At 45.9% G+C, this 72,089-nt stretch overlaps 1 protein-coding gene across 1 annotated transcript; it reads right to left on the bottom strand.

Moving 5' to 3' along the window:
• Window positions 1–32,199: 32,199 nt before the first annotated feature.
• On the bottom strand, window positions 32,200–47,993 carry LOC138259711 (sodium/potassium/calcium exchanger 1-like). Its single transcript, XM_069207601.1, has 2 exons — window positions 47,576–47,993; window positions 32,200–32,246 (listed from the first exon to the last, which is right to left on the bottom strand). Exons 1-2 carry the CDS (start codon window positions 47,991–47,993, stop codon window positions 32,200–32,202), a joined length of 465 nt encoding a protein of 154 aa, XP_069063702.1.
• Window positions 47,994–72,089: the final 24,096 nt, after the last annotated feature.

The following is a 72,089-nucleotide window of genomic DNA, read 5'->3' as shown; positions in this document are numbered from 1 at the left end:
CCCGCCTTGCCTTAATTATATGCCAGGTAGGCGTTCCCGTCCAAAAAATGGCTTAAACGGCTGAGCGTCGTATTTATGCTTTCGGGCAAAAATGACGCACGGCCGGGAGGCGGAGCCAGAAAATGACGCATAGCCCGATTTGAGTCAAAATGATAGCCTGGGTCAGGGCAGGCATTAAAATGGGGCAAACACACCTGTATTTAATCAGAACACACAGAACAAGCAGCAGAGCAGCAACAGGGAGTCATGGATGTGATTCTAATCCAGCGTGCACGCAGGCGCAGAGCTCAGCAGCAACAACAGCAGCTACAACAACACCAGCAGGGACCCCAAAGGTAGCACAGAAGGCAGGAGAGGATATTCCGCCCGAGAACCACCCTTTAGGGCCTCAGGGAACACGACATCATCCAGAGGTACCGGTTGAACTGGCAGGCCATTCAGCAGCTGCTGCGCTACATTGAACCGCTGCTGGCCCCCACTTTGGTGACAACCCGCACCATCCCAACAGAAACCAATCTGCTTTCCGTACTTCATATGCTGGCAAGTGGCTCTTTCCAAACAACTGTTGCCCTGGTTGCCGGAATATCACAACCATCATTCTCCGCCTTTTTGCCCAAAGTACTGGATGCCATCATTGGACTGACACCCTGCCACATCTGCTTCCCTACCACACTGCAGAAGCAGCAGGAAACAAAACAGGGGTTCTACCTCATCAGTGGCTTCTCACACGTCCTTGGTGCAATCGACTGCACACATGTACGCCTTGTGCCACCTGCTGCAACTGAACACCTCTACCGCAAAAGGAAGCACACACATTCCATCAACGTGCAGGCCATTGTCGATCACCAGGGATTTATCACCAACATCGTGGCTAAATATCCTGGGAGTGTACATGACTCATTCATCTTCCGTCACTGCACCATCAATAAACACTTCCAGGATGGATCGTATGGCAATGGACTACTTGTTGGTAAGTACAAGAACCTACTTATATACACACTGCACAGCAACCCTCTAGGACATACACCACAACAGCAACATGTGAACAGGAACATACTGAGGTCGTGACATCGCTAGCCATGTTTCTTAGGTCACCATTGAACCTGTCACACATCGGAAATTACTGTACAGCCTAATGTTAAGACGTCAAAGATCACAACGTGTGGAGTGGGTTGCCCAAATGTCACCTTGCAAAATGTAAGTGTCCCAATGACCTTTACATTAATCCATTGCCTAAGTGTAAAGGTATGGGATGTCCAGGGTACATTGATATGAACGTGTTAACAACACTGTCAATTATAACTGTGTATGGAACTATCATCTCACTCCCAGTGAAGACACACGGACACCTGTATCACAAGTCACAATGCTAGGGAGGGCACACTGTACTGCAAATCCCAAAACATACTGCTGACAAACGGTTAGCAGACACACTCGTTCAGCCAAGGAAACAACACAATGCAGATGGTACATCCTACAGGCATAGGATGCTACATTATTACACAAAAGAGTCACAGACAACACAAGACAACTACTGCCATGAAAGGTCATTTCAATAGTGCCAGCTACAGCAACATGATCCCAATCATTATATCTTGCAGCTGATCAGGGGTATGGCATCCAGCCATGGATTATGACACCATTTGGCAACCCAAGTACTGCTGCAGAGCGTGCCTACAACGATGCACATAGGACACGCAGCATTGTCGAGAGGACCTTTGGCATCCTCAAGTCAAGGTTCTGGTGCCTCGACATCACTGGTGGTAGCCTCCTATATTCCCCGTAGATGGTCTGTAAGATCATCCTAACATGTGCAATATTGCACAACATTTGCATCAAAAGGAACATTCCCCTCCTGGAACCAGAGCCACACATGCCTGAAGAGGAGGAAGAAGAGGATGCTGGCCTGCAACATGAGGGGGGAACTACAGAACACGGCCGCTGGTATACGCAGGTGGCAACAGATCGTCAACAATTTCTTTTGATTATGATCACCTTCACCACTTTAGTTAACAAATTTAAATAAATACCTATTCTAATCACCATATAATGGTCTGGCTATTCCTTTTTGCACACCTTCATCTCTACTTATCAGAATAAGAGTGTTGCCTCATGGAGCATTGCTGATATACTGAGAGGGACACAGAACATCACAGAGCTAATGTGATGCCTAACATACAATGGTCACATACACACACACTCTTAACCGGTTCTGTGCCGCGGACGTAATGGTTACATCCTGTGGCACAGTGTTGCTGTGCAGAGGACGTAACCATTACGTCCTCGGCACACAGCCCAGAGGGAGCGCTCTCGCTCCCTCTGTGTGCTTCCCCCCACCCCCCCAAAGGCAGGGATGGAAGGGGAAGCCCTTCCCCTTCCACCCCCAACCCCCCCACACCCCATAATGACGTCAGCGCGCAGTCGCGCGCTGACTTCATTACAGGGTGCCCGTCGCACAGGAAGTCATTTGCTTCCTGTGCGGCGAGGGAGGAAGAGGTGAGTTTCTCTTCCCGATGGGTGGAGGGGTTTGCAAAAAGAGGCACCAGGGGAAAGGAAAGGGTTTTAGGCTGATCTGCCCCCAAGGGGGGTAGAAACCACTGGAACGCCAGGGATGTTTTTATTTTTGTGTATTTATATGGGGGGTGCCCCCTTGGGCAAAGGGCACCCCTCCCAAGGGGGCATAGAACTGTTGGCCTTTTCTGCCCCCCCTTGGGGGAAGATCGGCCTATTTTTTTTATAGGTCCATCTGCCCCCAAGGGGAGCAGAAGCCACTTAGGCACCAGGGATAGTGTTGTGTGTGTTTTTTTTTTTTTGTTTGGGGGCTGTCCCCTTGGGCAAGGGTCGCTCTCCATGGAGACACACTACTAAAGGTATTTTCTGCCCTCCTTGGGGCTGATAGGCCTATTTTGTTTGTAGGCCCATCGGCCCCTATGACAGAATCCACTTTGGCACCAATTTCTAAATGTTTGATGGTGGGGTGTTTGTCAACTGATGAAGTATTTGCATTTGTGATAAAAAATGTTTTCCTCCTTTTTGTTCTAGTGCAAAGCTTTTGCTTATTTGCTTTGGCTCCTTGCGGTTTTGGCGGTGGTTGACCTGCGGTTTGCACAGTTGCATGTTTTAGGTAAGTAAAAACAAATCACTCCAAAGGAGTATTATTGCCATGCATGAATGACATGTTTGTAGGGGGTGTACTAAATGCAGGATTGTGTGTGAAATTGTCCTTAGATTTGTGCACAATTATATTTACTTTGTCTTATTTCTAATTTGCCTTTCTTTCTTTCTTTTTAGTGGGATATCATTGGTGATTGCTGTGTCTGTGCAGAGTAGTTGCTAGTGAATCAAGCTTTTTAAGGCAAGTGAGCGGTTTAGTTTTTGAGTTTATAACTCTTACTAACAAAGCTACATTTTGTTACTTATCTTACACAGTGCTGGTTGTTGGTGGTGAATTTGTCCAGTTAATTTTAGTAGAAAAGATCATGGCTAGCCGCAGGATGACCGGTCAGCAGGTGGTTGGTATGCTTTTTGAGTCATTGTCTGATCATGATTATGAGACGGCCTCTGCATCTGAGGCAGAGGAGGAAGTGAGAGATTCTGGCAGTGATGTTTCTGTTGGAGGGGAATCTTTTGATGAGGAAGCCACACTCAGTGCAGATGAAGGGCCTGTTTTAGAGGACACTGATGTGCCATTAGTGCAGCAACCTGGGGCTGAAAGGTTTCCCGCTATAAGACCTGATCTCTGGGTTGCCCCAAACATGGAGCAGCCAGAGTTGCCTGCCTTTACTGGTCTCCCGGGGTGTAGCGCCAATACAGAGAACTTTTTGCCTGTCAATTTCTTTGAGTTATTCATGGATGATGTGTTTTTGGAAGAGATTGTTGAGCAGACTAATTTGTATGCGGAGCAGCATTTGAGGGACAACGCTGCTAGACTTAGGCCACACTCTAGAGCTGCCCAGTGGATTCCCACAATTTTGGAGGAGATTAAAAAGTTTTTGGGTTTGACTTTTTTGATGGGGTTGATAAGGAAGCCGTCACTGGCTTTTTATTGGTCTACTAGTCCCTTGATGGCAACAGCTATATTTCCTGCGACCATGAGTCATAATCGGTATTTGCTTCTTCTTAGGATGCTGCATTTTGTTGACAATGCATTAGCCTTGCCACGAGTTCACCCAGATTCTGACCATCTTTTTAAGATTAGGCCTGTCCTTGATCATTTTGTAGATCGGTTTTCGGAGGTCTATGTTCCAGGCAAAGAGATAAGTGTGGACGAGTCTTTGGTCCACTTCAAGGGTCGTTTGTTTTTTAGGCAGTACATTCCTAGCAAAAGGGCACGATATGGAATTAAATTGTATATGCTGTCTGAAAGTAGTACAGGATATGTGTATAGTTTCAGTGTCTACACTGGTAGGGATTCCAATATTGACCCCCCTGGTTGTCCTCACACTTTTGGAGTTACTGAGAAAATTGTGTGGGATCTTGGTAGACGACTGTTCAACAAAGGTCACCATTTGTATCTAGATAACTTCTACACTGGAGTGCAGTTGTTCAAGGAATTGTTTAAAGTGGACACTGTTGCTTGTGGCACAATTCGTTGTAACCGGAAAGGCTATCCAAGGGAGCTTGTTTGTAAAAAAAAAACTTGAGAGGGGACAGTGCTGTGCCTTGCGGAATGATGAGCTGTTAGCTTTGAAATTTTCAGACAAGAGAGATGTCTACATGCTAAGTACCATCCATGATGAGAGTACTTCCCCCGTGACTGTTTGGGGCCAGGTTGCTGAAGTGCGCAAACCTGTGTGCATTTTAGATTATAATAAGCACATGGGAGGTGTAGATAGAGTTGATCAGAGGTTGGAACCTTATACTGCTATTTGTAAGTCTTACGTTTGGTATAAGAAGTTAGCAATTCACCTCTTCCACTTAGCAACCTTTAATGCTTTTATTGTGTTTAGGGATAGGTCTCCAGAGTCAAAGATGACATTTGTGAAATTTCAGGAGTCAGTGATAGGGAGCCTTATTGTGGTGGAACAGGCCAGAGTTCCTAGAGAAGCAGTGGTGGAGGATGTGGCTAGATTGAAAGATCGCCTCTTTGCTGAGCACATTCCTCCCACACCCAAAAAAGACTTTCCAGCTAAGAAATGTAGAGTGTGTTTTCGAAGAGGTATCCGGAGGGAGACTCGAATGTACTGCCCAGATTGTCCTTCAAAGCCTGGGCTGTGTGTGGGTGGTTGTTTTAAGAATTACCACACCCAGAAGAATTTCTGGGAACAACCATGAGTGTAAACTCATGTCTATTTTGTATTTTCATGTGTTCAGTTTCATGGTTAGCATTTCTGTCATGTACTTAGTTAGAGCTTTTGTGTTTGTAGTTTTGTAATTCTTTCTACTTAGTTAGGGGCTCCTCTGTTTAAAAAAAAAAAAAAAATGCCATTGTGTGTGGAGTGGGTCTTGGCTGAGAGTGTACATATTGACTTGCTGTTGTCTACTGCAACACACTGCCAGCCAAACACCAGTCCACACACTCCCATCAGCTGGTGTGATTGTTGTATCAGGCATGTGGGCGTATGTAAGTGATGGGCCCTTGACTGGCGCTGTCTGTCGATGTGAGTGTTGTAATGTGCTGGGCCCGTGGCTGGCGGTGTGAATGGTCTTGTGCGTGTCATGTATGAAAGGTGTGTGAATGGACTGTAAAGCGGTTGGTGCCTTGTCGCGGCTTTACAGCTCACGAGCTGTGAGTCTTTGGTTCCGTTTTTTGCCTTTCAGTTAACAGTGCATTTCATTTTTGTGAAATCTCTTGTTAATAAAATTTGATCCACTGAACCATCACTCACCCTCGTGCCAAATCCAACCAGTATGTGTGGTAAAAATGACAAAACCTGCTCCGCTGTAATCAGGCGTCGCAGCACACCTGTGACACGCTAGGTGCCTCGGGTGGGACCCCGATGATGAAGCATGCCACCAACTTGGTTGGTTGGTGAGGGGTCTTTTTCACATAACCTAAGTGTGTTTCTTTTCACAATTTTAGTGTTTGGCACATCACAGACGTATGTGGACACATCAAAATGATATATTACAAAACTACCGGTGTTTGGGGGGGAGGGGGCACCTATGTTTTTGGTCCTGGGTGCGGCCTTCATCTAGGGAAACGTACCAAACCCAGACATTTTTTAAAACTAGACACCCCAAGGAGTCCAGGGAGGTGTGGCTTGCGTGGATCCCCCAACATTTTCTTACCCAGACTCCTCTGTAAACCTCAAAATTTGCTTAAAAAAGCATATTTTCCTGACTTTTCTTAGTAGGATCACCGCTCCAGCACAAAATTCTTACTCCTCCGTGTTCCCCTCAGTCTCCCAAGTAAAATGAGACCTCACTTATGTGGGTCCCCAAAGCAGAGTCAGTCTAAAGATGTATAAAAGAAGAATATGTCCTTATAAACTCGCTGTGCTATCCCCTCTATCTCTACAAGTTTTGGGACATTTCCTGTCGCCGGCACTAGGACTACCCACACAAGTGAGGTATCTTTTTTATCGGCAGACTTGGGGGAACGCTGGGTGGAAGGAAATGTGTGGCTCCTCTCAGATTCCAGAACTTTCTGTCACTGAAACGTGAGGAAAATGTGTTTTTTTTTTTTAGCCAAATTTTAAGGTTTGCAAAGGATTCTAGGTAACATAACCTGGTCAGAGCCCCACAAGTCACCCCATCTTGGATTCCCCTAGGTGTCTAGTTTTCAAAAATGCACAGGTTTGGTAGGTTTCCCTAGTTGCCGGCTGAGCTAGAGGCCAAAATCTACAGGTAGGCACTTTGCAAAAAACACCTTTTAAAAAAAAAAAAAAAATGTGATGTGTCCACGTTGCATTTTGTGGCATTTCCTGTCGTGGGCGCCAGGCCTACCCACACAAGTGAGGTATCATTTTTATCGAGAGTCTTGGGGGAACATAGATTAGCAAAACAAGTGTTATTGCCCCTTGTCTTTCTCTACATTTTTTTCTTCCAAATATAAGAGAGTGTGTAAAAAAGACATCTATTTGAGAAATGCCCTGTAATTCACATGCTAGTATGGTCACCCCGGAATTCAGAGATGTGCAAATAACCACTGCTCCTCAACACCTTATCTTGTGCCCTTTTTGGAAATACAAAGGTTTTCTTGATAGCTATTTTTCACTCTTTATATTTCAGCAATGTAATTGCTGTATACCCGGTATAGAATGAAAACGCACTGCAGGGTGCAGCTCATTTATTGGCTCTGGGTACCTAGGGTTCTTGATGAACCTAGAAGCCCTATATATCCCCGCAACCAGAAGAGTCCAGCAGACGTAACGGTATATTGCTTTTGAAAATCTGACATTGCAGGAAAAAGTTAGAGTAAAACGTAGAGAAAAATTGATGTTTTTTTCACCTCAATTTCAATATTTTTCTTTTTCAGTTGTTATTTTCTGTTTCTACACAAATTACCCCTTGCTGAATTCAAAATGTTGTCTACTTTTCAGAAATGTTGCGGTTTCTGGGATCCAGCATTGGTTTCATGCCCATTTCTGTCACTGACTGGAAGGTGGCTGAAAGCACAAAAAATTGTAAAAATGGGGTATGTCCCAGTAAAATGCCAATATTGTGTTGAAAAATTGGGTTTTCTGATTCAAGTCTGCCTGTTCCTGAAAGCTGGGAAGCTGGTGATTTTAGCACCGCAAACCTTTGGTTGATGCCCTTTTCAGGGAAAAAAACACAAGCCTTCTTCTGCAGCCCCTTTTTCCCATTTGTATGAAAAAAAGAACATTTTCACTGTATTTTGGCTAACATCTTGGCCTCCTTCTGGCTAACCCACAAAGTCTGGGTACCTCTAGAATTCCTAGGATGTTGGAAGAAAAGGACGCAAATTTGGTGTCGGTAGCTTATGTGAACAAAGTTATGAGGGCCTAAGCGCGAACTGCCCCAGATAGCCAAAAAAAGGCTTGACACAGGAGGGGGAAAAGGCCTGGCAGCGAAGGGGTTAATGGCATATATCATGTACATTTCTCCTTTGAAGGCCAATAGCAGAGGACCACAACTATTTCACACATACATGTTGAAATCAAGATCCAACGCAGCATATGGCACACAACTAAGACACCATCACTCAATAAGGGGAAAACAAGCCTCATACATGAGGCAGTCAATGTGCTTTGGCATCAGTAACAGGAATGCCTGACCAGACCCTTGACAGCAGTAAGTCCAACTGCATCCAATATTTGCAAGGAATATCTGTGACCAGAGTCCCATAGAACAGAACATAGACAACACAAGTGCCACACATATGAGCAGCATTGCACACATGACATTCCATGTACATGTCAGCCCATTTCCTAACTCCTGACACACCCATGCACCTGGTCACAACCCACCTGTCGGAAGAGGTCCCTGGAATACTAAAATGTGTACCCTGATATTCCCTCCTCTACACACACAGACCAACATTAGCAAACCAGTGTGCTACCCCCTTTCCTATGGTATGCCATTGTCATAGAATATCTGACTGCATGGACATCAGGTTAATTTATACACTGTCTTCTAGTTTCAAAGCCCTGTTAGCACATGTAGATTGCTTCCCCTTGTGAAAATGTCTTTTGGCCCTTAGAATGCAAGTCTCACCTACATGACTGGATGAGAAACAGATGCAGCCCACACCTGTGATCACCTCCATGCACACCACCCATTTCAAAAAGCACTGCACCTGCTGATGCCTGGAACAGCATAGGAGTTGCCATTATGTCAAATACACCGTTAAGCATTGATACTAATTAAGCCGTGTAACACAGCCATTGGGTTCATTTGTCACCTTCAAAAACACAGGACATACACAGTTTGACATGTCAGCTCTCTAGTTTGTCCTCCAAACAGTCTTAGTCAGACCAATGATTATGTAACTTGTCAAGTAGCTGGATCCTGAATTACCTTGCATTCTGTCAGCCTGACTAGCAACTGTCTGTGCGTCACACTATAGTATCCCTGTGTCTACATATGTACCACACTTGCGTTAGCAAACCTCTCATTCATCAGGGGGTATTGGGCATGGGCTTTTTCAATGCATACGCAAATACATTGTATAGCATCATCTGCCTTTTAACTGTACCATTTGAGTTAAGTCCTCTGGGAAAGCAAAATTCATGGCCCAGCCCTTGTCTGGGTTGCATTTATGCATGAATGACAAAGTGTGACAGTGTCCTAGGGCCGTAGGCAGGGATTGGGTACAGGGCTTTCAGCACAACCAGCAACCTCTGATAATGTCCATGAAAAATACACAAATATCAGGACCATGATAGTTCACACACAAAATCACAGTGCTCACAACATAGTTATGGGCCGTGTGTGGTGAATAGCTGAGAGAATAATCAGCACAGGCTATGATGTTCCCAGATGCAGTGGGAAGTGCAGAAGCCAACCTGTGTACAAATGTTGTAATGACACCTGCCGGAACATGACACCTGAGAAATTATCTCACTCAGCACACCAAGGTTGCCCTGTTGACTGTCTCATTACACGTCTTTAGTGACAGGGTGGGACCATCGAAATGTTGGTTCATATGTCCACATCCACTTTACTCACATTGATCAACCAAGGATACTCAGTAGATACAGGAATAGCTGCCACTGACTCATGATGAGTCCTGGACCGAACTGTAACAAATTACACCCCAAACAATATACAGGATCATCATTGGACCACACACATGAACAAGACACCTATGTGCAATTGATCACTGGAAATATATGGACACGTGCTGTCTTGTATGCTGGTCCACCACAGCCACTTGATAGTTGGGGCTCACTTCTATGGCCTCAACTGTGGTGTCATCATACATTTGAGATTCACCCTTGTCTGTTTGTGCAAACAACATGGTACCCACTTCCTCAATGCATGTGTATGACTCACTGTGGGATTCACCAACTAGTGCCTAGGAAGCTCTTACTAATACTCTAGGACATAGGATGTAGAAAATGTGGACCATTCACATGAACAAGCTTCTGCCAGCCATCTGGTGCATGCTATGTCACATGTAGTGTCTACTTGACCCTAAATCTTGGAAGTCCACTTTACGGGTGTTGTTACATGTATGACTAACACATGCCCTCGCTCATTTCCACAATGACTTGCATCTAAGGATTGGACACATGGATGTCACATTCATACAAGCATATGTACAAATATGCTTCATGTGATACACACACACTTGGTCAACAAATACATTAGTTGCCAAAGCACACACTTTGAGCCAAAGGCATTTAGGTATTGTACATATGTGTGTCACATTGCTATCCTCTCCTTATGCCAAACATGCACAATTTCTGCAACACATATATGTAGGCCACACTTATGACCAACTATTGCGTCAGCCAACCGTAAAAATACTGTGAAGGGAGTAGCGGATCATGGTCCGCTGCAGTATGATGTCACACATGTGAACATACACCATCAACACCATACTGTCTTCAATCAGCCTATCTCTGATGTGTCCCAAATGTAACATAACCCAAAAACAAGAAAAATTGCCCAAAACCAGTTAATGCACTGTAATTTTGACGTTTGTAGCGTTATGCGTCATTTTTTGTCTACCAAAACTGTATTTACGTCATTTTTTTTTACGCACAGGAGTGAAACTTAGCCCGCATCCAGATATTTGTACAGGCCATGTACTAATATGTGGATGCGGGCTAATTTTCACTCCTGTGCATAAAAAAAAATGACGCACAAACTGTATACATGAAAAAAATCTGACGCTTAACGCGAAAAAGGGTGGACATTTTATTCAGGAAGTGATGTAATAGGATATCCTGTTTACAGATCATGTACAGTGGGTGTACTTTCACTTTCACTTTGCAGGCTGTGATTCTTCTAGACTGTGTGACTGTGTAGAGAGTGTTGTCCTGAGATTTTGTGCTTTTTTGTCCTGTGTGCTATCTGTATTGTCAATTTGTGAAATACATATTGTTGCTGTATACTGTACTACTGTGTTTTGTCTACATTTGTCCATTTATCTTGTGTTTTTGTTGTTTGTGGGAGTCTGTTGTGGGTAGTGTTAGTTTGGGGATAGTTGGGCTCTTTTAGTGGTTAAGTTTACTTTCCATCTGTCTTTGTACCCCTACTTTCCCCCTTTTCCCCTTTCTATTTCTTTTACCCCTATTCCCTTTCACTTCCAAGTATGTCTGCTAGGCCACGGCTTGGCAGGATGGGGGGAGAGGGGTTGGGGGGGGGGTTCATCTGGCTTGTGTTGCATTTCTTGCCGCTCATGATCCAGGCAGGGTGATACAGGGGTATCCAACAGAGGCGCGCAGAATCCGATGGGGAAAGGTGCTGCATTACCTGCAGCGTGTGTGTGCCAGCCAGAGGAGTGACCACCAGCTGAAGCACCGGTGGGCTGACCTCATCACCAGGGAGCAGGATCTCTTGGACCACCTGGGAATCATGATTGGTGGCACTGTTGGTGAGTACGATCATGTTAATGTGCACGATTAAATGCTCTGTAGTGACATAAGGGGATTAGTACAATGTCTGCCAGCTAACTTGCTGACTGTGTGTAATGCTGGGGAAATATAAAGGGAAAATTGATGCACTATGGCAAGGATCACAATTGCTAGCTGTCAGGTAGCACGTGCTCAGCAAACTTACGGGTTACTTTTCCATGAAGGAAATTGGTGCAGCCTTTTTGTCAGAAAAGCACACAAAATAGGAGCCAATGATGTCTATATAGGGTACTATTGACAGAGAAGTACAGATGTACCAACATTTAGGCCAACTTTGTTGACGCAATTGCTAGACTGACTTTAGAATCACTACATGATGCAGAAAATGAGTGCTGCCTTCACGTCAATTGATAATAGCTAAGTGGCTCAGACGTATGTCTCATGTGAGTCTGGTGAGTGTGGAAGGAAAGCGTTCATGGAAGTACTATGAATGTGTGGGATTATTGTGTTCCTTGATCTTTTTGGATACATGTCAGATCCGGATTTGAAAACATTGTGAAAAGGTGTAAGGTGCCCTCAGCTAACATCTTAGAATGTTTGCTGGAGTTAGTTGTGCCACATTCCAAATATGGATGGCAGTCCAAGTGTATGCACATGGCTTCACATCTCCATGGTTGGTGCAAATCACCATAGCTGGGCCACATCAATTGAATAAACTGTAACAGGATGGCTTACAAAAGTCCCTGCCCCTCCCTCTGTACATTGGACCTATGTGTCATTAGTGTGTCATGGCCACAAGGCATGTTTGACTGGTAATGCAGTCCTCAAGTAATCAGACTTTGGATGTCTCTCTTGGATGCACATGAAGAGACGATTACACTCCATATTTTTTTCTGCTCACCAATTACGGGGCATGTTTTCAACCACATGATAGTTAGGGCCAATGTATGTGTGCAGATATGTGTGTAACTGTCACAGGAGACCCATGCTGTGTACATGTTGGCCGTGATATATCAGATGCAGTACCGTCATGTCTGAATGGCTGCCAGTTCCTTATTCAGCCTACACATTGTGTATGTTTATGAAATTGTTGCGCTGTGCACAGATTTTGAGCACATTTCTTCCTTCCATACATTACAGGTGGACCGGCACCCTACACTGTGGGAGAGGTGGCAACATTTGAGGACCCCGACCACTCCAGTAAGTGTTGATAGTTCTGTTATGTGTTGTGTTTGCTGGTTATGGACTTGTGTGAGTTGGACTCATAGCAAGGTGTGATGCGTTGGGCAAGCTTTTCTCTTGTTCCATGAGTGGGAATTCAGTTTCTCACATGTTTTGAGTTGGCCAATGCGTCTCCAGTGGTATCATGTAGGGATTGTAGGCCATTCCTGTAGGCCCCACTGTGAGTACAGGGGTTAGTCATGTGGATGACACTTGTATCACCAAGAGTCGCACTGGAAGTCAGCTCCGATTAAGTCAGCCTGTCAGACCCTCATTCTCTAAGATTGGTATAGCAAATTGCTTTCCAATAGACATCTGCTTCCCTATTTACCTACGTAATTATGAAACAGTAGGTAGAACCTCCTAGCAGCATGTACTTCCACATGGAGTGCTGCAAGTATGTTGAACTTGAGTGCAATGGCCTAGGTGTGCATGCAATTCATGATCATGGGTGTTCTAGCAACTCTGTGTCTGATGTAAGTCAGGCCTCCCTGGAGGTATATGTTGTGTACCAAGTTCTGCATTTCCTGACATGTGTGGCCCTATGAGTGCTCTAGGGTTTGCTGACTCCTAATTGTTGATAGACCTTACCTGTGGTGTGTCTGTAGAGACAAAAATGTGTGGAGTTTTCTATACACTCCTCAGTGTACATGTTGTTGGCAAATTATAGTTGTTTATCCACCCCCCCTCAAACACGGGCATGGGTTTGTGAATGGGGTACCTAGTACTGATGCTACCAGTATGTTACCCATACATGTCCTTTTACAACTTGCAGACCATGTGGCTTTAGTTTTGCTTTCCGTTACACTGACATTTGTAGCCCAGGTCTTGGCGGAAAATATGCAGCATGATTCTTAGCTGATAACTGCCAGAACTCAGATTGCAAGTCAAAGCCAGTTGTTACCCATCTTGTAGGTTATGGATGTGCTATGTGTGATGTGACCTTTGTAGTCTGGCTTGCCATGTACTTCCTCAGGGACATTCAATGATCTGTATTGTGATATGAGCTGTTACAAGTACAGTAGATGTATTGTCTGATTAACTTCCTGTGCCATTTCACACAATGCAGTTACTAATGTAGAATATCTGCATTTGTCTTCACAGCTGCTAACATGACTCTAGACCAGGTCCGTGAATTTCAGCGCCGGGCCATGCGATACCAGCACATCCTGCTGGTGGAGTCAGGGTTCCGAAGGATGGCCCGGCGATGTCGCCATGAAGGGGCCTCCAGCGCATGGAGAGCCTTCCCACAGGGTGGGCCTACTTTGCCCACCACAGCCACCGCCAGCACAACCACCAATCCGAGCCAGGTGGCCCCACCCACAGCTGCCACTGTTGGTCCGACATCTGCTGGACTTCCAGGCCCCAGCATTGCCACCGGTGCAGGACAGCCCACTAGGCCTGGCACCACACCCACACAGACCTCCTCCACCGGTACCCAGACTGCCACTGCTCCATCTGTTGACCCTGCAGCCTTCAACCAAATGGACCGTAAGATGGACAAAGTGCTGCGCAAGTTGAGCCACCTGAGCCAGGATGTGCGCCACATTAACTGGCGTGTTAAGTCCATTAAGAGGACCCTCCGGAAGGCCAACCTCTAAACTTTTTGATATGGACATGATTCCCTCCTCTCCCTCCTCTTTCCTTGTTCTTATAGTTAGTGTGCTTAGGGGGCTTAGTGTTAGGTTAGTATAGGCTGTTAGTTTAGTTAGTGTTAGTGGGTGGGTGGTCCTGATTGTTTCTATTTTTACTTATTACATGTGTGGGTGGGTGGGTGGCGGGCTATGTTGGTGTTCTTGTTTGTTTAAAAAACAAATTCCAAAAAACAAAAACAAAATTACACAAAAAAAAAACTAAAAAACATATATTTGTATAGGATAGTATAGTATGTGTTTAGGTTAGTATGTGTTGTCCTCCATATGTCCCGTCTCATAAGGGGGGTGGGGGGTAGATGTTTAGAACGTTTTGTTACATGTGATAAGTAAGTGTAGCTTAGGTTAGTTAGGGACAGTTGTGGGTAATGAGTAGTCAGGGTAGATTAGGGTAGGTAAGATTTTTCCCTCAGTTTCCTCATTTGTGATTAGCATTTAATAAATATTTGGTTAACCCTTAATAGTATGTGTTGAATGGTACTTGATCGTGGGTTTGGATTCAGTGTACATCAATTTTGTACTATAACATCTGTGTCCTATGCTACAAACAAATCCCAACTGAGCTGTACGATTGGCAGCTAGCCCAGAGCTACCTTGCAAAGTTTCAACCCTTCGTTGCAACCACCAATCACAGTTAATATGGATGACAATGTGTTTCTGTTGATAAGTGTGTTTTCAAAGTCACAAACAGTGATTCCAGACTTGGTATTGGGGAAACAGTTTTAGGTCTGACTGCAGTGTGATGATCATGCACACCCTTATAAGATGAGTTCTCATTGGCAATCTTGTATTCTTGTCTTCATGACCCTCATACATCATTTGTGACACAGTTCGTCATGATTACCTATTTGTATGTTAACTCGGACACCTTCATTTATGCAGTTTTTGTAGTGTTTACTTAGATTTGTGTGGCATGTTATTTGTGTTATTTTTCCATGTTGACAACATTTTCCGGGCACTATTTCATGACTTAGTTATCCCCTGAGGAAGCATGCTTCTGTCCAACACAGCATGATGGTGTATGGTTTCTCACTTCATCAGATTTGTCCCTCAGGATGGGCAGAGTATGATGCAATCATGGGCACTGTGCAGAATTCTCTGACTACATATTATCAGGACGGTTGTATTGACAAGCTACGTAATTTGACAGTAGGCACATTTCAGTTATCTACTGCACAGTTGATATGTCACATTACCCAGAGACAGATTTGTTGTGTAAGTGCTATTTATTGAAAAGTGCTGTAGTGCTATCTGTACATTGTCCATGATTGTGAGTCCATTATAGTGACATCTTACATTGTGATCCTACACAAGGGGTTACGGAAATGCTTTTGACATGCTGGGGTTGATGTTTCAGACAGTGCAGAGGGACAGGATTTGCCAATGAGTAGGAGAGAGACAATCACTGGGCTGGGTGACAAGACATACAGTGGTTTGCAGAACAGTGTTTGAGTAAAGTTGTTGCAAGACTGGGAAGATACAAAGCGCAGGACCTTGGAAAATGTGGGCCATGTGGCAGGGACTAGTGCTTCCGGGTCATTTTCCTTGTGAATGTGATCTGTTCCATGTCTTCTTCTTCTGATGTGTGTGTTGTCTCCTCTGTCCTTGTAATTGTTGTTGGTTGTGAAGGGGCAACACACACCTCAGTGTTAGAAGACATGGAGTCAGACATCCTGGTCGCTGCTCCCTGTGAAGGTCTTAAGGGCAGTACTGCAGCAAGGAGGGTCTGCTGGTTCTTGAGAATAGCAGCCACATCACGATGGTAGGCAGCCAGGTCTGCCCTGAGGGGGTCATGATTGCATTTGTGCATGCACTGGAAGGTTTGGGGTGCGAGGTGTTGTGGCAACTCCCTTACTGCAGTGGTAAATTCCTTGACAGTTTCTTGTAGTCCTTGCAGTATAGATGTTAGGGCTTGCATAGCTGCTGCCTGATCAGCAGATGACATGCACGAACGTATCCCCTCAAGGCTGGCTGCCATATTTTGCATCCCCACCCGCACCTCCTTGGCCAGCTCCCGCTGTACTCCAACTACAGTTCTCTCAAAGCTGGAGCCAGTGTCGTCTGAGTCCTCAGCTGTATTGGAGCTGGCAGGTCTTACAATTGGGGTGGTGGGTGGATCCTCTGCGATGGCTGCTTGTTCTGTGCTCCTCCTTGTGACTAAAGGTGGGGTCTGGAGGGTGTCCTGGACCTTTTGGATAGTCTCCTGGGGAATGTTTATCGGCTCGTCATACATGTCATCAGGGAAATCTGGGACAGGCATATCCGCAGGAGATCCATCTTCTTCTTCAATAAAACAGGGTACAATTAGTGTGTCTGTGTTGTGGCAATTTTGATGTGACGTGCCTGCCCTTTGATGAATTCACTTTGTGATCTTGTTTTGTGTTAATTTCTCCAGTCCTTCAGATGGGCATTCTTCCAGGCCTATGGCCCACCTGTATGTCACATGTATATTATCGAGTTATCAGACTTGTCAGCCTTATCGCCTCTAGGTGTTGGTTTATGCCAAATCGAGATTTGCCACCTTCTTTTCCTACTCAAGCCTCAGTCTACATCCATTCTCGTGGTGAGACCTTTTGACTGGCTGTGGGTGTACTGATGGCCCTGGCAGCACACTTGACAATCTGGACCTGCCCCAATCTCTGATCTTTCACATCCACTTAAATGTAATTGACATGTGGCATATCCTATGCATGGCAATGTTATGATCTGATATGGATGTTGACATTGGTAATGTGTCCTGCTGATGTTGGGGAATGTGTGTTACTTTGGATTGCCCTGATAATCGTATCAGTGTCCTATTTCCTCCTCTGACTGTGCAGGTGTATTTCAGTGACCAGTTACATGTGTCCCCCCCTCAATGCTGTTGTCTGAGCAGTATGACATTTGGGATGTTGCATTGTTACCCAGGCACAGGATGGACCCAGACATATGCTGCATGGGTGTGTCCTTAGTGCTGTGTAGCTCCTATTGTTGGTTACATTGGCTGATGTTTGTGACAACTATGGGCATTGACATTTGAGAGTACTGGGGCCCTTGTCTTGTTTTTGGGGATTGATGAAGTTGTCATCCTCACCCCCTAATTTAGGTGTGTATGATCCATGGGGAAGTTACTGCCATTGGCTACTTGAGCTACACACAGAGCAGAGGTGGTAGTGGCAACTGTTGTCGCAGTTACATTCCAGTTGTCGGTATGGCTAGAGGTTGTTAAGAGGGCCCTAGTTAATGTAGGCGGTATGGTGGCTGACTTGTGCCGGGATGTCAGTTTGACGTTGTGGCCTTCCCTCCTGACGTGGCTTTCCCTTTGCTCCATTGTTGGCATGACAGCCTGCCCCTATGGGACTGTTGTTGGTGTTGTGTAATGGTGTGCCCCAGGTCTTCTCAGAACGGGCCATGCCCCCATGCCGTGCCCCTTTACCCATGCCGCTCCGTGTATTAGATGACTTCCATGCATTTGGTGGTCGGTATCCCCCCCTGCTCACAGTTGACATTATTGCATTATAATTCCCCATGCGACTTACCCTGCATGTGCGTTGTCTCCTGGTAGTCTGCGCTGTCCTATCCTTGAATCCCTGTGACGATCTCTTCAGGGATGACGGCTGCGACCATCTCCTCCATGTGGTCTGGGGCCTCCTGGTGTGCTGGACTCCCCCCTCCAGTCTGCAGTGCTGCCTTCCTGTTCCTGGCCATCTTTTCCTTGGTCCTGCGCTTGCAGTCATGCCAGCGTTTCTTGCACTCGATGACAGTTCTGAGTACTTCAGCCACACTGTTAATCTTGTTGACAATTTGTTGCCATACTGCCTCTCTCCTACTGATTGGCAACTTTGATGTGACAAACAGTTGGTGCTGGTGTTCCGTCACCTCTTTAACCAGAATTTCCTGCACCTCTGCACTAAAGCGACACTTTCTTTTCTTCTTAAAAGTGTCCTGGTTCTTGTGTGGGTCATCCTGGCTGGTTCCTGGTCTGCTGTCATCTTCCTCGGGTCTGTAGTGACATCTGGGATCCATTTTGGCTCTCCTCTGGTGTAATGGCGGCGCTTGCTTTTTTTTTTTACGCTATTGCGTCAAAAAACGGCGCATATCCGGTTTGCGGGGTCATAAATTGATCCACAGTCATTTCCGCTGCGTTAACGTCATTTTGCTTTACGACTTGACGCTGTGGTGTGCGTCAAAAATAATGACTCCCACCTGTGGTTTGTGCCGCCATGGGTCAAAGTATAAATATGACGCCGGCACGGTGCACCAAAATGGCATTAGCCGGCGGTAAAAGTTTTGACGCAAAACTGCGCCGGCACAGTTTTGCGTCAAAAAGTAAAAATATGGGCCTATGTGTTCCAGTGATTTTTTCCTTTGGTCTCTTCAGCAGCTTGCTGCCTAGGGCCTTCAAGAGAGGGGCAGGTTTCTTGCCCCTTACACAACTGTTCCCTTGTGGGTCCCCCTGGGCCTAAGAGTTCAACCTGATAAGGTTCCAACTCCATGGGCTCAGTTCCCTCAGAGGGCAGAACTTCTTACTGGGAAGAGAGGTTCTTTTTCTTTTGTTGTGTTGAAGCTGGTTCCCCAGTCTTCTTTCCTTTTCTCTTGGAGGGTTGGGCCATTATTCCAGGCTCCAACACCACTTTTTCACCCTGAGCCTTGCACTGTGCCCTTGTCTTGACGCACACCAGTTCAGGGATACCCAGCATGGCTGCGTGGGTTTTGAGTTCTACCTCAGCCCATGCTGAGGACTCCAGGTCATTTCCAAGCAAACAGTCTACAAGGATATTTGAGGAGACTACCACCTGTTTCATTCTAACATTACCATAGCCATGGGATGTACTTTAGTCTGATTGTCAGCGTTGGTGACTGGATAAGTTTGTCCAGTCAGGTATTGTCCTGGGAAAACCAGTTTGTCTGTCACCATTGTGACAATGGCACCTGTATCCCTCAGGCCTTCTACACTAGTCCCATTAATTAGGAGTTGCTGCCTGTATTTTTGCATATTAGGGAGCCAGGCAGCCAGTGTGGCTAAGTCCACCCCACCCTCAGAGACTAATGTACCTTCAGTGTGACCCCTGATTTGCTCTGGGCACACTGTTGATCCCCCCTGGAGACTGGCTATTCCAGTGTTAACTGGAGTAGGGTTTGAAGTGGAACCTTTCTTGGGACAGGCCTTGTCTCCAGTTTGGTGTCCCTGCTGATTACAGCTACGACTCCAGGCCTTTCTGGGATCAAAGTTTTTACCCTTGTACCCAAAATTGGATTGTGACGAGGCTTTGGACCCTCCCTCCTGAGCAGGTTTTTGGGGCCCTGTAGAAGACTCTTTACTTTTACCGTTGGATGTCTCAACGCTCTTCCCCTGGGGAGTCTTTGTGACCCCTTTCTTTTGGTCACCCCCTGTGGAAGTCTTGGTCACCCTAGTCTTGACCCAATGGTTCGCCTTCTTTCCCAATTCTTGGGGAGAAATTGGTCCTAGGTCTACCAGATGCTGATGCAGTTTATCATTGAAACAATTACTTAAAAGGTGTTCTTTCATAAACAGATTGTACTGCCCATCATAATCATTTACATCACAGACATTAATCCAACTATCCAGTGTTTTGACTGAGAAGTCAACAAATTCAACCCAGGTCTGGCTCGAGGATTTATGAGCCCCCCTAAACCTAATCCTGTACTCCTCAGTTGAGAATCCAAAGCCCTCAATCAGGGTAGCCTTCATGAGGTCATAGGATTCTGCATCTTTTCCAAAGAGTGAAAAGGAGTCTATCCCTACACTTTCCAGTGAACATTTCCCAAAGGAGAGCACCCCAGGGAGATCTGTTTACTTTTCTGGTTGCACAAGCCCTCTCAAAAGCTGTGAACCATTTGGTGATGTCATCAACATCTTCATATTTAGTTACAATCCCTTTGGGGATTTTTAGCATGTCAGGAGAATCTCTGACCCTATTTAAATTGCTGCCACCATTGATGGCACCTAAGCCCATCTCTTGTCTTTCCCTTTCTAGGGCTAGGAGCTGTCTCTCCAAAGCCAATATTTTGGCCATCCTGGCTAACAGGAGGTCATCTTCATTGAGGCTGCCCTCAATGCTTCCAGAGTTGCTGGACTCCCCTGTGGGAGAAGCAGCATCCCTGACTATCACTTGTGGAGTCAGGGTTGGAGAAACCCTGGTTTCCCTAACTAGGAGTGGAGGGGGGAAATCATCCTCCACTTTACTAGCTTCCCCCTCTGTAAGGATCTCTTCAGAGGGGTTGTCTCTCGCAAACTCTGCCAAGAGCTCCTGGAGCTGTACTTTGGTAGGGTTTGAACCAGTTTTTATCTTTTTGATTTTGCAGAGAGACCTTAACTCTGACATCCTAAGATGCAGGTAAGGGGTGAGGTTGAGTTCCACCACCATCTCTTCTACAGCAGACATTTTGTTTCTAAAAGTTGGAATACGTTTTAAGAATCTAAAACTATCTCTAGAACTCAATTCAAACTTTTACAAAACTTTTAAACTCTAAAAGAAATGCTAACAGGGACTAACACAAGGCCCTAGCAGGAATTTTGAAAAATAGCTCAAATTTCAAAAATCAGTTTCTAATGACAATTTTTGGAATGTAGTCGTGTGATCAGGTAATGGCTGAGTAGTCCAGCAAATGCAAAATTTTGTACCCCACTGCCTATCCACCAATGTAGGAAGTTGACTCTGTATGTACTATTTCAAAGTAAGAAATAGCATGCACAGAGTCCAAGGGTTCCCCTTAGAGGTAAGATAGTGGCAAAAAGAGATAATTCTAATGCTCTATTTTGTGGTAGTGTGGCCGAGCACTAGGCTTATCAGAGGGTAGTGTTAAGCATTTGTTGTATACACACAGGCAATTAATGAGGAACACACACTCAGACAATTCCAGGCCAATAGGTGTTTACATAGACAAATACCTTTTCTTAGTTTATTTTAAGAACCAAAGGTTCAAGATTTACAAACAATACTTTAAATGAAAGGTATTTCACTCAGGTATCTTAGGAACTTTGAATCATCACAATAGTATGTACACTTTTGGCAAAAATGGCAATAAGCTATTTTAAAAATGGACACAGCGCAAAAATCAACAGTTCCTGGGGGAGGTAAGTATTTTTTAGGTTCACAGGTAAGTAAAGCACTTGCAGGGTTCAAAGTTGGGTCCAAGGTAGCCCACCGTTGGGGGTTCAAGGCAACCACAAAGTTACCACACCAGCAGGTCAGGGCCGGTCAGGTGCAGAGGTCAAAGTGGTGCCCAAAACAGATAGGCTTCAATGGAAATAGGGGTGCCTCGGTTCCAGTCAGCCAGCAGGTAAGTACCCGCGACTTCGGAGGGCAGACCAGGGGCGTTTTGTAGGGCACTGGGGGGAACACAAGCAGGCACCGAAAGTACACACTCAGTGGCACAGGGGTGGCCTGGTGCAGAGTGCAAACAGGCGTTGAGTTTGCAATAGGATTCAATGGGAGACCGAGGGTCTCTTCAGTTCTGCAGGCAGGCAAGGGGGGGGCTCCTCGGGGTATCCACCACCTGGGCTAGGAAGAGGGCTGCCTAGTGGTCGCTCCTGCACTGGAGTTCGGATCCTTCAGGTCCTGCGGGCTGCGGGTGCAGTGTGTTTCCCAGGCATCGGGTTATTTGAAGTAGGCAGTCGTGGTCAGGGGGAGCCTCTGGATTCCCTCTGCAGACGTCTTTGTGGGGGCTTAGGGAGGTCAACTCTGGCTACTCACGGGCTCGCAGTCGCCAGGGAGTCCTCCCTGTAGAGTTAGTTTTCAGCAGGTCGAGCCGGGGGCGTCGGGTGCAGAGTAGAAAGTCTCACGCTTCCGGCGAGAAATGTGTGGTCTTTAAAAGTTGCTTCTTTGTTGCAAAGTTGCAGTCTTTGTGGAACAGGGCCGCTGTTCTCTGGAGTTTCTTGGTCCTTTTAGATGCAGGGGTCCTCTGTGGCTTCAGAGGTCGCTGGACCCTGGGGGACGCGTCACTGTTGCAGTTTTTCTTGAAGTGGGGAGACAGGCCGGTAGGGCTTGGGCCAAAGCAGTTGGTGTCTCCGTCTTCTCTGCAGGTCTTCAGGTCAGCAGTCCTTCTTCGTCTTCAGGTTGCAGGAATCTATCTTGCTAGGTTCTGGGGAGCCCCTAAATACTCGATTTAGGGGTGTGTTTAGGTCTGGGGGTTAGTAGCCAATGGCTACTAGCCCTGAGGGTGGCTACACCCTCTTTGTACCTCCTCCCTGAGGGGAGGGGGGCACATCCCTAATCCTATTGGGGGAATCCTCCATCTGCAAGATGGAGGATTTCTAAAAGTCAGTGTCACCTCAGCTTAGGACACCTTAGGGGTTGTCCTGACTGGCCAGTGACTCCTCCTTGTTTTTCTCATTATCTCCTCCGGCCTTGCCGCCAAAAGTGAGGCAGTGGCTAGAGGGGGGGGGGACATCTCCACTAGCTGGGATGCCCTGTGGTGCTGTAAAAAAGGGGGTGAGCCTTTGAGGCTCACCGCCAGGTGTTACAGTTGCTGCAGGGGAAGGTGAGAAGCACCTCCACCCAGTACAGGCTTTGTTACTAGCCACAGAGTGACAAAGGCACTCTCCCCATGTGGGCAGCAATATGTCTGGTGTGTGGCAGGCTGGCAAAACTAGTTAGCCCACACTGGAAGTCGGGTATGTTTTCAGGGGGCATCTCTAAGATGCCCTCTGGGTGTATTTCACAATAAAATGTACACTGGCATCAGTGTGCATTTATTGTGCTGAGAAGTTTGACACCAAACTTCCCAGTTTCCAGTGTAGCCATTATGGTGCTGTGGAGTTCGTGTATGACAGACTCCCAGACCATATACTCTTATGGCTACCCTGCACTTACAATGTCTAAGGTTTTGCTTAGACACTGTAGGCGCATAGTGCTCATGCACCCATGCCCTCACGTGTGGTATAGTGCACCCTGTCTTAGGGCTGTAAGGCCTGCTAAAGGGGTGACTTGTCTATGCCATAGGCAGTGTGAGGTTGGCATGGCACCCTAAGGGGAGTGCCATGTCGACTTAGTCATTTTCTCCCCACCAGCACACACAAGCTGGCAAGCAGTGTGTATGTGCTGAGTGAGGGGTCCCCAGGGTGGCATAAGACATGCTGCAGCCCTTAGAGACCTTCCCTGGCATCAGGGCCCTTGGTACCAGGGGTACCAGTTACAAGGGACTTACCTGGATGCCAGGGTGTGCCAATTGTGGTGACAATGGTACAGGTTAGGGAAGAACACTGGTGCTGGGGCCTGGTTAACAGGCCTCAGCACACTTTCAAATCATAACTTGGCATCAGCAAAGGCAAAAAGTCAGGGGGTAACCATGCCAAGGAGGTATTTCCTTACACTTATTACTAGAGCATCCTCAGAATTTCAGGGTTCCTCCTGGCTCCTATACGAAGTTAAGTTTAGTCGGATGAAGGCGGTCATGCCAGAAATGGATTAGGATCAAAGGGAGAATAATCTGTAGCACCCCAAATTCACCATGTCCCTCTATGGGTCAATCACTTGGAAGCCCTTTTGGTCTGATAAAAGTTAGAGGGACAATAAACTTGCACGGTGGCAATATATAAAAAAGGAATGCAGTAACGGGCCAGCATACAAATATAAACACATTTGCTCCTTCTGTGGGTCCCAGGGGCACCCCGAAAGCAAGTGCACTATCTGGATGACTTTCGGTTAATGGGACCCTTAGGCTCTACATACTGTGAGAAGGCCCTGGTGGGCTTCCAACAGTTGGCCCAAGCCCTGGGGGTGCCAGTGGTAGCTGACAAGATGGAGGGCCCCTCTATGCGGATAACATTTCTGGGTATTGAAATTGAGTCAGTGGCTCGTGTGTGCAGGCTCCCAGCTGACAAGGTTATGGCATTGAAAGCATCCATTCAGACTTGTCTAGTGGGCAGGAAGGTCGCCTTGCGCCAGTTGGAAGTGTTGATTGGGCAGTTGAATTTTGCATTACTGGTGATTCCTATGGGGAGAGCTTTTCAAAGGATGTCTTCAGGGTTATGGCAGGCCTTCAGGCCAAGCATCACCCCACCAGACTGTCCTTTGAGGTCAGGGAGGAATTGAGGACCTGGAAATGCTTTCTGGATAACATCAATGGCACCCTCCTATAGCAACAGCTGCTGCGGTCCAGCACTGAGCTGGCCCTGTTCACTGATACAGCGGGCAGCATGGGTTTTGGGGCAATATATGGCACAAGATGGTGAATGCAGCATTGGCTAGAAGAATGAAGGGCCTCTGGGCTCATCCAAAACTTTACCTTCCTAGAGCTTTTCCTTATTATTGTAGCGGTGCAGATCTGAGGAGACACTTTGGCCAACAGCAGGATAGTATTCTGTTCAGACAGCTTGTCGGCAGTCATGGCAATAAATAATCAGAGTGCAAAGTGTCCATTTGTGTTACTCTTGCTTAAGGCCCTTGTCCGCAGTTGCTTAACGCATAATGTGTTCTTCTCAGCAAAGCATGTCCCGGGGGGTAATAACGCAGGGGCTGATGCCTTGTTTCATTCCAAGTTGGCAGAGTTCAGAGCACTGTCGCCACAAGCAGACGAGACAATGCCATTCTTCCCTCAGGAGTTATGGAAGCTTGGTGCCTCATCGCCTCTGACTTGATCACATCATCCTTGGCACGCAAAACCAAAGGTACGCATGAGTCGGCTTGGCAAATATACAATGCCTCCTTTGAATCCCCTGTTGCGGCAGAGGTGCAGGGCATCCTAAAGTTCCTGGTGAAGCAAAGAGAGGGTGGCAAGTCTCTGTACCTAGTACGGAGACAGCTGTCTGCATTTGTCTTCTTTGCTGGGCTCAAAGGGGTGACAGACCTGACCAAAGATCCTAGGGTGAGGAGGGCTATCATGGGTTGGGAACGTATGCCCCCCCCCAAGGAAGATGCCAGGAGACCTATTGATGCAGCGAGGCTGGCACAAATTGTGGGAGTTTTGAAATGGGTATGCTGACCTCCCTATGAACTTAGGCCTATAGTTATACTTTGTAAGCGCCGCATTTGCATCATTTTTTGATGCAAAAGCGGCGCAAACGTACAAAATACAATTGTATTTTGTAAGTTTGTGCCACTTTTGCATCAAAAAGAGGCACAAATGCGGCATTAACAAAGTATAAATATGGGCCTTAGTCTATTCAGCCACGCCTTCTCACTAGGCCTATCGGGGGACGCCATCGAGAGGGTTGGCAGGTGGAAATCGCAATGCTATGTGTGCCTCCATTTGGTTTAGGCTTCTCTAATGCCTAGGTTCCTTTTTTACCCTCTGTTCCAGTCCTCGGGCGCTGTTGGGCGCTGTACAATTCATGTGTGTTGGTGCACATGCTCCTTCAGTCAAAGAGCGTCCCAATATTTCACTGACTCTGGCCTGGAGAAGGCCCAGTGGGAGGTAGGGTTCCAGCATCATTGGGCGGGTATTGGAGGCCTCAAGTTAAGAGATTTATTTCACAATCTTGAGAGGGCCCTGAATGAAGGAAGGGTCCCCCTCCTGACATAATCATCATACATGTGGGAAGCAACAATATGGTGCCATTGGGTAGGCGGGGGTTGGGAGGTTCTCTTCTCCACCCTGTCAAGGGTGCAGATTCGGCTACCGGCAGCAGCCATGCTGTAGTCCGAGATTATCCCATGATTGGGTGCGGCCTGGAGGGGTGTCCACCAGGGCAATCAATGATTTGGTGAGAAAGTTGAATCGTTCAATACAAAGAATCCTAGCTGGTTCATCGATGGGCACGGTCCGGCACAACTTGATCCATGTAACCAGACCCAAGTTATTCCTTCCTGATGGAGTGCATTTGTCCATCAGGGGCCAAGAGTTATTTATCCAGACCATTTTGGGGGCCATACTCGATCATGCCCAGTGCTGTTGGGGGGAGGGCGGGTTCCGCCGGGTGGCTCCTTGCCCTGTGGAAAGAGTATGGACTCTTGGCTGGACTGACCCCTTAACGGAGTGTGATTTTGTGGGCAATAGGCTGGCGAGAGAGGATGGTTTACCTTCCGATGGCCTTGGACTATCTAGCCCTAAATGCCTGGTTGGAACATTGGGGGCTACGCCATTGTTCAGATACATAGGCGGGCCAATTCGCTATACGTCGCCCTATCATTTGATGGGAGCACCCTTCTAGATTGGAGGGATGTCAAAAGTTGTTGAGCCAGTGGGGTTATGGTGATAAACTCTACTTAAATGGACGGGTGGTGGTGCTGATTGAGGCCTGCCGGCACAATGCGCATTATAGCCGTGGTGGCAAAAGACTGTTTCCAAGAGTGCTGTAACCAATCTGCTTTCTGCCGTCCTTGTAAACATTTTGAAAATGCTCAGTCATATCTTTCATATCTCTGATACCTCAAGCGTTTGTATGTCGAATTCTGCTGTCCCTTGTTGGGGGGAGGGGGTATTTTGGTCGATTGATTACAAGTGGCATACACCAATTTGCTATATGATGTTTTAATGTGTTATACTGGTATGAAAAGGCTACGCGGGGTGATCCACATACTTTAAGTTGTCACAACTCTTTTTTTGTAGGGGTGAGAGTTGCACATTGTGCGCACAATATATATTATGTTCTCATATTGATTCTACGGAGGTGTATATAGTAGCCCATAGTCCAGGTTTTCCCCGTAATGAAGCACTTGTGCAAAATATCCTCTTGTATCAGGCTAGTTTGCATTTCGCACACTTCCCATCTCCTCTCAGGATAGAGTGGGACTAAGGAAGCTTGCTTGTCCAACCCCACCCTGTGATGAGTTCTGAAATGTGTGGTGTACCCTGGCTTACTGACAGGTTTATGAAACCCATGGCCTCACAGTGTTGAAGGTCACTGAGGGTTGGGGCTGAAATCTGGTGAGCCCCGGCATGCAAATGCGAACTAGCACATGTGTCTTTTGAAGGACTCTAATTTTTCCTGACCATCACTCAGAGCGAGGGTCGGAAGCTCTAAAAAGTTCAGTTACTGCAAACTGAACAATAAACTAAGAGGCAGGAATTAAGGTGGAGGTTCTTGCCCTACGTAATCAGCCTCCTATGCTCTACAGTTCCTTTAGAAAGCAGATCTGCGCATGACTCCGCAACCATCAATTACAGAAGCAACAACTTTCAGCATTAGTGACAACTCACTGCAATTTCGAACTGTGATAGTTTTGCACCTTCGGTAATTGTAAGGAAATGGCTCCCAGTTGCAATTACCCCCCCCCACTTTTTGCCTGATACTGATGCTGACTTGACTGAGAAGTGTGCTGGGACCCTGATAACCAGGCCCCAGCACCAGTGTTCTTTCACCTAAAATGTACCATTGTCTCCACAATTGGCATAACCTTGGCACCCAGGTAAGCCCCTTGTAACTGGTACCCCTGGTACCAAGGGCCCTGATGCCAGGAAAGGTCTCTAAGGGCTGCAGCATGTCTTATGCCACCATAGGGATCCCTCACTCAGCACAGACACACTGCTAGCCAGCTTGTGTCTGCTGGTGGGGAGAAAATGACTAAGCCGACATGACACTCCCCTCAGGGTGCCATGCCAACCTCACACTGCCTGTGGCATCAGTAAGTCACCTCTCTAGCAGGCCTTACAGCCCTAAGGCAGGGTGCACTATACCACAGGTGAGGGCATAGGTGCATGAGCACTATGCCCCTACAGTGTACACTCTGCACCCGACGCCCCGGGCTCGACCTGCAGAGAAACACTACAGGGAGGACTCCCCGGCTACTGCGACCCTGTGAGTAGCCAGAGTTGACCCCCCTGAGCCGCCCCCAGCGACGCCTGCAGAGGGAATCCAGAGGCTCCCCCTGATCGTGACTGCCTGCTTCATTGAACCCAACGCCTGGTAAAGACACTGCACCCGCAGCCCCCACGACCTGAAAGATCCGACCTCCAGTGCAGAAGCGACCCCCAGGCAGCCCTCTTCCTTGCCCAGGTGGTGGCTACCCCAAGGAGCCCCCCTTTGCCTGCCTGCTTCGCTGAAGAGACCCCTGGGTCTCCCATTGAATCCTATTGCAAACCCAACGCCTGTTTGTACTCTGCACATGGCCGCCCCCGTGCCGCTGAGGGTGTACTTTTTGTGCTGACTTGTGTCCCCCCCCGGTGCCCTACAAAACCCCCCTGGTCTGCCCTCTGAAGTCGCGGGTACTTACCTGCTGGCAGACTGGAACCGGGGCACCCCCTTCTCCATTGAAGCCTATGCGTTTTGGGCACCACTTTGACCTCTGCACCTGACCGGCCCTGAGCTGCTGGTGTGGTAACTTTGGGATGCCCTGAACCCCCAACGGTGGGCTACCTTGGACCCAACTTTGAACCCTGTAGGTGGTTTACTTACCTGCAAAACTAACAAATAGTTACCTCCCCCAGGAACTGTTGAAATTTGCACTGACTAGTTTTAAAATAGCTTATTTCCATTTTTGCCAAAACTGTACATGCTATTTTGCTGATTCAAAGTTCCTACGATACCTAAGTGAAGTACCTTTCATTTGAAGTATTGATTGTAAATCTTGAACCTGTGGTTCTTAAAATAAACTAAGAAAATATATTTTTCTATATAAAAACCTATTGACCTGGAATTGTCTTTGAGTGTGTGTTCCCCATTTATTGACTGTGTGTCTATGCAAGAGCACTCCATCAGCAATTCCCCCACATTCTGTGAGGAATAACAGCAATTTAATCAATTGGCTGATTTGCAAAGATACGTGCCAGTAACATTAATTAATATTTATTATATCAGCAGAGTTGAAGGTTTAAATACATTTCAGAATGGTATCAGCTTACTCAACCAATGTGACTGAGTAGAGTTTTCAAGTGTGTTTAATTCTGATCTATAACAGCGTTTAATGGAAGCAACCTAGTTACGATTTGGCTTATTTTAAATGCTGTGAAGTACCCTCAGCTCTGCATAAACAAGGGATTTATTGTCATAAAACAGGTGATAAACAACTGAAAACATCTGAACCATATGCAGGTAAAACTGAAGGGCATTCATGCCACGCATGAAAGGAGCTGGGCACTGGGCCGAAGGCCATTGCTAAGCAGGTAGCTGATGTATTATCCAGTTTTTAATATCATCCTGATAATAGATGGACTCTATAATATCAACTACCACCATATCATCATGGTAAATATAAGCATAAATTTACCATTCTTTAGGCCACATCAACGTACCTTGCAGATATGGCAGTATGGAATTAAGGATAGCTTTTCATCTGCCTTCTTCCTGTGATAACCTGCCTTCCTGGGAGCTGTTTTCCTGCAAGGGAACAACGTACTGACTTTCTATTTTGTTTGCTTCTTCCCCTCATAGGGAAGATAATGACCATCAAAGCAGAAATGAGACCCTAAAGGTCTGGAAAGAGGTTTATGGTCTGGGGAGTGAACTATCTGCTTAAAGGGCTTCATACAATTGCTCTTCTGAATCTATACTGATGTGAGATATATACCTTGTTCTCCCTTCAGTTGAGCAGAAAATACTGCCACGGGTTTTGTTAACACCCATGATCGACAGCAAAGTAGCTCACCATTTATATACCTTGAAGATTAATATATTGTCAATGTACATGTATGTGGAGTTAGATATAGTAAGTTATTGATACAGCGCTCATTAATATGTTTATAGCACAATATTTAGTACCCAATATTCTCTTACCATAAAGGTCTTACACCCAAGTCTTATGGAAATATGAGAGACAAACCTCAGGAATGTATGGAATACATTTCTGTTCCATATTTTATTGTGCCCTTCAATCTATCTCAATGATAGCATTTCATGTAAAATGTAAACTTCGCACTTATATAGCGCACTACTCACCCATTAGGGTCTCAAGGTGCTGTATGCATACCGCTGTGGAACCCCTCCTGGCTTTTCCCTGTGAGGCACCCACCCCTGGGCAACCCCCAGGGTGAAGCCAGACATCCAAGTGCTGTCAGGGCCATTGTAGAGATTAAGCAAGCTATTGCCCAGAGTTACAGAGTGGGATCCATTAATTAAATTAGGCACCGTGGCAGGAATTATCTGGTCCAAGGGAATTGATCTCAAGACCCATGAGGCAGGAATTGAGCCCTGGTCCAGGGCCAGATCTCTGCATCAGGGTCTGCCGCTGTAACCACTGTGCCACACTTGGCCACAAGAAAGGTAAAGACCAACTATCAAGAGTTTCTTTATCATTCTATATATTCGATCAGATGTATTTGTAAGCATATTCCCTAAACAGCCAGCTGTGGCTTCAAAAGCAAGTATTGTATTATTCTACCATAAAATTGACAAAAGTGAAGATTATGTTACCTGCCATGGGGATGTTGACCTCCAAAACCTACTTACAATGTTCACAGCCTCGCTTTAGGATAACAAACCTTTGATAGTAACAGAGAAACACTGAGACAGAAATATTATAAATTTAATGTAAAGTTTATTTAAATCAAGACCAACTAAGTGCACACTTTGAAGAGATACAATACAAATATTTGTCTACATTTAAGACAGTTATTTCATTTTGCTAGCAAGCTTTGCTTAAAACTGTAAAGACAATAAAGCATCAAAATCATGTTTTAATCTAATTGTAAATGCACTTAAGTTGTTCTGTTCCATTTTGCCAATTACTAGATTTTATTTTATGAAACATTAAATCAAAGTTTTATATATTTTTATGTTGATGTTTTTTACAGTGTCACCGAATTGCCTTTCACAAATGTTAGGTTGAATTATCGCTAAGCACTTACGTTAGCAAACATGCAAAGAATGTTTTTGTTATTTTCAAAATAGTTTGGTTAACAAACTTTGGGCCTGATTTAGAACTGTAAATATATGTATATTCACATGTGCAAGATCCATGAACTGAAAGAGTTCGAAACATGCATAATTAAGCATCTGTTTTGAAAAATCATTCAAAATGATGCTTAAACACACAAAATGTTGCAGAGGATTAAGAATGCCACAAAACGTTGTGGGTGAGGGGAACTATCAAATATATTTTGATAACCTTACCCTAGTTCTTCTTGAATGGGATAAACCTGGTATATTGTCTTTAAATTTTCGTTCTAGGATCTCGCACGGGTGAAGAGATATTCTACCTTTTATGACTACTGTATAAGAAGGAATCCGGTGAAGATAATTCTATGTTAAGCTGGTATTTTATGGACTTACAAAGATAATGTTTCCAAAATGTATGGCGATTATGTGGAAATATTTATTTCTTATATAGTGAGATCACCCACCATAATCAGAATTATTGAGAAAGGTTAGGGTACAGCCTACATAATCATTACAGTTGATAGGCTACATGTTATTTTGGGGACTATAAGTCTCAATGACATCAGGACCATTGTTTCATCTAATTACATGGTGAAACCCTAACATTTTGATCCCCCAGAGCTCTGTCCTCCCATCACCTAACCTAGACATACACAAATTTTTTGTTACTTTCAAAATGTCTTCCTATTTATTTTAGTTAAATGTCAGTACATTAAACTTGCTTGAAAGTTCCAGTTTAGTGAAATTCGGATAAAGATAAGTAAATTAAGGTACCTATTTATGTTTATTTTAACATTCCTAAATAGAATTGCAAGTATTGACTTGCTTTGAAAACAGCAGAAATATATTTAGAAAAATTTCATAGAATACTAAAATCACACTTTATTCACTATATTTTTTAGTTATTTGTTATGTTCTTAAGAATGGTGAGGAAGCGCTCAGCAAACACCCCCTTCAAATATAAATTTTTCATACTATCCCTGAATTTGAAGGTGGATAGCATGTAGCGCTGCTTTTCCTGCTTCTTGGGTTTTTATATTCTCAATTTTTTATTCCTATTACTCTATTCTATTAGTGACCTAATGCATACAGAAGGAAATACTATTAAAAACTATTGTAAACTAAACATTAACTAAATGCATAATACAGAAATGAAAATATATCTATTCGTATATGTTAAAAATCTGATTCCTCTGATCAGTTAGGCATTTAACAAATTCTCCACTGCTGATGACAACCATCTATAGCCTGTTGAATAAAAAAAACACAAAAGGTACATATAATTAGATCGAGAGATAGAAACCACAAAATGACCTGAAAACACTTAAACACAAAGTAATGTTAAGTGACACACATTATATGAACAATTATAGACTGGTTACACAGTCTGGGTTTTAATGAGTCCACTATATTGATGTACCATGTCTATGACAGCATGGTCCACCCAATAAAATAATAAATGCATTTTCTCCAGTGTTTGAATTGGAGACAGAGCATAGATGAGAGATATAAAATGCAACTCTGTCTTTCACTGAAGATGAGCCCAGCTTGCCTTTTAGGATTGCAGTAAACATTTTCACTAGGGGCAGGGAACTGACACCAGTTTGCCTCCTCCAAAAAGGTGCTGTTGATCCTGACATCCTTGATGTGGATTTACCCAAACTTTTTTGTTGTACAGCCTTCTGTTTTTGCTCACTTTTTTAGCTGGCGTTAAAATTTTGCATACTTTACCACTGCTAACCTATGCTATGGTGCTTGTTCTCTCTCCTTTAAATATTATAACATTGGCTTACATCCTATTGACATATTTAATTTACTTGGATATCCCTAGTAAATTGGTAGTATATTCACCCAGGGCCAGTAAATTAAAAGGTACTAGTGGGTTTGCAGCACTGATTGTACCACCCACTTAAGTAGTTCTTAAAACAGGTCTCAGGTCTGCCATTGTAGCCTGTGCGTGCAATTTAAAACTTCCTTTTCAACTTGGCAAAATATAACTCTTGCCAGGCGCAAACCTCCCCTCTGTTCTGTTTTATTACATGGAAGACACTTCTATGGTAGATCCTAAATAACTCAGAGGGCAAATTGCAATATACTTGAAAGTTTTGACATGTACTTTTAGATTTTACATGTTTTGATAGTCAAATAACTGCTTTGAGGCCTACCTCTCTTTAAGGATAACATTGGATCAACTTATTACATTTAATAAGAGATAACTAACAATTGGCAGCAGGTGGGAATATCAAACTTGGCTTCTAAAGAATTGTAATTAAAAGTCCACTTTAATAGTAAAGTTTCATTTTTAGCCACAATACTTAAATGTCACTTTTTCAAAATTTGGCATTTTCTTGGCCTATCCATTTGGTGGCAGAAGCCTGTCCCTGGGTCACAGCTAATGACTAGTTGCAACTGGCATTTGGTCCCTGCGTATTGCTCCCTGAGAGTGAGACGAAGAGAAGATATGTATTGGTAGGATCGGCCACTCTGGGTTGATGAAAGGGAAGAACTGTTACCTATCAGGCTTGCACATTAAAAAGGCTCTTCTGGAGCATTTTCAGAAAGGTTCTGACACTGGTCTTTTGTGAACCAAGTCAAGCTGGGGTCAGGGTAAGGAGTAAGGGGATGCCTTACCCCTTGGGGTGGGGGGCGGGAGGGTGGAAACCTCCAAAACCTTCTCCTACTTCAAAGTGGGCACCAGATACAAATATTAGACTGTTAGACCCATCTCTTCAGTACACATCTGGACCTATGGGGGAACTCAGAAGGAGGCCTGTTGTGTTGCTCTGCAACAAGGACTTCCGATCTACTGCCGTGTTGCCTGCACAAAGGACTTGACTTGCTTCTTGAACCCATGACCGCCAAGTTGGAAAGTTGGCTGTCCTCCTGACCACCGCCTCGGGGAGAGAAGGCTCCAGCCACTTTGAACACCACAACTGGACTTTGCCTGCTGTGAGTGATACCCTCCCAAGTGGTGCCTCCTGAGTTCTGGACCATTGGAAGTGAGCCTGAAGGTGCTCTGTCAGCCCAGCTTTGCTCCCAATGGAACAGACACATTGCCTTTGGAAAAGTCTGCATCAGAGCCGGTGAGTGAAGCATCATTGGTGCTGGTCCTCAGATTGTAAGCCCCTCTTCGATGGCATCCTTGACGCCAATGCAGGACTCTGCATCAGAAGCCCCGCAGCGCAACATATTGTCAACGCAGGCCCTCACATCACAAACCCCCTGGTCAATAGCCCCCTTGATGATGATGGAGGTCCTCGACTTGAAGCTCCTTGGAAGAGACGATGCTCGATGCGTCTACATACCAGGACCTCACATCGCTTCGGCTGCGCTATGCATCCTCGGCACAAGGCCTCGCAACGCTCTGCATCCAGGATTTAAGCTACTTTGTTTTGCAGGCATAACTGGGTCCCTGCAGCTGGCCCATGCTCCATTTCAGTTGGCCTGAACATATGACTTTGTCCCAGCCAGGTACGATCAGATAACCACAGTTTTGGTTCAGTGCTTTTTGGGGCTAAATTCACTAAAATCTTTACAATTGCATATCTCCGGTTCTACTGATTGGATTTTTGTTATTTTTATCTTAAATTGTTTATTAAGTTTTATTCTATTTTTGTAATTTGTGTGGGATTTTTCTTGTGTTGTATTTGACTTTATTACTGTTTGACGTGCTGCATAAATACTTTACACGTTGCCTCTAAGTTAAGTCTGACTGCTCTTATGCGAAGCTACCAGATGGTTGAGCACAGGTTAATTTGGGGTTTGTCTGTGACTTCACCCTGACAAAGATTGTGGTTACTGCTTGAGTAGGGTTTCACCCCCCTAAACCAGTAACCCAATTTGGTGCATTGAATATTCACCATTCTTGGTTGGTGTCTCAAAGAGCCACTATGCTTTTGTGTCCAGATATGTAATATGGCAGCATCTTTGTCTAAGAGACCTGATCAGGCAGGTCTTCTAAGTTGTTGTGAAAGTTGAAACCCTTGGTAATGCCTTTGATATTCAGTCTCCTCTGGCGGCATGACAGAACGAAGCCCACCGCTAGACTGGTAGTACAGGCGGGCTCGGCCAACCAAATCACTGGATGGGATTTGATACTGCTTACATCGGAGCCTGACCCGGACAGGCGGCCACCCTGAAGGACTGCTGGTCAGGGCTTGTGTCCTGGGGCTGCTCGGGCAGTTGGCACACAGAGCTTGGAGTCAATACACTGGTCATGGCCATCGGTCCGAACTCAGACTTCTTATGGCTGAGGGCCGCCCTCTCACACAGAGAAACGTATTGCACATATCAGGCCAACTCACCCATACTTCACGTCAGTGTACATGGATACCCGAGATCACAGTGCACTCCAAATGCTCACATATTTAATGACAAAAGGTTGCATTCTTTAGTGTTGTCAGACTACTAAATGTCTCAAAATATTGCCTTCCCATTGTATATTACCAAACTTCAATAAAGACCAATTGGAAAAGTACTCTTTTGTTAGTCAGTCTGTAATCCTAAACAAATCACTGTTGCTTCATCAGGCTCTCCGTCTATAGGAATGGCTGGAAATAGTTCTTTGATTGCATGTCTCACCCACAACATTCTAGGTAGCTAGACATGACAGTCTTGCTTGCTGAGGAGGGGATATACCTTATAATGTACCTAGCAAGACTTAAAGCCCCCTACGCTTTAGGTGGATCAGTAGCAGTAAAGCCTAAGGCCCTCATTACAACCCTGGCGGTCAGTGGAGAAGTGGCGGTAATACCACAAACAAGCCGGCGGTAAAACAATTGGGATTACAAGCATGGCGGTGACAGCCATGAAAAACCGCCACTTCTCCACTCCGACCGCCAGGGTGGTAATGACCGCTGGGCTGGAGTCTTCGGTCTCCAGTTCGGCGGCCGTTACTACACTGCTGGCAGCATCACGACCCCGCATACCTCCCTGGAGTTCTTGGGGTTCTGTATCGCCACAAAATCCATGGCGGTAGGCACTATCAGTGCCAGGGAGTTTGTTCCCTGGCATTGACAGGGGCCTCCCCCACCCCTCTCCCCCTCCCCAGTGTCCTCCCCCCAAACCCACGACCCCCATGCCACCCCCAAAGGTGGTTGGACCCCCCTCCCCCCTAACATTGACACACACACCCCCTACACGCACACTTACACTACAACTTCACATACACGCACACATACACACAGACATACACACAGATACGCACACATTTTCCAAACACACAACACCCCCCCCACATGCATACACACACTCACACACACCCTCTACACACTCACACCCTCATGCACGCACACAACACCCCCCACCCCCCTCCCCTAATAGACGATCACCTTACCTGGTCCGGTGATCCTCCGTGATCATCCTCCGCCAGCTCCCCGTCACCTGAACACCGCCACACCAAATCATGGGACGTGATTCGGTGGGCGGTGTTCTGATGACGTGGCGGTGGAGGTGGAGCAGCCTCCACTTCCCCACCGACCGCCAGTATGGCTGCTGGCGGCTCTCTGTCCGAAAAAGGGTGGAGGGCTGCCAGCAGTCATGATACGCTGTGCGGAAAACCACCTGCACTGGCGGTCTTCAGCACAGCAGTACCTCGGCGGTCTTCCTTAAAGACCGCCAAGGTTGAAATGAGGCCCTAAGTCATTAATCCTGTGTTTATGCACAAGATAGTACTTCAAAGTGTGGTTCTCTTGTTGCTCATAAGTTTCCTTTTTAGTGGTTCACTGAAGCAGACTTTTCTGATGTTTAATTAGACAACAAGATATGACAATTTCTCAATAGCTTCTTCATCCACTGGGTCACAGGGTTCATGCTAACCAAGAAGATTTAAATCCACGTGTATGACCCTTGTAGAAGGCTGTTCTCTGTTTGATCAAGATAAAGAAACCATAGACTAAAATATATGAAGGGACGTCTGCAAAGTCAGGCTCAGTTGGGACTACTTCTGAGAAAATGCTTCTTGCTTTTTTGCGTACCTGTCAAAGTACACAAGCCCTAGGACATTAAGCACCACAAAGGTTAACAAGTATCTGTGTGCTTTTTGACATAGCAATAGCAGGATCAGGGGGTCATAGTGCAGAGAAAGGAACCTCAGTAACAAAATAGGACTAAAGTAGACACAGTTGTCTGTGGTGCCACAATTGGGCTATCACAAAGATGATGCTCCACACCTGCACAGGTTCCACACACAAACCAAGCGGTTATTGAAAAATAAGAGCTTGTGACACAACAGGTTTTTTCGAGCAGGTATGACATGGTGAGGCTAGTACCTGCAGAATTTATGATCTTCTTAGAGGAGTGGTACAGGAACAGCACTGATGCACAAAACCGCAAAATGGGAAATCCATCATTTTCACTTGATGGTTTGTGTGAAACGGTCAGAAACTGATTGGGTATCACTCACATCTACAGCTCATGGTTAAATCATTCCAGGGTGGAAATCAAGAAAGGTACGCACCTGAAGGCACCACTACCAATTAACACCTATTTCTTCTTGTGGAAACAACAACAAAAGAATCTGTAAAGCGAAAAAGAAAAGTATGACTTAGATAAAACCCAGTGTGTCACTGAACTGTACTCGTCATGGTTGACATGTATTAACTAGAGGTCTTAAAAAGTCTATAATACACAGTCCCTTTATAAAAATGAACCTATTTATTTTTAGCAGATGCTTCTTATGTGCACAGACCACAGCACAATGAGTGGTAGTATATTTGTGTTTGCAGGTGTGTGTATGACCTCCTAGTGGAGCTCAGTGGATAAATAAAAATACACCCCCTTTTCTTAAGGACTCAAGGTATCCAACATTCAATCAATGCCGTCCATCAACAAAATGACCCTCCTTCACTGCCATTCCGTATGTACATTTACATAGCATACATGACTGTTTGTCCTGCACAGCACAACTCAACCACCATATTCCATGTGTTGTCCTAAAGTAGCTACCCAGAAAGTAACTCCGTTATTTCCACTCTTGGGATGCTACGAACATCACTGCTGTGAGAGGTCCTGCTAAAGCTCAATAAGTATACAAGAAAACATGGAGCCTGATTCACAAAGGTAAACAAACTTTTGTGTAAGTTACATGTTTTGGTAGTCACGAACTACAAGTTAATGCTAAATTTAGGACTGCGGAGGATCCGCAGTCAGAGCAGAGAACTACACACATAAAAATATAGGCCTGGCCTATTAGTAAGTTTACAACTGCAAAAACTCAACAGTTGTGGGGAGAGCTATGCACATAAAAAGATAGGCCTATCCTCAATTTTTATGTGTGAAGTTCTCTGCCCCAACTGCAGACTCTCCACAGCAGAAACTTAACATTGACTCGTAGTTTGTGAATACCAAAAAATATTTAAACTTACACAAAAGTAAGTTTACCTTTGTGACTCAGGCCCCATGTCTGTTTTTGTGTTCTTTGTGTGTATGTTTGTGTGCTTCATAATATCCTGGTGACTGGATCTCAGTCTGTGCTCACTTATATTCAAGGAATTAAGAAACTCCTAGTTTGTTACGCCATTTTCTCTTTTCAGTTAAAATATATACTAATTAACACATTAGTTGTATACCTGTGCCACCATTTTCTTCTGGCCAGCGTCTCCCTGGATCTATAAAACAAAACATGTGAAAAGAAGCTGCAGTTTTTATTCAACTTTGGCTTTGCTTATACCAACAAACAATTTTCTCACCTTCGTAACGCTTTTTCTGGTGGCGCATTGGGGGTATTCAAAAGGTGAGCAATCCACAGGTAGATGTATACATCAGAAACACACACAGACACACACACCTTTCTCAAAGAGTACACTCCCTATAAAAATGAAATCCAGTAGTTAAGGAAGTTCCTCCTGTCATACCTCTCTCACTGCTCAGGTGAGAACAGTACTAACCACTGAGTACCAACGTGCAGGGCGCCATCTCTCATATCGCAGAAATAATAAGATTCCACTTCTGAGCAAGGGAGCATCTAGACTTTCTCTTTTTGTGCTTTTTATAATGTTTCTCAAGTCAGTGCTCATGAATGATGCTCGATTAACACAATGGGGGACTGAGGTCCTGCTATAATTTTATATACTAATGTCACTACCTTGTACCCCTTTGCACAGTGCTGAATACAATAGACAAACGCTCAAAAGTAACTATCTCACCTGCCTGATGGGATGCTTCTTTCGGAACCTTATCTCAGCTGGCCCTATCACCATTAAGTGGTACCCCTTCCAATTCATTGAACTGTTTTTACTTGACTCCATTGAGAACTATATATTATACAAGCCCAAACTACTATATATTGCTCACCTGCAAAGCATTGTGGATGGAACAGTTTGCACAAGCCACAGAACCCCAAAATAAAGTAAGTAAAATAAATCATTTTGGTATTAATTAGAGTTTGTTGGACTGTTACTCTGAGAAACCGTGGAAGATATCCCATCTGCTGAATTACAAGTGCCTCTAATACATTTGCAGTGGAGTGGAGGGACATACACCACTTTTGTGACAGAGTATCGTGTCTATCAAATTATAAACAAGGCCCTTAATCTCTAATATAACCTGCATTTTAATTGCATCTGATTTTCTATACTCTGAACACGACACATGTATCTCTCCCACTGTATTCACAATATATCACATCAACAGTTGCTATAAATATTTTTAGAAAAAAATATTATTTTATTCAACATATACATACTTCATTATACAGTTTCCAAGCAGAAAAAAAGCAAACGTTCCCTAAGCTAACTAGAAATAAAAACAAAGCATATCAACATACATAAGACAAGACAATAATCTAGAAATACTCCAATTAAGGGCCAGCAAAGCCACAATAGCAGAAATGCGCGTCGCCAATAGCAACGGCTAGGCAACGGCCAAGAGTTGGCGAAAGGTTTCTGAGTGGCAGTAAGAAGTCTATGTTGCCTACCATGATCTTGGAGGATCTCTAAGTGGCCCATGAAAGAGTTACAGTGTTCACTATGGACAACTATTTCAATAATCACTAGTACGCGAATCTCGAGGATCACCAAGTGGCGCACGAAAGGGCTGCAGCGCTCGAAATTAATAATCATCTGCTGGCACTGAATGTGCCCCTATTAGTAGTTGGACAAAAGACTGACAACTGTAGTTTTGGTATAGAACATGGATTTGCCATTATCTGTGATAAATTATGAGTAATGAACTCTTTGCTTGATATATAGGTGTGGTTATCATTATGTGATATTTGTTGTTGTATGTTGGTCTGTTGCTATTGTGGTTTTGTGTTTGTCGGTCCCTAATTGGAGTTTTTCTTTATTATTGTCTTGTCTTAAGTATGTTGATGTGCTTTATTTTTATTTCAGGTTAGCTTAGGGAATTTTTGCTTTTTTCTGCTTGGAAACTATATAATGAAGTAGTTATCTGTTGAATAAAATAAAAAAAAATTCTAAAAATATGTAGAGCAACTATTGATGTGATATATTGTGAATACAGTAGGAGAGACGCATGTGTCGCCTTCAGAGTGTTGCTCCCTCGATTTCTCTCCTTATCTAGTCAGGGACCCCTTCTGTTTTCTACTCTGATTTTCTGTACTACAGCTCCAGCACTGCACGTGAGAGGTGTGACATGGGATATAGCTCAAAGAGAACTTGGTGGTGACACACAGGGTGTGAAAGCTAAAAAGAGTGAGTGCTGGTAAGTGGTGGCAGTCAGTTCACCCTCTTACACTTTCACCAGCATCAACAGTTCAGAAGGTTATCAGGCATACTTACGAACGTGTTGCATAAGTCTGCTTCCCATTGCCTACACAAGAAAATAAATACTATAAAATTAGAGAGCATTTGGTTGGGTAGAGGAAGGGAGGGATATAAAAAGAGAGAAAGAGCGGGAGAGCTACAAAAGGGGGACAGAGAGGCAATAGGACATAGTAAAATAGAAAGAGGAAGAGAAGAATGAGGAAAGAGAAAGAGAGACGACCGGCAACTACAGACAGAAAGAGAAAAAATATCACAGTAAACGGAGACTGACTCAATCTTTTAGACAAGCAAGACTAGTAGTTATGTCTCCTTGAAGGAGATTGGTAAAATGGCTTGACCCTCACTGATTTACACGGCTATCGCCGCTAGTCCTACAAAGCCCAGTTAGGTGGAGAAATGTCTTTTCATTGTCACAGATGAATTTCCAATTTGACCTGATCCTTATTACAATATATTACAGGGCGAGCATGATTCTTCATACAGAGTAATTTTATACTGAAGCAGTCGGATCAGATACCCTTATCAAGGGAGATAAAGAAATTCAAGCTAGGCCCTCAAGATAGTTCTATTTGTATTCATAAGTGAGCCCCGAAGAAGCGATTTTTCACAAAACATGTGTTGGCTGTTAAAAATTACTCTGTATGAAGAATCCAGGTTGTCATGTATTATTTTGTAAGAAGAACCATGCCAAATTGGAAACTGATCTGGGACAATGCATTTCTCAAACTGAACATTCATCTGTGACAATAAAGAGCAATTTCTATGAAATATGCACAGTTCAAGTACTTTATATTGTCTATTAGATAATCAATTATATCCTGCTGTTGGTTATATAAATGTGAATGGTTATGCCCTGTTTAAGTTGATGGGTGGTAGGCAGACTTCACTTTTTTCTTCCAAGGGGGACCTTAGTATAGCAAGGATGGTCCTACGTGTCCCAAAGAATGCTTGTTTCAATAACAAATATAAAGAATTCTAGAAGATACAGCCATTACCTTCTTCCAGAGCCTCAGGTGCAAGATGCTGTAAAGTAAACAATACAAATTATTGTTGTGATTTACAAACAAACCTACCCTTGCGTCTACCACTCAGACACGGAGGGCCTGATTCAACAAGGTACATTTAGACTTGAAATCCAACTTTAGACCTGAAGTCCATGTTAGACCTTAAGTTTAATGCTAGACCTAAAGTATAGGCTAGATCTGAAGTCTAAGTTTGGACTTCAGGTCTAAAGTTAGACTTCAGATTTCAATTACACTTCAGGACTAAGTCTACCTTTGTGAATCGGGCCCTGACTGATGTTAATGTCAGTCCCCACTACCTCCCCCCTGCCAGAGCAACCACTGACTCCCACAGAGTTCCATTATTGTGTCTTGCTCAACTCTTGGCACTGATCGGTGCACCCAAATCCCAAGGTTCAAAACACAGCTGTGGATTTTACCTGAAGACTCGGCATGAAACCACTACAGTGATAGATCTGAGGTACCCCACTTACAGCGAGATGAACAACAGAACGAGCTGTTATTTAGTAGATAAGGTGACAGTTTTACAATCCCGGTGACGCACTCCAACTCCTAACTCATCCTTGCTTGATCATTCTCCATGGTTGCTCTGGCAACCATGTGTGAAGTATCACACGCTGGAGAAACGTCTGTAGCACAGCAAGCATCCATCTCAACCAGAAACTGATGGGGAGACTCGGATTATAAACACAAAGAGGGTTTTAGACACATGCTTATGACCTTGAAGAGGGTTCCCCAAGGTTAGATACTTTTGGTGGTACAAACAAGCTGAAATAAAAGAGCGACCCGCAGAAATCTAAGGCTATGCAGAGTCTCTGAAAGAAACCATGAGTCGCTCACATCCATTTCAGGCTGGGACAAAGAAAAGTAAAAGAAACATGCTTCATTGGAGAAAATTCTGCATCTAAGCTTTCATGTGAACAGAAATATATTATTTTATTGAATATTTCAATAATTGCATCCAATTCAGTTAGTGGTTTTAAGTACTCGTAGTCCACATGAAAGAAGAGCGGCTTTGGAAGCTAAAATAAAACGTAAAAACCTTGAGTAGAAAAGGTGAAAAAGACATCTTCATTGTAAATCCATCCCCTGCTGTAGAGTGATGAACACTGAGGCTACAGAAATAGGATGCTGGAGCCTGGACGAGGGTGGAATGCACTTCCATGCACACTGACATCCACGCATACTTCAACGCCCCCGCTGACCTCTGACGTAGACGACCTGTCCTCGTGCAGATTACCGGAAGGATGCGGGGACCAGTAAATAATGAGCACAGAGACTATGGGTGTCTTCGATCTGACAATGCCTCCAAGAACACTCTTCTGGGGTGGGGGAGGGGTTTACTTTTTGCTAATATCACTCTTAAGAGACTAAACCTCTCTGGCATTAAATTGGAAAAAACAGAAAAAGTGAACCAAAATGTTCCCTATCCTTAAGTGACTCAAGTGGCAGATTAATAAGATTACATAACAAAGGCTACCTCTTAGCCAATCAGAACGCGCTCTATATGAATAAATGTGATGCTTTCAGAAACCTGACAAATATGTTCGTAATGTGACTGGATACGCACATATCTAAAGACAAGTCATTTTTTAAAGGTAAACGCCGGTGTTGCTCATTGGCAGAGGCTGTAACTACTTTTGGTTATGGTCTGACTCTGCTGTGATGGCCTTTGTTTAACCAATGTCAGAAGTTGCTGTGGTATGCAAAGGATCATGGAGGGGGTGGGGGTTCACTACATGCTCACATGGATGGATTTCTCATTCATTTGACATGTTCCACATATGCAGTTGTTTGAAAACTCAGAGGAAAGGTCACTGATCAGTGACTGAACACGGAACTGACTGACTGACAGCTTTAATCAGTTCTCATTGTTAGCTGATTATTCCTCCCTTCTAGCATATTCTGAGCTTCAGGTGGACACACAGAGTGAGGACTCAGCTATTCCTGTATTATTCCACACTCAGTATATGTCTCTACATGTATCTGGTCTGTTAGGAGGGAATATTACCTTGAGATGCTGCAACTATTCCACCCTGTGCGTGCTTTTACAAATCATCCTATATTTACAAGAAATATTTTACCTCAGTGCAGTCATCTGTGAATTGGCGTTGTAGTGTCTCCTCATCGCCCAGACCCACCAGGCCCTCCTCCTCTAACACCTTCACCTGCTTATTCTGCAGGCAAACTCTCTCACCCTCACCAGACTGTCCCGCCACACCAGCTCCCGCACCTACACTAGACTGTCCCTCCACACCAGCTCCCTCACCTACACTAGGCTGTCCCTCCAGACCAGCACTCTCACCTGCACTAGACTGCCCCTCCACTCCAGCTCCCTCACCTACACTAGGCTGTCCCTCCAGACCAGCACTCTCACCTGCACTAGACTGTCCCTCCACTCCAGCTCCCTCACCTACACTAGGCTGTCCCTCCACACCAGCTCCTGCACCTACGCTAGACTGTCCCTCCAGACCAGCACTCTCACCTTCACTAGACTGTCTCTCCACTTCAACTCCCTCACCTTCACTAGACTTTCCGTCCACTCCAACTCCCTCATCTTCACTAAACTGTCCCTCCAATCCAGCTCCCTCCCATTCACTAGACTGTCCCTCCAGCCCATCTCTCTCACCTTCACTATAATGCTCCTCCAGCCCATCTCCCTCACCTTCACAAGACCGTCCCTCCATTCCAGCTCTCTCACCTTCACTAGATTGTCCTTCCTGCCCAGCTCCATCACCTTCACTAGACTGTCCCTCCAGTTGAGCTCCGTCACCTTCACTAGACTGTCTCTCCACTTCAACTCCCTCACCTTCACTAGACTTTCCGTCCACTCCAACTCCCTCATCTTCACTAAACTGTCCCTCCAATCCAGCTCCCTCCCATTCACTAGACTGTCCCTCCAGCCCATCTCTCTCACCTTCACTATAATGCTCCTCCAGCCCATCTCCCTCACCTTCACAAGACCGTCCCTCCATTCCAGCTCTCTCACCTTCACTAGATTGTCCTTCCTGCCCAGCTCCATCACCTTCACTAGACTGTCCCTCCAGTTGAGCTCCGTCACCTTCACTAGACTGTCCCTCCAGCCCATCTCCCTCACCTTCACAAAACTGTCCCTCCACTCCAGCTCCCTCACCTTCACTAGACTGTCTCTCCACTCCAACTCCCTCACCTTCACTAGGCTGTCCCTTCAATCCAGCTCCCTCACCTTCACTAGACTGTCCCTCCACTCGAGCTCCCTCACCTTCACTAGACTGTCCCTCCAGACCAGTACTCTCACCTTCACTAGACTGTCTCTCCACTCCAGCTCCCTCACCTTCAATAGACTTTCCCTCCACTTCATCTCCCTCACCTTTGCTAGACTGCCCCTCCACTCCAACACCCTCACATTCACTAGACTGTCCCTCCAGCCCATCTCTCTCACCTTCACTATAACGCCTCTCCAGCCCATATCCCTCACCTTCACAAGACTGTCCCTCCACTCCAGCTCCCTCACCTTCACAAGACTGTCCCTCCACTCCAGCTCCCTTACCTTCACTAGACTCTGCCTCTACCCCAGCTCCCTCACCTTCACTAGACTGTCTCTCCAGCCCAGCTCCCTCATCTTCACTACACTGTCCCTCCTCTCCAGCTCCCCCACATTCACAAGACTGTCCCTCCACTCCAGCACCCTCACCTTCACTAGACTGTCCTTCCAGCCCAACGCCCTCACCTTCACAAGACTGTCCCTCCATTCCATCTCTCTCACCTTCAATAGAATGTCCTTCCACTCCAGCTCCCTCACCTTCACTAGCCTGTTCCTCCTCTCCAGCTTCCTCACCATCACTATACTGTTCCTCCAGCCCATCTTCCTCACCTTCACTAGACTGTGCCTCCTGCCCAGCTTCCTCCCCTTCACTAGCCTGTTCCTCCTCTCCACCTCCATCACCTTCACTAGACTGTCCCTCTACTCCAACTCTCTCACCTTCACTAGGCTGTCCCTCTACTCCAACTCCCTCACCTTCACTAGACTGTCCCTCCAGACCAACACTCTCCCCTTCACTAGACTGTCCGGCCATTCCAGCTCCCTCACCTTCGCTAGAGTGTCCCTCAAGAACAACTCTCTCACCTTCACGAGACAGTCCCTCCATCCCAGCACTCTCACCTTCACGAGACTGTCCATGTACTCCAGCTCCCTCGCCTTCAATAGACTTTCCTTTCACTCCAGCACCCTCACCTTCACTAGATTGTCCCTCCAATGCAGCTCCCTCACCATCAATGGACTGAACCTCCACTGCTGCTCCCTCACCTTCAGTAGACTGTCCCTCCACTGCTGCACCCTCACCTTCACTAGACTGTCCCTCCAGACCAACTCCTTCCCCTTCACTAGACTGTCCCTCCACTCCAGCTGCTTCACCTTCACTAGACTGATCCTCCAGACCATCACTTTCACCTTCACTAGACTCTCCTTCCATTCCAGTTCCCTCACCTTCACTAGACTGTCCCTCCAGACCAGCTCCCTCACCTTCACTAGACTCTCCATCTACTCCAGCTCCCTCACCGTCACTAGACCCTCCCTCCACTCCAGTTCCCTCACCTTCACTAGACTCTCCCTCCACTCCAGCTCCCTCACCTTCACTAAACTCTCCCTCCACTCCAGTTCCCTCACCTTCACTAGACTCTCCCTCCACTCCAGTTCCCTCACCTTCACTAGACTGTCCCTCCAGACCAGCTCCCTCACCTTCAGTAGACTCTCCATCTACTCCAGCTCCCTCACCGTCACTAGACCCTCCCTCCACTCCAGTTCCCTCACCTTCACTAGACTCTCCCTCCACTCCAGCTCCCTCACCTTCACTAAACTCTCCCTCCACTCCAGTTCCCTCACCTTCACTAGACTCTCCCTCCACTCCAGTTCCCTCACCTTCACTAGACTGTCCCTCCAGACCAGCACTCTCACCTTCACTAGACTCTCCCTCCACTCCAGTTCCCTCACCTTCACTAAACTCTCCCTCCACTCCAGTTCCCTCACCTTCACTAGACTGTCCCTCCAGACCAGCACTCTCACCTTCACTAGACTCTCCCTCCACTCCAGTTCCCTCACCTTCACTACACTCTCCCTCCACGCCAATCCCCTCACCTTCACTAGACTGTCCCTCCAGACCAGCACTCTCACCTCCACTAGACTCTCCCTCCACTCCAGCTCCCTCACCTTCACTAGACTCTCCCTCCTCTCCAACTCCCTCACCTTCACTAGACTGCCCTTCCAGCCCAGCTCCCTCACCGTCACTAGACTCCCCCTCCACTCCAGTTCCCTCACCTTCACTAGACTCTCCCTCCACTCCATTTCCCTCACCTTCACTAGACTGTCCCTCCAGACCAGCACTCTCGCCTTCACTAGACTCTCCCTCCACTCCAATTCCCTCATCTTCAGTAGACTGTCCCTCCAGACCAGCAGTCTCACCTTCACTAGACTGTCCCTCCACTCCAGCTCCCTCACCTACACTAGGCTGTCCCTCCACACCAGCTCCTGCACCTACGCTAGACTGTCCCTCCAGACCAGCACTCTCACCTTCACTAGACTGTCTCTCCACTTCAACTCCCTCACCTTCACTAGACTTTCCGTCCACTCCAACTCCCTCATCTTCACTAAACTGTCCCTCCAATCCAGCTCCCTCCCATTCACTAGACTGTCCCTCCAGCCCATCTCTCTCACCTTCACTAGACTGTCTCTCCACTTCAACTCCCTCACCTTCACTAGACTTTCCGTCCACTCCAACTCCCTCATCTTCACTAAACTGTCCCTCCAATCCAGCTCCCTCCCATTCACTAGACTGTCCCTCCAGCCCATCTCTCTCACCTTCACTAGACTGTCCGGCCATTCCAGCTCCCTCACCTTCGCTAGAGTGTCCCTCAAGAACAACTCTCTCACCTTCACGAGACAGTCCCTCCATCCCAGCACTCTCACCTTCACGAGACTGTCCATGTACTCCAGCTCCCTCGCCTTCAATAGACTTTCCTTTCACTCCAGCACCCTCACCTTCACTAGATTGTCCCTCCAATGCAGCTCCCTCACCATCAATGGACTGAACCTCCACTGCTGCTCCCTCACCTTCAGTAGACTGTCCCTCCACTGCTGCACCCTCACCTTCACTAGACTGTCCCTCCAGACCAACTCCTTCCCCTTCACTAGACTGTCCCTCCACTCCAGCTGCTTCACCTTCACTAGACTGATCCTCCAGACCATCACTTTCACCTTCACTAGACTCTCCTTCCATTCCAGTTCCCTCACCTTCACTAGACTGTCCCTCCAGACCAGCTCCCTCACCTTCACTAGACTCTCCATCTACTCCAGCTCCCTCACCGTCACTAGACCCTCCCTCCACTCCAGTTCCCTCACCTTCACTAGACTCTCCCTCCACTCCAGCTCCCTCACCTTCACTAAACTCTCCCTCCACTCCAGTTCCCTCACCTTCACTAGACTCTCCCTCCACTCCAGTTCCCTCACCTTCACTAGACTGTCCCTCCAGACCAGCTCCCTCACCTTCAGTAGACTCTCCATCTACTCCAGCTCCCTCACCGTCACTAGACCCTCCCTCCACTCCAGTTCCCTCACCTTCACTAGACTCTCCCTCCACTCCAGCTCCCTCACCTTCACTAAACTCTCCCTCCACTCCAGTTCCCTCACCTTCACTAGACTCTCCCTCCACTCCAGTTCCCTCACCTTCACTAGACTGTCCCTCCAATCCAGTTCCCTCACCTTGACTAGAATCTCCCTCCTCTCCAGCTCCCTCACCTTCACTAGACTCTCCCTCCACTCCAGTTCCCTCACCTTCACTAGACTGTCCCTCCAGACCAGCTCCCTCACCTTCAGTAGACTCTCCATCTTCTCCAGCTCCCTCACCGTCACTAGACCCTCCCTCCACTCCAGTTCCCTCACCTTCACTAGACTCTCCCTCCACTCCAGCTCCCTCACCTTCACTAAACTCTCCCTCCACTCCAGTTCCCTCACCTTCACTAGACTCTCCCTCCACTCCAGTTCCCTCACCTTCACTAGACTGCCCCTCCAGACCAGCACTCTCACCTTCACTAGACTCTCCCTCCACTCCAGCTCCCTCACCTTCACTAGACTCTCCCTCCACTCCAGTTCCCTCACCTTCACTAGACTCTCCCTCCACTCCAGTTCCCTCACCTTCACTAGACTGTCCCTCCAGACCAGCACTCTCACCTTCACTAGACTCTCCCTCCACTCCAGTTCCCTCACCTTCACTACACTCTCCCTCCACTCCAGTTCCCTCACCTTCACTAGACTGTCCCTCCAGACCAGCACTCTCACCTTCACTAGACTCTCCCTCCACTCCAGTTCCCTCACCTTCACTACACTCTCCCTCCACGCCAATCCCCTCACCTTCACTAGACTGTCCCTCCAGACCAGCACTCTCACCTTCACTAGACTCTCCCTCCACTCCAGCTCCCTCACCTTCACTAGACTCTCCCTCCACTCCATTTCCCTCACCTTCACTAGACTGTCCCTCCAGACCAGCACTCTCACCTTCACTAGACTCTCCCTCCACTCCAGTTCCCTCACCTTCACTACACTCTCCCTCCACTCCAGTTCCCTCACCTTCACTAGACTGTCCCTCCAGACCAGCACTCTCACCTTCACTAGACTCTCCCTCCACTCCAGTTCCCTCACCTTCACTACACTCTCCCTCCACTCCAATTCCCTCACCTTCAGTAGACTGTCCCTCCAGACCAGCAGTCTCACCTTCACTAGACTCTCCCTCCAATCCAGTTCCCTCACCTTGACTAGAATCTCCCTCCTCTCCAGCTCCCTCACCTTCACTAGACTCTCCCTCCACTCCAGTTCCGTCACCTTCACTAGACTGTCCCTCCAGACCAGCACTCTCACCTTCACTAGAATCTCCCTCCTCTCCAGCTCCCTTGCCTTCACTAGAATGTTCCTCCTCTCCAACTCCCTCACCTTGACTAGACTGTCCTTCCAACCCAGCTCCCTCACCGTCACAAGACTGTCCCTCCACTCCAGATCCCTCACCTTCACTAGACTGTCCATCCAGACCAGCACTCTCACCTTCACTAGACTCTCCCTCCACTCCAGTTCCCTCACCTTCACTAGACTGTCCCTCCAGACCAGCACTCTCACCTTCACTAGACTCTACCTCTACTCCAGTTCCCTCATCTTCACTAGACTGTCCTTCCAGCCCAGCTCCCTCACCTTCACTAGACTGTCTCTTGACTCCAGCTCCCTCACCTTCACTGAACTGTCCCTCCTCAACCTCCAGGTGCTGTTCCTACTCCTGCTTCCCCTCCTCCTCTTTGCTTCACTGACCCTCTACGCCTCCCTCCTTGGGGCCCTTCCTGGTCAGTCCCTCCTGCTGCCACCCCGCACTCAGCTTCTCACAGTCCCACTGCCAGACTCTTTCTTCTGCTGAGCTCTAGCCCTGGCTGACCCCTCCAGCGCCCCCATGTGGCCCTGTCTCCCCTCCGCACTCTCCCCACTGCCGCTGAATCTCTTCATCATACCAGCCCCACTGGTGCCTGGGGTCTCCGAAACCCGGGGCCCCCTGCTCCCCACCGCTCAGCCCCTGCCAGTCCCAGTGCTGCCTTGACCCTTCCTCTCCTGAACCCCGTCCCTGGCTGACCCCTCCTGCCCCCCACCTCTGTCCTGCCTCTTCTGCCTCTCCAGGGGATTCTGTCTCTCCTGCACCCCAAAACCCCTGATCCGCGCCACCCACCCCCTCCCAGTCCCACTGCTGCTTCCACCCTCCTTCAGCCTCATTCGCCCCCTGGCTGCCCCCCGCCCGCGTGCCTGCTGTCCTGTACTTTCTCCTTCCCCCCACCCCTGCTGGCACCCACACTCTGTACCCCTAACCTCCTGCTCGCCTCCACTCTGACTGCCCCGTGGCTGCGTAACATAATCTGGGGCCCACCCCCACTTCTCTACACCATAACTACTCTCCCACCCCGGCTCCAGGGGTGCGCTCCAAGGAAACTGGTGAAAGTTTGAGCCATCCTGAGGCGACACATTGAAAGCGACATTCTTGTCTGTCATCACCGCCGTGATGATCGTACTTCCGGTGTATAATGTCATAGTCACCAGACCCGGGGTAAACACAGATTCTGTGCGACCATCCTTTCTGTACTGACAGACAGACAGGCCCGCGCTGTCCACTTAAATTCAGTGGTCACCTTGGCGGCATCTTCCCCCACACTGTCTCCCTGGCCCTCCTTCTCCTGCTGAAACCCCCCCACTAGATCTGACACCCTCTGCAGATAGTCGCTCCCCTTCACTCCAGCTCCGTCCTGCGTCTGGTAAATCAAACAGGCCTCTGTCAGCTGAAAAAATAGAGTGAAACACACATTAGTTTAATTGCCCCCTCAATGAACATTTACATTAATGTACATAACATGTGGTTGTACAATGGCATCCGTTTTATGTTTTTCTGCTTTTTCTGCTTTTTGAGGATTTGAGATGCATGACAGGTATTACTCTTTTTTTAACAGATTATTGAATCAATGTTTTATGGGCCTTTCTTACTGCATCCTAAGCAAAAGAAAACACAGAGTTAAAATATGATTTCTAAATTGTACTGTAAACATAATAATAATATTCAGGCTATTTGAAGGTATGACCGCCATGTCCCATCCCTGCTGATGACTCTGGCTCCGAGCACTGGCGCAGCAGAGGTGCCATTGACTAAATATGGCCCCAAAACAGCTACTTTTGTCGTCCAGTCGGTGGCTTACAAGCCCAGAGACCCGGCGCCACTGCACCTGCTGCACTTTCTATAACGTCCCCGAGGCTCGGGCTCTTCAGTCCTTTAGAGACACTATGGGACAGTTCAGAATAGCAGAGATCAGCCTTTACACATTTGCAAGATACATGTCTTAAGATGACACTGCCCCGAAGTGCATCATGGGAACATCACGGAGACAACAGGGGCAATATACTGCTGAAAAGTGGGGCTATCAGGCACCTCACTAGATAATCACTAATCCCAAAGTTATCCAGCTGTACAATGTTCGTTTCAAGGCAGATCTTTAGAGAAGGCGCCCCAAAGAAAGCGGCATTACGTGCACTGTAAACCTCTTCCACAACCTTGCACGCAAGAATGTGCTATGTGTACATTTATCAATATATTCCCTCTTCATTCCTTGTCCCTTAAATCCTGCTCAGTGCTGTTTTCAATATTACCAGCATTATAGTGGATGAGAATAGTTAAAAATGTTTCACTCTAAAATAGTTTTAAATAAAAAAGAAGGGATTTCAATTCTTTTAGGATCTGCTAAAAGACGTGTAAAGTGAAGGCCGGAACTGTTACTTCCAACCTGTAAAAAACAAACATGTATTAGAAAAGCATTCTGTCATCGTGAAACAAAACATAATTTACTTTACAAAAAAACTCATTTCCAGCGGGTAAAATCTGCACTACAATGTGAAAAGAAGTCAGCACTTCTGCCTGGAGTTGTTGCAAATGTCAGGAGGAAATGACGTCTTAAACATCATCTCGGCTGCGCCTCTTCACCTGCTCTCAATACCACAGAATGTCAACAAACTGCCAATGCATGAACCACAGAGTACCAAAAACAATGTACTTGTGTTATATTGCCTGTTAAAATAATATTTTATTTTTTGTTATTCTATATTTTAATGGGACGAGGGTACAGATTTACCCATTTAAGATGTTAAGCTCCAATGTTGTGCAGTCAGAGTCGCTTGTTTACTATTACGGATGTATGACAATGTCATCCTTTATATCTTTCATAAAGCTGTGAACTCCCCTCAGTTATCTTCATGCGCCTATCGGTTGGAGGCGATACAAAGCGCTTCGACGCCTCGTCAGGGGTAGTGAGCGCTATATTAATACAATTACAATATAGAGTGAATATTAAGATCAGGTGCATGTTTTACGGGCACCATCTTCACCACTAAGCTAACTTTATAATTCTCTTGCGAGTGATGCCTCTGGGAACCTGGTAATGAGCAGACACCGGCTGTGGCTCAATGTCCACTATGCACCTGTGATGACTGAAGTAGACATGGATGATGCCTATTAATCACTGTCCCTCCCAGATGTGTCTTACCATTGGTTTGGGTCCTGAATGTCGAGCAGGGAACATTCTTGTATTATACAATTGTATCCATAAGATGGAGAACATGAATAGCAAGAGGTGATTATGTATAGATTTTATACCCCTAACTCTATACCCTGAAGATATGTGTATCTTGAAGGTACACAGATGGGGCTATACAACCTTTTTACAGTATTGTACTCAATACTTTGGCACGTTTTTAAAATCTAATGATATTCCCTTCTCGATGTTCCAGACTACAATTCTTAAAATTCTTGTGAGGAAATTAAAACGGAAGAAAGTGGACAAAAAAGTCGGCATAAGTTCAAAGATTGTTTTTGGTGCTGAGCCTAGTGCCACACTGGAGCAAGCGTGGTGATTGCCTCCCTCGGAAAGTGTTCTCGGAAAGACCTGTGCTGAATCCTAAGTGAACTTCATCATAGCTGCAGGATGAAGAGACCATCAACACAAGACTTGTTCTGCTGATGCTCCAATGGCAAGGAATGCCATGGATGGACAACTGTCTCCTCCCAAATACGGGAAGAACTTTGTTACCTCCAGAAGGAGAAGATGATCCTGACAGAGACAATTTGAATTCAGGAGAAAATGGTATCTTAACAAGAAGTGTAGGTGAGGTAATGGAAGATTGTTGATTATTCAACTCTTTCTTAAACAAGCACTAGCAAGGCCACAAGGTCTCTGTAATGCGACAGCTATTGGCTTTGTCAAGTGATTTTTTAGCCATGTTGTACAGCATCACAGCTACTGTTCAGCAAGACTGAAAGTCTGAGAATAAAGCCTTACTATGCTGCCAGTGCTGGCCGCGTCATAGTGCTTTTTTGTCTAGAGGAGGGATAAGCAAATCAACATGGGGGACAGGCAAGCAACACAACAAGGGAGGGAGTGGAGGGCGGGTCAGGAGAAGGTAAAAAAGCAACATGACGTGGCCAGCGGTGTGTATGCTCTTGGAATTTTATTGCTTGGTGTGGAATTGTGACTGTCTCACTTCCTAGAGGAAAGCAACGCACTCGACGTTTCCCAGTCTGGATTCCGCAAGAACCACAGCACTGAGACCGCCCTCATCGCATGTACTGACGACATCAGAACCAGAGTCGACAAGGGCGAGACCGTCGCACTCATCCTCCTGGACCTATCCGCTGCCTTCGATACTGTCTGCCACCAAATACTCCGCAGACACCTCCACAACGCAGGTATTCGACACAAGGGCCTAGACTGGCTTGCCTCCTTCCTCACCGAAAGAACCCAGAAAGTCCTCCTCCCTCCCTTCCACTCTCCAGCCACCAAGATCATCTGCGGAGTCCCCCAAGGGTCCTCCCTGAGCCCCACCCTTTTCAACATTTACATGGCCCGATCACCAACATCCTCTGGCCACACGGAATCACCATCATATCCTACGCAGACGACACCCAGCTCGTCATCTCCCTCACCCGAAACCCTACCACCGCCTAAACCAACCTCCACGCCAGACTCCTTGACACCGCCAAATGGATGACAGCTAACCACCTCAAGCTAAACTCCAACAAAACCGAAATCATCATCTTCGGCCCCAACAAAACTATATGGGACAACTCCTGGTGGCCCACTGCCCTAGGATCCCCACCAACGCCTGCAACCCACGCACGCAACCTTGGCATCATCTTGGATTCTTCCCTCTCCATGACCCAGCAAATCAACGCCATCACCTCCTCCTGTTTCAACACCCTCTGCATGCTGCGAAAAACCTTCAAATGGATTCCCATAGAGACCATGAAGAACGTCACCCTTGCACTCATCAGCAGCAGGCTAGACTACGAAAACGCCCTCTACGCCGGCACCACAGTCAAGCTCAAGCGAAAACTCCAGAGAATCCAGAACGCAGCGGCCAGCCTCATCCTGGACCTCCCAAGCCATGAACAAATCTCCTCACACCTCAGATCCCTTCACTGGCTTCCGATCGACAAGAGGATCACCATCAAAAACCTCATCCACGCACACAAATCCCTCCACAACACTGGACCAACCTACCTCAATGAAAGAGTGAACTTCCGCACTCCCACTCGCCACCTCCTCTCTGCCGACCTCGCACTCGCCACAGTCCCCTGCATCCAACGCGCCACCACGGGAGGCAGATCCTTCTCCTACCTCGCCCCCAAAACCTGGAATTCCCTCCCCACCAACCTCCACAAGAATCAGAACCTCCTGCTCTTCAGAAAACACCTCAAGACAATGTGGCACAAGGAGGAGCTAGGTGCTCTTAAATCTGCATCTATGAGTGTAGTGTGGAAGTATGTGGTGTGGAGTTCAAATATGTGGCTTGGAATAGTGTTGAATGATGTGGAATTGAGTGCCATGGACTGGAATTGTGAGATGTGTAATTGTGTAGCAAGGAGCGCAATTGTGTCACCCGGAGCACAATTGTGGAATGAGAAGTGCAATTGTATCATATGAATTGCAATTGGATGGAGTGCATTATGTGACATGTTCTAGAATTATTCAATGTGGAATTATGTTATATAGAATGGAGTAGAATTGCGTGGCATGGGATTGTGAGGGATGTTGTAGAATTATGTGTTGAGGAGTGGAATTTTGTGGCGAGAAGTGCAAGTGTGTGCAGTTGAATTATGTTGTGTTGACTAGAATTTTGTGGGGTGGGGTGAAATTAGGTGGCATGGCATGAAATTCTGTAGTGTGGAGGGGACTTGTATGGCATGGTGTGGAACTGTGTCCCAGCAACTGTGTTGCACTACATAGAGTGAAATTATGTGGTGTGCAGTTGAGTGGAAATATGTGGCGTGGAGTCAAATTAAATGTTGTGGGGTGGAAATGTGTAGATTGCAATTATGTGTAGTGGAGAGGAATTATGTGGCCTGGAGTAAAACTATATGACATAGAATTGTGGTGTGTGGCATTGAATTTGGTGAAGTTGAATTGTTAAGTGGAATGCAACTGTGAGGATAGGAATTATGTGGCGTGGAGTGGCATTATGTGCCAATTGGCTGTAATTAGGTGTCACGGCATTTTACTAAGTGGTGTGGTCTGGAATTGGGTGGGATAGATGGAATTTTTGGTGTGGCATGAATTTGAGAGCCATTGGCAACAAATTGTGAAGCAGGCAATTGTGTTGTTTTGAGTGGAGTGGAATGATGTGTAGTGGAGTGGAGTAGAATTATTTGTAGTGTGTGGGAATGATGTGGTGCAGAGTGAAATTATGTGGAGTGTAGTGGATTTATGTTTAGTGAAGTGAAAATATGTAGTATGGTGTATCCTCGAATTGTGAGGCATGGTTTGGAATTGTGTGGAGTGAAAGTGTGCAGTAGAGTGCAACTGTGAGAAGTGAAATGCAAATGTATGGAGTAGATTTATGCAAGGCTGAGTGACATGATATATAATTTTATGGTGTGGCATGGAATTTTGTGGTGTAGAATTGTGTGATGTGTGGTGGAATTGTGCTGTATTGGCTGGAATGGAATATTATGGAGTGCCCTTGTATGCATTTGAGTATACCGTAATTATGAGGAACAGAGTGGAATTCTGTATAATGAGTAAAAATACCTGGTGCGGAATTATGTGGCATGGCATGGAATTATGTGGTGTGGCTTATGCTGAAATTATGTGACATGGTATTCTGGTGTGGAATTGCATTGCGTAGAATTGTGTGGAGTTCAGTGGGATGGAATTATGCATTGTGGAGTGTAATGATGTGAAATGGGTTTGTGTGGCATGGAATTGTGCGGCACAGAGAGGCTTTATGTGGCATGGACTGGACTGAAAATATGTGGAGTGAAATTATGTCACAATTAGTTGAATTATGTGGTGTGGAATCATCTGGAGTGGGGCTAAATTATGTGGTGTGGAATTATGTTCTGTGGACTGGACTTTTGTGGAGGGGTGGAACTGTGGGATGTGGAATTGTGTGGTATGGAGTAGAATTGTGTTGCATGGAGTGCAATTTTGTATTGTGGAAAGTAATTGCGTTCCATATAGGTCTATAATATAGAGAAGAGTGGAATTATGTGATGTGGTGTGGAATTATGTGGCATTAAATTGTGTCAAGGTGGCAAAGAATAACTGTGTGTCCTGCAACTGTGTGATGTGGAGTGGAATGATGTGGCACAGATTGGAACTCCGTGGAGTGGATTTATGTGTACTGGCGTGGAACTATGCAGCATTGAGAGGTGTGGGATTGTGTCGCACAGAGTAGGACTATGTTCTGTGGAACTGTATGACATGGTGTGAAATTGTGCTGGGCTGGACTGTGTTATGCGGAGCCGGCTTGTTTTATACAGAATGGAGGGAATTATGTGGTGTGGCATAGAGTGGAATTACGAGGAGTGGAATTATATGGCATTGAGTGCAGTGAATTATGTGCCATGGAGTGGAATGTTGTGGGTTGTGTGGAATTACGTGGCATAGAATGGAATGATGTCTTGTCAAATGGGCTGAAATTACGTGGCGTGGCTTGGATTTCTGGCATGAATTTGTGTGGTATTAGGTGGAGTGAAATGAAGTGGGCTGGAGTGGAATTGTGTGGCATGAAGTGTAGTGAATTATGTGGCATGGAGTGGAATTATGTGGGATGAAATGGATTATGTGGCATGGAATGGAGTTATGTCTTATGGGATAGACTGAAATTATGTGGTGTTGTGTGGATTTCTGGTGTGAAATTGCATGGCATTGAGCTGTGGGACATTATGTGGAGTGGAATTAAGTGGCTTGGAGTGGAATTATGTGGCCTGGAATAGAACAGAAATATGGAGTGAATTAAGAGGCAAGGACTGGAATTATGGGGCATAGAATTGTCTAGCATGTGTCCTGTGAGGGACTGGAACTATGTGGCATGGAATTATGAAACATGGCACTCAATTGTGTGCCATGGAGTGGAACACGGCATAGAATTGTTGCATGGCATGGAATTGTGTGGCATGAAGTTGAATTGTGAGATGTGAAATTGTGTGGCGTGGAGTGCAATTGGGTACTGATGAATTGTGTGGTATGGAGTTGATTATGTGGCATGGTGTGGAATTAGTTGGCATGGTACAGAACAATGTGGTGAGCTTCTTAGTTATGAGGTGTGTAGTGGAATCATGTGTTGGAATTGAGTGGTGTGGCCTGGAATTGTGTGTCTTGGAGTAGAGAGGAATTATGTGATGTGGAGTGGAATCAAGTGGCATAGAGTGAAATGATGTGGCAGAGTGTAGAATTATGTGAAGTGGAGTAGTTATGCGCAGTGGAGTGGAGTGAAATTTTGCAGCTCAGATTTCCATGCCATGGAATAGAATTATGCGGGATGGCGTGGGATTACATGTTGTGTGTTGGAGTTGTGTGGGCAGGAATTGTGTGGCATGGAGTGCAGTTGTGAGATGTGGAATTGCATGGTGTGTAGTTTATTTGTGTGACTAGGAGTGCAATTGTGTAGAATGGAATGATGTGGTGTGAAGTGGATTGAATTATGTGAGAAGATGTGGCATTATGTTGTGTAGTTTTGAGAGGAAATATGTGGGGTGGTCTTGGATGGAATTATGTGGTGTGGAGGAAAATAATGTGGTATGGAATTGTGCTGTAGGGAATTGTGCTGGGTTGAGTGGGATGCAGTTGTTTGGCATGAATCAGAGTAGAATTATGTGGAGTTGAATTGTGTGTCATGGAGTGTAGTAGAACTATGCGACATGGAGTGGAAACTGTGGCATGTGGGGTGGAAGAAATAACACGTGTAGGGGGCGTGCAGAAGGGAAAAGAAGCAACATGGATGGGCGGGCAGGAGGAAAAGAAACAAATGGATGGGGCTATGGGAGACGGTCTGAAATCACAAGCACTCATCCGGAGTGCTTGAACCCAAAAAACATAGCTCCAGAAACAGGAGCAGTGAAAAAACATAAGTACTTGGTCAGTGATCCGGGGGGATGGAGGGGTGTGGCGGAGGCAAACACGAGTTTACGGCATGGCACATGCGTGCTAAAATGAACAGTAACAATGAGAATGAGAGCAACACTGAAGCTAACCAATGGTAAGCTATCATATATTTGTGGAATAATGTTGCTAGGCGTGGGATTGTATGGCATGGAATTGTCAGACATGAAATTGCATGGCATTATATGTAATGACGTGGGATTCTGTGGTTTGGAGGGCAATTGCGTGGAGTCGAATTCGGTGACATTCCATAGAATTATGTAGTGGAAGTATGTTCCATAAAGTGTAATTATAAAGTGGGTGTGGAACTGTGTGGTGTAGTGTGGAATTCTGCGGAGTACAATTGTGTTGCGTTGAGTGGAGTGGAAGTATGTTGCATGTGGTGGAGTGGAAATATGTGGCAAGGAGAGGAATTATGTAGTGTGGAGTGGAATTATGAGCTCTAAAATTGTGTGCCGTGAAGTCAAATTGTGAGACGTGAAATTGTGTGGCGTGGAGAGGAGTTCTGTGGCATAGAGTGCAAATGTGTGACGTGGAGTGCAATTGTATGACGTGGAGTGAAAGTATGTGGAAATTAATTATATAGATTGGAGTGAAGCTGTGGCGTGCGATGGAATTATGTGGCATGTGGTGTGAATGTGTACTATGTAATTGTGTTGCATTGAAAGGAGTGGAGTTGTGTTATAGAGTGGAATTATGTGGTATGTAGTGGAATTATGTGACGGAATGGAATTATGTAACAGAGATGGAATTATGTGGCGCTGAGTGGAATTATGGTTAATGGAGAGGGATTGAGTGGCATGCAGTGGACTGGATGTGAATGGTGTGCAATTATGTACCATGTAAAGGAATTATTTGGCATGGCTTGGAATTGTGCACCGTGCAATTGTGTGGCGTGGAGTGCAATTGTGCGGTGTAGAATGAAGTGGAGTGCAGTTGTGTGATTTGGAGTGCAATTGTATGGTTTAGAACTATGTGGCATGGTGTGAAATATAATTATGTGGCATGGAGTAGAAATAAATGGCATGGAATTGTGCAGTGTGGCATGGGACTGCAGCATGGGGTGAATTGGAATTATGTGGCATGGTGTGGGATTCTGTGGTAGGATGAGGATTTAAATTAAACCGAAGTATCTGCTGCGGAATTCTGTTGTGGATCTGTGTGGCACGGAATTGTGCCATTTGAAATTGGGAGGTGTTTTGTTTTGTGTAATATGTGGCATGAAGTGAAAATGTGTGGCATGTAATTGTGGGACACTGAAGGGAGAGGAATGGAATTATGTGATGTGGACTGGATTGGGACTATGCGAAGTAGAACTACTAGACAGATTGAAGAAGTGTTGCTGCACCCAGTGCAGAGCCACTTTTCTTGCGCCCCTTAGTGCTCCCCTAACGCCACTATGTGTGCACCTAATCTAATATACAGCACACCATGCCGGAAGTTAGGATCTAGCGCTAGTTCGGAGCTTTGCAGGATTAGTGTAAATTGTATTGACACTAATCCTGCAAAGCCCATTGAGACTAATTGTAAACAATGGTGTGCCTCATTTTAACACCTGCTCTGAGCAGGTATAAAAAGTGCCCAAAAAATGACGCAAAGAAATATCTTAGATTATTTTGCGCCATTTTTTCAGCGTCCCTAACTGGGGAATGCCCATTTTGTATACATAAGGCCTGGCGCAGGCTTATTGCAGCGTAAAGGGCTACAAAGTGGTGCAATGCATGCATTGCGCCACTTTGTATATTTGGCACAGCACTTATGGCCTCATTGGGCCACATTAGTATGAAAACATTACTTTAATAGGGCACAAGGAGGCGCTCAGTGCTCTTAAATCTGTATCTATGAGGATAGTGTGGAATAATGTCATGCGTAGTTAAATTATGTGGCATAGAATAGTGTTGAATGGTGTGCAATTGAGTGCCATGGACTGAGATTGTGTAGCATGGAGTGCAATTGTGTCACCTGGAGCACAATTGTGGAATGAGAAGTGCAATTGTATGATATGCATTGCCACTGGGTGGAGTGCATTATATGACATGGTGTAGAATTATTCAATGTGGAATTATGTTGTATAGAATGGAGTAGAATTGTGTGGCATGGGATTGTGAGGGATGGAGTAGAATTGTTTGTTCACGAGTGGAATTTTGAGGTGAGGAGTGCAATTGTGTGTATTTGAATTATGTTGTGTTGACTAGAATTTTGTGGGATGGGGTGAAATTAGGTGGCATGGCATGCAATTCTGTAGAATGAAGGGGATTTATATGGCATGGTGTGGAACTGTGTCCCAGCAACTGTGCTGCACTACGTAGAGTGAAATTATGTGGTGTGCAGTTGAGCGGAAATATGTGGCGTGGAGTCAAATTACATGTCGTGGAGTGGAAATGTGTAGATTGCAATTACGTGTAGTGGAGATGAACTATGTGGCCTGGAGTAAAATTATATGACATAGAATTGTGGTGCGTGGCATTGAATTTGGTGAAGTTGAATTGTTTGTGTGGAATGCAACTGTGTGGATATGAATTATGTGGCATGGATTGGCATTATGTGCCAATGGGTTGTAATTAGGAGTTACGGCATTTTACTAAGTGGTGTGGCTTGGAATTATGTGGGACAGATGGAATTAATGGTGTGTTATGAATTTTAGAGCCATGGGCAAGGAATTGTGAAGCAGGCAATTGTGTTGTTTTGAGTGGAGTGGAATGATGTGTAGTGGAGTGGAGTAGAATTATATGTAGCGTAATGGAATTATGTGGTACCAAGTGGAACTATGTGGTACAGTGGAATTATGTGGTGCAGATTGAAATTGTATGGAGTGTGGGGAATTTATATTTAGTGAAGTGAAATAATGTAGCATCGTGTATCCTGGAATTGTGAGGCATGGTTTGGAATTGTGTGGTGTGAACGTGTGGAGTAGAGTGCAACTGTGAAAAGTGAAGTTCAAATGTATGGAGTAGATTTATGCGAGGCTGAATGACATGATATATAATTTTATGGTGTGGCATGGAATTTTGTGATGTAGAATTGTGTGATGTCTGGTGGAATTGTGCTGGATTGACTGGAATGGAATTATATGGAGTGCACTTATATGCATTGGAGTATAGTGTAATTATGAGGAACAGAGTGGAATTCTGTAAAATGAGTAAAAAATACCTGGTGTGGAATTATTTGGCATGGCATGTAATTATGTAGTGTGGCTTGTGCTGAAATTGCGTGGCATTGAAATCTGGTGTGGAATTGCATTGCCTAGAATTGTGTTGAGTTATGTGGGGTGGAATTATGCATTGTGGAGTGTGATGATGTGGCACAAGTTTGTGTGGCATGGAATTGTGTGGCACAGAGTGGCTTTATGTGGCAGAGACTTGACTGAAATTATGTGGAGTGAAATTATGTCACAAGTAGTTGAATTATGTGGTGTGGAATCATGTGGAGTGGGACTAAATTATGTGGTGTGGAATTATTTTCTGTGGAGTGGACTTTTGTGGAGGAGGTGGAACTGTGGGATGTGGAATTGTGTGGTACGAGTAGAATTGTGTGGCATGGACTTAATTGTGTAACGTGGAAAGTAAATATGTTGCATATAGGTCTATTATGTGGAGAAAAGTGGAATTATATGACATGGGTGGTCATTCCGACCTAGGCGGGCGGCGGTTGCCGCCCGCCCGTCGGAATCCGCCTGAATACCGCCCCGCGATCAATTGACCGCAAGGGGTATTCTGACTTTCCCGCTGGGCCGGCGGGCGATCTGATTCAGATTGCCCGCCGGCCCAGCGGGAAAGCGCCTTCCACAAGGAAGCCGGCTCGGAATCGAGCCGGCGCAGTGGAAGGCGTGCGACGGGTGCAGCAGCACCCGTCGCACTTTTCAGTGTCTGCATCCAAGACACTGAAAAGCCTAGTTGGGCCCTGTTAGGGGGCCCCTGCCGTGCCCATGCCACGGGCATGGGCACGGCAGGGGCCCCCAGGGGCCCCGCGACCCCCCCTACCGCCATCCTGTTCATGGCAGCTTTCCCGCCATGAACAGGATGGCGGTAGGGGGGGTCAGAATCCCCTCGGCGGCGCAGCGAGCTGCGCCGCCTTGGAGGATTCTAAGGTCAGTGGAAAACCGGCGGGAGACCGCCGGTTTTCCCGTTCTGACCGCGGCCAAAGCGCCGCGGTCAGAATGACCAAGGGAGCACCGCCGGCCTGTCGGCGGTGCTCCCGCCCCCGTTGGCCCTGGCGGTAGGGAACCGCCAGGGTCAGAATGAGGGCCATGGTGTGGAATTATGTGGCATGAAATTGTGGCAAGGTGGCAAAGAATAACTGTGTGCCCTGTAACTGTGTGATGTGGAGTGGAATGATGTGGCACAGATAGAAATTCCGAGGAGTGGAGTTATGTGTACTGGAGGGGAACTTTGCAGCATTGAGAGGTGTGGAATTGTGCCACCCAGAGTAGGACTATGTTCTGTGGAACTGCATGACATGGTGTGAAATTGTGTTGTGCTGAGCTATGTTATGTGGAGCCAGCTTGTTTTATACAGCATGGAGGGAATTATGTGGTGTGGCATAGAGTGAAATTACGAGGAGTGGAATTATATGGCATCGAGTGCAGTGAATTAGTGAATTGTGTGGAATTATGTGGCATAGAATGACATTATGTCTTGTACAGTGGGCTGAAATTATGTGGCATGGCTTGGATTTATAGCACAAATTTGTGTGGTATTAGGTTGAGTGAAATTAAGTGGGCTGGAGTGGAATTGTGTGGCATAAAGTGTAGTGAATTATGTGGCATGGAGTGGCATTATGTATTGCAGGATGGACTGAAATGGTGAGGTGTTGTGTGGATTTCTGGTGTGAAATTGCATGGCATTGAGCTGTGTGGCATTATGTGGAGTGGAATTAAGTGGCTTGGAGTGGAATCATGTGGCCTGGCATAGAACGGAAATATGGAGTGGAATTAAGAGGTGAGGACTGTAATTATGTGGCATAAAATTGTGTTGCGTGTGGTAGAATTGTGTGGCGGGGATGGAATTGTGAGAATTGGGAATGTGTGGTGTGGAGTGCAAAAGTGTGACCTCAACTGGAATTGTGTAATGTTGAGAGCAACTTTTTGATTTGGAGTGGCATTGTGTGAAGTGGAAGTATTTGACATGGTGTTAAATTATGTGGTGTGGCATGGAATTATGTGTCCTGTGAGGGAGTAGAACTATGTGGCGTGGAATTATGAACATGGCACTCAATTGTGTGCCATGGAGTGGAAAACGGCATGGAATTGTAGCATGGCATGGATTTGTGTGGCATGAAGTTGAATTGTGAGATGTGAAATTGTGTGGCATGGAGTGCAGTTGGGTAGTGATGTATTGTGTGGTATGGAGCCGATTATGTGGCATGGTGTGGAAGTAGTTGGCATGGCACAGAATAATGTGGTGAGCAGCTAAGTTATGAGTTGTGTAGTGGAATCATGTGCTGGAATTGAGTGGTGTGGCCTGGAATTGTGTGTCTTGGAGTAGAGAGGAATGATGTGATGTGGAGTGAAATTATGTGGCGCTGAGGGAGATGATGTGGCAGAGAGTAGAATTATGTGTCTTGGAGTTGTTTTGCGCAATGGAGTGGAGTGGAATTTTGCACCTCAGATTTACATGCCATGGAATAGAATTATGCGGCATGGCCTGTAATTAAATGTTGTGTTTTGGAGTTGAGTGGGCAGGAATTGTGTGCAATTGTGAGATGTGGAATTGCATGGTGTGTAGTGTATTTGTGTGACTAGGAGTGCAATTGTGTAGAATGGAATGATGTGGCATGAAGTGGATTGAATTATGTGAGAAGATGTGGCATTATGTTGTGTAGTTTTTAGAGGAATTATGTGGGGTGGTCTTGGATGGAATTATGTGGTGTGGAGGAAAATAATGTGGTATTGAATTGTGCTGTAGGAAATTGTGCTGGGATGAGGGTGATACAGTAGTTTGGCATGAATCAGAGTAGAATTATGTGGAGTTGAATTGTGTGTCATGGAGTGTAGTAGAACTATGCGACATGGAGTGAAAATGTGGCATGTGGGGTGGAAGAAATAACACGTGTAGGGGGCGTGCAGAAGGGAAAAGAAGCAACACGGATGGGCGGGTAGGAGGAAAAGGAACAAATGGATGGGGCTATGGGAGACGGTCTGAAATCACAAACACTCATCCGGAGTGCGTGAACCCAAAAAACATAGCTCCAGAAACAGGAGCAGTGAAAAAACATAAGTGCTTGGTCAGTGATCCGGGGGGGTGGGAGGGGGTGGCAGAGGCAAAGGCGATATTACAGCATGGCACATGCATGCTATAATGAACAGTAACAATGAGAATGAGAGCGACACTGAAGCTAACCAATGGTAAGCTATCATATATCGGTGAAATAATGTTGCTAGGCATGGAATTGTATGGCATGGAATTGTCAGACATGAAATTGCATGGCATTATATGGTATGACGTGGGATTCTGTGGTTTGGAGGGCAATTGTGTGGAGTCGAATTAGGTGACATTCCATGGAATTATGTAGTGGCAGTATGTTCCATAGAGTGTAATTATGAAGTGGGTGTGGAGCTGTGTGGTGTAGCGTGGAATTCTGTGGAGTACAATTGTGTTGCGTTGAGTGGAGTGGAAGTATGTTGCATGTGGTGGAGTAGAAATATGTGACAAGGGGAGGAATTACGTAGTGTGGAGTGGAATTATGAGCTCTAGAATTGTGTGGCGATAAGTTAAATTGTGAGACATGAAATTGTGTGGCGTGGAGAGGAGTTCTGTGGCATAGAGTGCAAATGTGTGACGTGGAGTGCAATTGTATGACGTGGAGTGAAAGTATGTGGAAATGAATTATATAGATTGGAGTTAAGCTGTGGGGTGCGATGGAATTATGTGGCATGTGGTGTGAATGTGTACTATATAATTATGTTGCATTGAAAGGAGTGGAGTTGTGTTATAGAGTGGAATTATGTGGTATTTAGTGGAATTATGTGACAGAATGGAATTATGTAACAGAGATGGAATTATGTGGCGCTGAGTGGAATTATGGTTAATGGAGAGGGATTGAGTGGCATTCAGTGGACTGGATGTGAATAGTGTGCAATTATGTACCATGTAAAGGAATTATTTGGCATGCTTGGAATTGTGCACCGTGCAATTGTGTGGCGTGGAGTGCAATTGTGCGGTGTAGAATGAAGTGGAGTGCAGTTGTGTGATTTGGAGTGCAATTGTATGGTTTAGAACTATGTGGCATGGTGTGAAATAGAATTATGTGGCATGAAGTAGAAATAAATGGCATGGCATTGTGCAGTGTGGCATGGGACTGCAGCATGGGGTGCATTTGAAGTATGTGGCATGGTGTGGGATTCTGTGGTAGGGTGAGGACTTAAATTAAATGGAAGTATCTGCTGCGGAATTCTGTTGTGGATCTGTGTGGCACGGAATTGTGCCATATGAAATTGTGTGGTGTTTCGTTTTGTGTAATTATGTGGCATGAAATGAAAATGAATGGCATGTAATTGTGGGATCCTGAAGGGAGAGGAATGGAATTATGTGAATTGGACTGGATTGGGACTATGCGAAGTAGAACTACTAGACAGATTGAAGAAAAGTGTTGCTGCACCCAGTGCAGAGCCACTTTTCTTGCGCCCCTTAGTGCTCCCCTAACGCCACTATGTGTGCACCGAATCTAGTATACAGCGCACCATGCCGGAAGTTAGGATCTAGCGCTAGTTCGGAGCTTTGCAGGATTAGTGTAAATTGTATTGACACTAAGCCTGCAAAGCCCATTGAGACTAATTGTAAACAATGGTGTGCCTCATTTTAACACCTGCTCTGAGCAGATATAAAAAGTGCCCAAAAAATGACGCAAAGAAATATCTTAGATTATTTTGCGCCATTTTTTCAGCGTCCCTAACTGGGGAATGCCCATTTTGTATACATAAGGCCTGGTGCAGGCATATTGCAGCGTGGAACAAATTAAGTCTGGAGGATTTTTATCATCAGCTCGAGAAGGCTCCTTTAGGTCCGCTCACTGAGGTCGATTGTGGATACGACTCCTTCTGTGAGTGGATTTCTGGTGCCCTCGATTCTCTGATTCCTATGTGTTGGTCTAAGTGTCACCGGAAGGAGCCGAGCCCTTGGTATGACACTTCCTTGGCATCTCTTAAGAGGGTCTGTAGACAGGCCGAAAGATTATGGAGGAAGTCATATGACTCTGATCTGAAAATATGTTATCTTGCTAAAATCAAGATTTATCACAGGGCAGTGTGTCAAACTCGTGCCTCCTTTTATGCTCAACAGTTTCAGAATTCTACCAATCCATCGAAACTTATTTTTAAAGTATTAAAGGACCTGATGTCGAAGAGAGTAATTGCAGGGGAAATATGCTCGGATTCACATTGTGAGGGTTTGGCCTCTTTCTTTCATGAAAAAGTGCAAGCCATCTATCGCACTTTCCCAACGGGTTCCCTGATGCTAGAGCAGGTTGGTCGCACCTTAGGTGAGGGGGAATGTCTTTCCATCTTACCCCCCTTATCTCTGGAGATGTTTGACTATCTCAGCGCCAAAATTAAGTCTGGCTCTCCGGCTGACCCGTTGAAACCCACCCAACTTAAGACTCTGGCACCGGTTTGCGGCTCCCCGGTACTGTCCTTGATCAACCTGTCTCTTTCTTCTGGTGTGTTTCCCGTTAGATGGAAGCAGGCAGTAGTTACGCCAATTCTGAAGAAGGCGACCCTTGACCCCCTTAAACCTGAAAGCTACCGCCCTATCTCCCTTCTTCCTTGGGCCACGAAAATAGCAGAGGCCCATGTGAATGCCACTCTTACAGACCACCTTGGTAGGTTTAACATTCTTGATCCTACCCAGAACGGGTTCCGCGCGGGTCATAGTACGGAGACGGCCCTCCTCTCGATGGTCGAGCATCTGCGCTCCGTGATGGATTCCGGTCGGACGGCGCCACTGTTGTTATTAGATCTTAGTGCCGCCTTCGACACGGTCTCGCACGGAATTCTGATTCGGCGTCTTGAGGAGGTGGGCGTTTCTGGCTCCGCCTTGCACTGGTTTCGTTCCTTCCTTATGGATAGGTCATTCCAGGTGGCGATCCCGCCCGGTAAGTCGTCACTCTACCCGTTAGACCAGGGAGTCCCACAGGGGTCTTCACTGAGTCCCACCCTTTTCAATCTGTATGTGAGACCGTTGGCTACGGTCGTCAAGCGGTGGGGCCTAACCATGGTATCCTACGCAGATGATACGCAGCTGGCGGTCACACTGAGTGGGGACTCAGACCTGGAGGCTCCCAGGTTTTGTGATGGTCTGCGGGAAGTGGCTAACTGGATGAAATCCAACTGTCTCCAGTTAAACACCAAAAAGACGGAGATTATGGTGGTTGGTAAACAGGTGGTTTTGTGGGATGATAAATGGTGGCCTTCGGAGTTGGGTGTGACTCCCCTCCCAGCGGCAGAGATAAAAAACTTGGGGGTATGGTTTGATTCTTCTCTGAGTTTCATCTGTCATACCAAGAAGGTGGCGGCTTCTTGCTATGGCATCATCAGAGGACTTCGACCTATCCTCAAATTCTTTGATGCACCTACAAGACAGCTGGTGCTTCAAGCATCAGTGCTGTCTAGGTTGGACTATGCCAACTCCCTACTGGCGGGGATAAACCAGTCAGAATTTAGGCGGCTCCAGCGGGTTCAAAACGCTGCGGCCCGACTGGTGACTGGTCTCCCCAGGCGATGTTCGGTATCCAATACTCTGCGCTCTCTCCACTGGCTCCCTGTGCAGCAGAGGATTAGATTTAAGGTTCTCTGTTTTGCATTTAAAATCTTAAAGGGTACTTCCCCGCAAATCATGGAGAAATTGCTGATTCCTTATGTTCCCTCTTGCACTCTTAGATCGTTAGGCCAGAACTTAGCAGTGGTTCCGCGCTTTAAGCTGAGCAGAATTGGGGGCCGCTCTTTTCGAGTCCTGGCAGCGAGTTGGTGGAATTCTCTTCCTCCACAAATCCGGGCCATTGATGAGCTCCTTCAGTTTAGGCGGGCTATTAAGACATTTTTATTTGTCTAAGCTTATCTATTGTGTTTTGTCTTCTTTTGCCCACTTTTAGTGCTGTGTTGTGTTTACCTTCTCAAAGCGCCGGGACGCCCCTTTGCTGGGGCAGCTGTGCGCGGTACAAATAAAAAAAAAAATATATATATATAACATAAAGGGCTACAAAGTGGTGCAATGCATGCATTGCGCCACTTTGCATATTTGGCACAGCACTTATGGCCTCGTTGGGCCACATTAGTATGAAAACATTACTTTAATGGAGCACAAGGAGGCGCTTGGTGCTCTTAAATCTGTATCTATGAGGGTAGTGTGGAATAATGTCATGCGTAGTTAAATTATGTGGCATAGAATAGTGTTGAATGGTGTGGAATTGAGAGCCATTGACTGAGATTGTGTAGCATGGAGTGCAATTGTGTCACCTGGAGCACAATTGTGGAATGAGAAGTGCAAGTGTATGATGTGCTTTGCCACTGGGTGGAGTGCATTATATGACATGGTGTAGAAGTATTCAATGTGGAATTATGTTGTATAGAATGGAGTAGAATTTTGTGACATGGGATTGTGAGGGATGGAGTAGAATTATTTGTTGACGAGTGGAATTTTGTGGTGAGGAGTGCAATTGTGTGCATTTGAATTATGTTGTGTTGACTAGAATTTTGTGGGATGGGGTGAAATTAGGTGGCATGGCATGCAATTCTGTAGTATGAAGGGGATTTATATGGCATGGTGTGGAACTGTGTCCCAGCAACTGTGTTGCACTACGTAGAGTGAAATTATGTGGTGTGCAGTTGAGTGGAAATATGTGGCGTGGAGTCAAATTACATGTCGTGGAGTGGAAATGTGTAGATTGGAATTACGTGTAGTGGAGATGAACTATGTGGCCTGGAGTAAAATTATATGACATAGAATTGTGGTGCGTGGCATTGAATTTGGTGAAGTTGAATTGTTTGTGTGGAATGCAACTGTGTGGATATGAATTATGTGGCATGGATTGGTATTATGTGTCAATGGGTTGTAATTAGGAGTTACAGCATTTTAATAAGTGGTGTGGCTTTGAATTATGTGGGACAGATGGAATTATTGGTGTGTTATGATTTTGAGAGCCATGGGCAAGGAATTGTGAAGCAGGCAATTGTGTTGTTTTGAGTGGAGTGGAATGATGTGTAGTGGAGAGGAGAAGAATTATATGTAGCATAATGGAATTATGTGGTACCGAGTGGAACTATGCGGTACAATGGAATTATGTGGTGCAGATTGAAATTGTATGGAGTGTGGGGAATTTATATTTAGTGAAGTGAAATAATGTAGCATCGTGTATCCTGGAATTGTGAGGCATGGTTTGGAATTGTGTGGTGTGAAAGTGTGGAGTAGAGTGCAACTGTGGGAAGTGAAGTTCAAATGTATGGAGTAGATTTATGCGAGGCTGAATGACATGATATATAATTTTATGGTGTGGCATGGAATTTTGTGATGTAGAATTGTGTGATGTCTGGTGGAATTGTGCTGGATTGACTGGAATGGAATTATATGGAATGCACTTATATGCATTGGAGTATAGTGTAATTATGAGGAACAGAGTGGAATTCTGTAAAATGAGTAAAAAATACCTGGTGTGGAATTGTTTGGCATGGCATGTAATTATGTGGTGTGGCTTGTGCTGAAATTATGTGGCATTGAAATCTGGTGTGGAATTGCATTGCCTAGAATTGTGTTGAGTTATGTGGGGTGGAATTATGCATTGTGGAGTGTGATGATGTGGCACAAGTTTGTGTGGCATGGAATTGTGTGGCACAGAGTGGCTTTATGTGGCAGAGACTTGACTGAAATTATGTGGAGTGAAATTATGTCAAAAGTAGTTGAATTATGTGGTGTGGAATCATGTGGAGTGGGACTAAATTATGTGGTGCGGAATTATTTTCTGTGGAGTGGACTTTTGTGGAGGGGGTGGAACTGTGGGATGTGGAATTGTGTGGTACGAGTAGAATTGTGTGGCATGGACTTAATTATGTAACTTGGAAAGTAAATATGTTCCATATAGGTCTATCATGTGGAGAAGAGTGGAATTATCTGACATGGTGTGGAATTATGTGGCATGAAATTGTGGCAATGTGGCAAAGAATAACTGTGTGCCCTGTAACTGTGTGATGTGGAGTGGAATGATGTGGCACAGATAGAAATTCCGAGGAGTGGAGTTATGTGTACTGGAGGGGAACTTTGCAGCATTGAGAGGTGTGGAATTGTGCCACACATAGTAGGATTATGTTCTGAGGAACTGCATGACATGGTGTGAAATTGTGTTGTGCTGAGCTATGTTATGCGGAGTCAGCTTGTTTTATACAGCATGGAGGGAATTATGTGGTGTGGTATAGAGTGGAATTACGAGGAGTGGAATTATATGGCATGGAGTGCAGTGAATTATGTGAATTAGTGAATTGTGTGGAATTATGTGGCATAGAATGACATTATGTCTTGTACAGTGGGCTGAAATTATGTGGCATGGCTTGGATTTCTATCACAAATTTGTGTGGTATTAGGTTGAGTGAAATTAAGTGGGCAGGAGTGGAATTGTGTGGCATAAAGTGTAGTGAATTATGTGGCATGGAGTGGCATTATGAATTGCAGGATGGACTGAAATGGTGAGATGTTGTGTGGATTTCTGGTGTGAAATTGCATGGCATTGAGCTGTGTGGCATTATGTGGAGTGGAATTAAATGGCTTGGAGTGGAATCATGTGGCCTGGAATAGAACGGAAATATGGAGTGGAATTAAGAGGCGAGGACTGTAATTATGCGGCATAAAATTGTGTTGCGTGTGGTAGAATTGTGTGGCGGGGATGGAATTGTGAGAACTGGGAATGTGTGGTGTGGAGTGCAAAGGTGTGACTTCAACTGGAATTGTGTAATGTTGAGAGCAACTTTTTGATGTGGAGTGGCATTGTGTGAAGTGGAAGTATTTGACATGGTGTTAAATTATGTGGTGTGGCATGGAATTAGGTGTCCTGTGAGGGAGTAGAACTATGTGGCGTGGAATTATGAACATGGCACTCAATTGTGTGCCATGGAGTGGAAAACGGCATGGAATTGTAGCATGGCATGGAATTGTGTGGCATGAAGTTGAATTGTGAGATGTGAAATTGTGTGGCATGGAGTGCAGTTGGGTAGTGATGTATTGTGTGGTATGGAGTCGATTATGTGGCATGGTGTGGAAGTAGTTGGCATGGCACAGAACAATGTGGTGAGCAGCTAAGTTATGAGGTGTGTAGTGGAATCATGTGCTGGAATTGAGTGGTGTGGCCTGGAATTGTGTGTCTTGGAGTAGAGAGGAATGATGTGATGTGGAGTGAAA

Source organism: Pleurodeles waltl, chromosome 9 (genome assembly GCF_031143425.1).
Source record: "Pleurodeles waltl isolate 20211129_DDA chromosome 9, aPleWal1.hap1.20221129, whole genome shotgun sequence".
Classification (NCBI taxonomy): domain Eukaryota; kingdom Metazoa; phylum Chordata; class Amphibia; order Caudata; family Salamandridae; genus Pleurodeles; species Pleurodeles waltl.
This window is presented reverse-complemented; position numbering and strand designations above follow the sequence as displayed.

Bases quoted from the DNA above. Each gene is read 5' to 3' on its own strand.
- LOC138259711 (XM_069207601.1), bottom strand. From the start codon at position 47,993: ATGGAAGGAGAGTCTAGTGAAGGTGAAAGTGATGGTCTGGAGGATCAG. The intron at 32,247-47,575 runs GTGAGAGAGATG...TTTATTCAACAG, and splicing joins GGCCGGACAGTCTAGTGAAG to GCTATAGATGGTTGTCATCA.